The 72,089-nt window shown below is 44.6% G+C and overlaps 1 protein-coding gene across 2 annotated transcripts; it reads right to left on the bottom strand.

The window, feature by feature from the left end:
- Window positions 1–40,591: 40,591 nt before the first annotated feature.
- Window positions 40,592–67,728, bottom strand: LOC144668515 (uncharacterized). Of its 2 annotated transcripts, XR_013573512.1 has the most exons (7): window positions 67,587–67,728; window positions 64,656–64,738; window positions 53,974–54,088; window positions 48,955–49,067; window positions 45,158–45,272; window positions 41,371–41,834; window positions 40,592–40,995 (listed from the first exon to the last, which is right to left on the bottom strand). XR_013573512.1 is itself a non-coding variant. In XM_078530609.1 (6 exons), the coding sequence occupies exons 1-6, from the start codon at window positions 67,645–67,647 to the stop codon at window positions 41,650–41,652; spliced, it is 672 nt and encodes a 223-aa protein (XP_078386735.1). In that variant the 5' UTR covers window positions 67,648–67,728; the 3' UTR covers window positions 40,592–41,649. The 2 variants fall into 2 exon arrangements, 1 of the variants encoding a protein (XP_078386735.1); XM_078530609.1 differs by having other exon boundaries at window positions 40,592–41,834.
- Window positions 67,729–72,089: the final 4,361 nt, after the last annotated feature.

The following is a 72,089-nucleotide window of genomic DNA, read 5'->3' as shown; positions in this document are numbered from 1 at the left end:
CTACCGATGTCAGGCTGACTGGTCTATAATTCCCTGTTTTCTCTCTACCTCCCTTTTTAAATAGTGGGATTACATTAGCTACCCTCCAGTTGGTAGGAACTGTTCCAGAGTCTATAGAATCTCAGAAGATGACCACCAATGCATCCACTATTTCTAGGGCCACTTCCTTAAATGCTCTGGGATGTAGATTATCAGGCCCTGGGGATTTATCGGCTTTCAATCCCATCAATTTCCCCAACACCATTTCCCTACTAATGCTGATTTCTTTCAGTTCCTCCCTCTCACTAAGCCCTGTGTTCCCCAACATTTCTGGTATGTTATTTGTGTCCTCCTTTGTGAAGACAGAACCAAAGTCTGTATTTAGTTGGTCAGCCATTTCTTTGTTTCTCATTATAAATTCCCCTGTTTCTGACTGTAAGGGACCTACATTTGTCTTCACCAATCTTTTTCTCTTCACATACCTATAGAAACTTTTACAGTCAGTTTTTATGTTCCCTGCAAGCTTACCCTCATACTCTATTTTCCCCTTCCTAATCAATCCCTTGGTCCTCCTTTGCTGAATTCTAAACTGCTCCCAAGCCTGTAGTTTTTTCTGGCCAATTTGTATGCCTCTTCCTTGCGTCTAATACTATCTCTAATTTCCCTTGTAAGCCATGGTTTGGCCACCTTTCCTGTTTTACTTTTGCGCCAGACAGGAATAAACAATTGTTGCAATTCACCCATGCGCTCTTTAAATGTTTGCAATTGCTTATCCACTGTCATCCCTTTAAGTAACATTTCCCAATCCATCATAGCCAACTCGTGCCTCATACCATCGTAGTTTCCTTTATTAAGATTCAGGACCAATCACTGTATAAATCGTGCACTTTTGTAAATGCATTTGATGTCACTGAGAATGGTTTGGTCGTTTGAAGGTATCGTGGATATATGTGCCTTTCTATAGTGAAGGTTAGCCATTCTCCCAGTCAGTGACTGCCTCCCTTTGTGAGCCTCACATTCATGTAATGTTAACCCAGTCACAATAGTCACTGGACCATTGTGTGATGTCAGGGACATGTGTCAAAATCTTTATCGGAAGTGAGTGCTGAATGAAGTTGTAACCCTTATTACCTGCAAGACAACATGGCGAGAGGGCCCTCCGCAGCCTGGAAGGATAGTTGTGATGCAGTTGTGTCTCCTCAGTGGTATTGCCAAAGCACAAGACCTTGTGAGATGATGATACCTCCAGCCTTGCACTCATACCGCTGTCATTCTCATTAAGGTGGCCACGGCTGCATCAAACTCTTTGAGGCTTTGTTTGCACTGTGGTGGAGACTTTCACTTCCCAAAGCGCACGCATACAGGGTTCATCACTGACCTTTCCAGAGGTCAGGGTCTGGTGAATCATGAGGGCTGAAGGTTCCATTGCTAATGTGGAATTTTCTGTCACATTCCCTTCGCCTGCATCTTAATCCTCCTGGAAACTTGTGGCTAACAACGTAGCGCATAGCTCCACACAATCCATAATCAAGGAGACCATTGTCATCCTGAAGATACGTTCCCAATGTTTGGGCTGCTCAGAAGAGGCTCTGCAGTACTCACCTGAGAAGTCACGTGCATGTCTTCCATGTTGTGCCTCTTTGATGGCAGCCTCATGTGGAAGCTGACCCCCATCTCCTTCATCTGGCTCCTGTACTCCCTGCTCACTATCATCCGAGGAGCCCTCAGCCTCCTCCATGTCTCCCTCTGGTAAGGGATCCCCCCCTTTGAAGTGTAAGGTTGTGAAGGGAGCAACAGACCATGACTATGTGGGAGACCCTCTGTGGAGAGCACTTCAGAGTCCCTTCTGAGCAGCCCAAATATCGGAAGTGCATCTTCAGGTGCCAATGGTCTGCTCGATTATGGGTCGTATGGAACTTTGCACTTTGTTGTATCTTTCTTCCAAGGCTCTCTGAAGACGACCCATGATCCATCGTTTGAGCTGGTACCCCTTATCCACAAGCAGCCATCCCTGTAATCGCTGGGGCCTTTTGCATATGTGAGGCAGCTGGGAGTGACTCTGGGTATATGAGTCATGGCAACTCCCAGGGCATCTGGCACAGATGTGCATTATGTGCTTCTGATGATCACACACCAGTTGAACATTGATGGAGTGGAACCCTTTTCGGTTGTTGAACATCAGGGGCTGCTGCATGGAGCCTTCAAAGCCACATGTGTGCATCCGATCGCACCCTGCGCTCTAGGGAAACCTGAGATAGCTGCAGAACCATTAAATCTATCAGTTTGGCTATCTCCATCAATTGTGAATCTCACATAATGATGAGCCTCACTGTAGAGGGTATCTGTCATGTCCTTGATGCAGTTATGTGTGGCAGCCTGTGAGGTGCTGCACAGGTCCCCTGTAGATCTCTGGACTGATCCACAGGCAAAGAAATTGAGCGCAGCAGTGACCTTCAGGGGCACTGGCACAGAATGTCCTCCCAGTCCAAAGGGCGTTAGATTCTCCCACAGAATGTGGCAGATATGATCCACCAGATCTCTGGACAAGTGCAGACATGCACGGCATTGTCTCTCGCTCATCTGCAGGTAGGAGAGTCTTCTTTGGTAGATACTTGGGTGTGCAAGTCTCCTCCGTGGTACAGGCCTAACCTCCGCGCCCTCTGGTTGTTGCTGGGGCTCCCCTGGACCCTGAACTTCAGGCGGGGCCTCCTCTATAAGCTGTGTTTGATGGTGTTGGGTCCTTCTTCTCATCCTCCATTCCATGAGCACCATCAAGAAGGCAGCATTGAATCCAGGGTCCATTCTTGCTTCCTCCTCCTCTCTGTGGAATGATAGATATAAGAGGGTAATGAACCACGGGGAAAGATAGTAAAGCTCCCAGTCACAAACAACAAGCCACTGTCATGGCATTGAGCTGCGTCTGAGCTACTAAGCATTGCCACCGATGCTACCTTGCAGCTGAGGTGCAAACTCACAGAGTGGGCTGACCAGGGTGCCAACGCTGACATTTAACATCTCAATCTCACAGAGCTTTGGAAAAGGTTTGGACGCCTCCGTCCACCATTGCTTCCACCCCTCCACTCCCCCAACAGCCCCTTTGCCCATTGTCCCCTGTGTCTCCACCCTTGCCTCTTCCCCACTCCCCCAACCCCCCCAACCCCACCGGCCGCAATGCTGGTCTCTGTCTGGGTTGCTGCTCTAACCTGAGCCCCCCGCGTAACACGCTCCTGGAAGGAGGAAGTGAGGGGTGGAAACCTTACACCCCCACTACTGTGGTCCCTCATTGGCTTTGGTGAGAGCGGCGCTGTTGCCGGTAGGTTTTGGATGTTGCACTCACCTCGAAGCCAGGAGCAGAGTGAAGAACCACCAGATGCACACCACTTGCATCCAAATGTGATTCAGACCGGTCTAATTTCCCACTGACGCCACTGTGGTGTCAGATTGGGAGGGAGCACGTGATTCTGGTGAGTGCCGTTTTTAATCAGCGTCTGTGTGGTGGTAATGTATGCGAATAGGATTGCCGGATCAGCGGGAAACCCAACCTGCCATCAGCCCGCCGTGAAAGTGGTGCGCGGGAAATTCCAAACTGCTTTCCTGCCGGCGGGTTTCTGAACTGTAGCTTCTCCGTTGAGGAACCCTCACTGGGCCCTGTTCTTCTGGACTTTGGCCATCACATGAACTGATATCCACATCTGTGGTGCTTTTTCTTTTAAATTATTCATTGTCATAAAAACTCCTCTTCCCTCTCTTCTTACGGCGTGCTGTGTGTATGCATGAAATTGCAACCAGTCCCCGGGTTTGAATGTGTGAGTAAATTTTGCTCCTGATTTGACAATAAAGAGAGTTTGCTGCAAAAAGAAATTTAAAAATTGGCCTCACAAAACAGGGGGTTCGGAGAAACACACCACACCCTATTTCAAAAATTAAAACACAACTGCATACCAGCTCTTCAGAATTCTGAAGAAGAGTCATAAAGACGCAAAACATTAACTCTGTTTCTCCCTCCACAGATACTGCCAGACCTGCTGAGTTTTTCCAGCATTTTTTGTTTTTATTTCATTTACTTACTCTTCTTTTCTGTGTCTTTTTTTCTGTCCCTCTCCCTGAATTCAATCTTTTTTCCCCTCTCTTTATTATCTCTGACATTGAGGTGAGCAGAGATACATTTTTGCTAGTGTTTGTTAGTCTGTAAAGAATAGATCTCAAAAACTAATGGGTGGATTTCAATGAAACTTAATACACCGACAGGGTTTGACCCAAGGAAGAACTGATTAATTTTCGCCAACAATGTGGATCCAGACCTGGATCCTGCAATTTTTTTTAAAGGACCCGTTGATATTGGGAGATGGGGTGAATTGACTTTGTTTTGGAATGTTGCAGGTTGTTTGATTTAGAATGTGGTGGATCGTCTCAGCAGCTTGAGGGCTGAATTTGTCACAGCCCTCAAAATGTGAGCAGAATTTTCAAAGCAGATTTTGGATATGGGTGGGCCTGAAGCCTCCTCAGTGAGATGGAAGCTCTTAATTTAAAAAAAAAAAATCTTTTCTTTGGGCTTTGTAGTTACAGAACATCAACCAGGCAGGGAAATGCCTCAAGGAAGAAGAGTGAAATTGTAATTGAGTTAACACAGCATGGCGGAAGTATGTGCTCTACTGAAACCCCTTTTCACTTGTTCCTTTTTCTGCATTTGACTCTATTTCACCTGATCTCATTTTCCATGGTTCCTGTTGTTCCTTTATTCATAAATTTGATTGATTAAGGGGGTAGATTGTTGTTCCTGTCATTCGTCAAAGTCCCAGATGCCCCATTGTTCTCACTGCGCCATTACCTCCTCAACTTCCAGCAATTATGCAGGGCCCAAAGACTTTTTGAGTTAAAGTGTGTGGAAAAAAGTATGGCCCATTGTGTGCTGAATATTTACAGTATGTGAATTTCCATATTGAAACGATTTATTCGCAAACTCAAGGCCTTTTGACAATGCGGTTCAGGAGCTTTGTGTTGTCCGTCTGCTTTGCTGAAAGAGTTTGCCAAGGGAGCGGTTCACACAAGAGCCAACAAAGCTATCAAGAACGTAAAGCACTTTCACACAACTGTCAGAGCCAGTGATGGAGTGGCCAGGGGCAAAGAATAGTCTGTAGTTAAATTAAAGAAAAGTAAACAAAAAACGTTTGTCCGTAAAATATATACCGGCTCACTTGGTTTTGAGTGGGTGACATTTGCTTTCTCAGCCTTTGAGTCTCACTGTCTTCATTGATCAACATTCCCAAAGCACTTTAGAGCAAATCGCTGTTGTAATGCAGGTAAACATGGCAGCCAATTTGCGCACGGCAAGATCCTGAAAGCAGCACTCAGGTAACTGATCAAGGTAACCCGGTTTCATGGTTGAGGGATAAATATTGGCCAGGATGCCTGGGCTGTTCTTCGAAATGTATCATGGGCTCTTTAACATCCACCTGAGAAGGAAGGCAGGGCCTCTGTTTACCATCTCATCCCCTGAGAGTGGAGAACATCCCTGAGCCAAGGGCACAGACTCCCTGTGCTGAGAGGTCATCCTCCCTTAGGCTGGGTGGAGATGTAAAGTGTCAACAGATAGAGGCAGATATGGGCTGCACCAGTGGGAGTCCAAGCTAAGCTAGTGGGCTAGGAGCAGCTGAAGAGTTTTTTTTCTTGGGTTTTGTAGATCGGTTTAAGGGGCTGAGAGAACTGTGGCTGAAGTGGACTTGCAATGGACTTCTGGGCTGGAAAATGGGGGGAAAATGCTTGGAGTCATTTAAGAAAGTTGATGAGCGTGATGTGGAAAAGGTAGAATTTTTCCAGGATGAAGGAACGAAGACGGGCCTTAGCCAAAAGGCTTCAACCCCAAGTATTGCTCAGAATATGGGTCAGATCCAGACTCCACCAAGTTTCTGATCATTTGGATCTGAAGTTGACAATTGTGATTAAATGTATAAAAGCAAAATACTGCGATGCTGGAAATCTGAAACAAAAACAGAAAATGCTGGAAAAACTCAGCAGGTCTAACAGCATCTGTGGAGCAAAAAACACAGTTAACGTTTTGAGTCCGATATGGACTTGAAACAAAGAACAAAGAACAAAGAAAAGTACAGCACAGGAACAGGCCCTTCGGCCCTCCAAGCCTGCGCCGATCATATTGCCTGTCAAACTAAAACATTTTGCACTTCCGGGGTCCGTATCCCTCTATTCCCATCCTATTCATGTATTTGTCAAACTGCCTCTTAAACACCACTATCGTACCTGCTTCCACCACCTCCTCTGGCAGCGAATTCCAGACACTCACTACCCTCTGTGTAAAAAACTTGCCCCGTACATCACCTTTATAGTTTTCCCCTCTCACCTTAAATCTATGTCCCCTAGTAATTGACTCTTCCACCCTGGGAAAAAGCTTCTGACTATCTACTCTGTCCATGCCACTCATAATTTTGTAAACTTTTTTCAAGTCGGCCCTCAATCTCCGTCGCTCTAGTGAGAACAATCCGAGTTTCTCCAACCTCTCCTCATAGCTAATAACCTCCAGACCAGGCAGCATCCTGGTAAACCTCCTCTGCACCCTCTCCAACGCCTCTATATCCTTCTGGTAATGTGGCGACCAGAATTGCATGTAATATTCCAAGTGTGGCCTAACCAAGGTTCTATACAGCTGCAGCATGACTTCCCAGCTTTTATACTCAATACCCCTGCCGATGGAGGCAAGCATGCCATATGCCTTCCTGACTACCTTATCCACATGCGTTGCCACTTTCAGTGACCTGTGGACCTGTACACCCAGATCCCTCTGCCCGTCGATGCACTTAAGGGTTCTGCCATTTACTGTATAATTCCTGCCTGTATTAGACCTTCCAAAATGCATTACCTCGCATTTGTCCAGATTAAACTCCATCTGCCATTTCTCTGCCCAAGTCTCCAACCGATCTATATCCCGTTGTATCCTTTGACAATCCTCTTCACTATCTGTAACTGCTCCAACCTTAGTGTCGTCTGCAAACTTACTAATTAGCCCAGTTACATTTTCCTTCAAACCATTTACGTATACTACAAACAGCAAAGGTCCCAGCACTGATCCCTGCGGAACTCCACTAGTCACAGCTCTTCATTCAGAAAAGCACCCTTCCACTGCTACCCTCTGTCTTCTATGACCAAGCCAATTCTGTATCTATCTTGTCAGCTCACCTCTGATCCTGTGCGACTTTACCTTCTGTACCAGTCTGCCATGAGGGACCTTGTCAAAGGCCTTACTGAAATCCATGTAGATAACATCCACTGCCCTTCCTTCGTCGATCATCTTTGTCACTTCCTCGAAAAACTCGATCAAGTTAGTGAGACACGACCTCCCCTTCACAAAACCATGCTGCCTCTCACTAATACGCCCATTTGCTTCCAAATGGTAGTAAATCCTGTCATGAAGAATCTTCTCCAATAATTTCCCTACCACTGATGTAAGGTTCACCGGCCTGTAATTTCCTGGATTATCCCTGCTACCCTTCTTAAACAATGGAACAACATTGGCCATTCTCCAGTCCTCTGGGACCTCACCCATAGCCAGTGAGGATACAAAGATTTCTGTCAAGGCCCCAGCAATCTCCTCCCTTGCCTCCCTCAGTACTCTGGGGTAGATCCCATCTGGTCCTGGGGACTTATCCACCTTAATATTCTTCAAGAGGCCTAACACCTCCTCTTTTTTGATCTCAACATGATCCAGGCGATCTGCACACTCTTCCCTAGACAAATCGACTGCTAAGTCCTTCTCTTTGGTGAATACTGATGAGAAGTACTCATTTAGTATCTCTCCCATTTCTTCTGGCTCCACACACAGATTCCCACCTCTGTCCCTGAGTGGGCCTACCCTTTCCCTGGCTACCCTCTTGCTTTTTACATATGTATAAAAGGCCTTTGGATTTTCCTTAATCCTGGTTGCCAATGACTTTTCATGACCCTTTTAGCCCTCCTGACTCCTTTCTTAAGCTTCTTCCTACTTTCTTTATATTCTCCATGGGCTTCATCTGTTCCCAGCCTTCTAGCCCTTACGAATGCTTCCCTTTTTTTTTGACTAATCTCACAATATCCTTCGTTATCCAAGGTTCCTGAAACTTGCCATACTTATCCTTCATCCTAGCAGGAACATGCCGGTCCTGAATTCTTATCAACTGACGTTTGAAAGCCCCCCACATGTCAGTTGTTGATTTGCCCTCAAACATCCGCCTCCAGTCTAGATTCCTCAGTTCCTGCCTAATATTGTTATAATTAGCCTTCCCCCAATTAAGCACCTTAACCTGAAGACTCCTGTTATCCTTATCCACCAGTACCTTGAAACTTACTGAATTATGGTCACTTTTCCCGAAATGCTCCCCTACTGAAACTTCGACCACCTGGCCGGGTTCATTCCCTAATACCAGGTCCAGTATTGCCCCTTCCCTAGTTGGACTATCTACATATTGTCTCAGGAAGCTCTCCTGGATGCACCTTACAAATTCTGCACCATCCAAACTCCTAGCACTAAGTGATTCCCAGTCAATATAGGGAAAGTTAAAATCACCCACCACAACAACCCTATTGCTTTTACATCTTTCCAAAATCTGCCTACATAACTGTTACTCAATCTCCCGCCGGCAATTGGGAGGCCTATAGTAAACCCCCAACATTGTGACTGCACCCTTCCTATTCCGGAGCTCTACCCATATTGCCTCGCTGCATGAGCCCACCGAGGTGTCCTCCTGTCATACAGCTGTGATATTCTCCCTAACCAGCAGTGCAACTCCCCCACCTCTTCTACATCCCTCTCTATCCTGCCTGAAACATCTAAATCCTGGAACGTTTATCTGCCAATCCTGTCCATCCTTCAACCAAGTCTCTGTAATAGCAATAACATCATAGTCCCAAGTACTAATCGAAGCTCTAAGCTCATCTGCCTCGTTAACTCTGTTTTCCTCTCCATAGATGCTGTTGGGCCTGCTGAGTTTTTCCAGCATTTTCTGTGATTAAATGTATTCCTGGAGGTTTCATCACGTAACCTGCCCCCATACTCCAGCCATTAGTCGGCCGACACATCCATCCTTGTGACGTACGGCCTTCCTACGCCAATTGGAAAGCAAAAAGGCTCATTACCCAATTGGATGATGCTTGACTGTCAGCCTTTTTTATTCCCATTAACAATATTTTGATATCTGGTAAAGAGCAATGTTCAAAGGAAGTGGCAATAAGAATCAATTTTTTTTAATGTCCCGATGATTTTTCTCCAGGGTTGCGCAAGGCAGTGTCCTGGAGATTGATCTTCAATTCCTGGAGACTCCAGGACAATTCTGGAGGGTTGGCAACCCTACTATATCTTTAAACTCCAGCTGAACTGGAACCCAGCTAGACCTTCTGATATATCTCAAGGAGTTATGTCAGGGAGTTCCAAGCCCCACTGGGAAATTCCTCCCTTTACAACTCTGGAAGGCCTCAGCAGGGCTGCTGAGGAGGCCCTGAGAACATTGCAATGCTTCAAACCTTCACTAGGGTAAGGGTCCCAGGGTGAGAGGATCCACCACTTTCTCTAATGGCCACAGCTCCAGTGGAAATTGTTTGAAATGCTTTCATTATCCATTTGGGTGTGGTGGGGTGGGGTGGGGTAGGGGGGTTCTGAAGGATTCTGCTGTCTTTGAAGGCTGGGTTTGTATTGGGTTAGGGTGGTTGCTGCTGATGAGCCCGGGCAGCAGCCAATGATACGTCCTAGCCATAGAAACAATTCTGCCAGCACCCTCTCCCCCCAGCAATTTAGGGTGGGTTCTGATTAGGCAGAGTCAACATGGATTTATGAAAGGGAAGTCAGGTTCAACAAAACCTACTGGAGTTTTCTGAGGATGTTACTAGCAGAATAGATAAGGGGGAACAAGTGGATGTGGTGTATCTGGATTTTTAGAAGGTGCCCGATAGGTCCCACACAGGAGGTTAGTAAACAAAATTAGAACGCATGGGTTTGGGGAGAACATTCTAGTATGGATTGAGGGTTGGTATATGGACGGAAAACAGAGAGTAGGAATAAATGGGTTATTCTCAGCTTTATAGGCTGAGTGGGGTACTGCAAGGATCAGCACTTGGGGCTGTAGCTATTCACAATCTATATCAATGATTTGGATGTGGAGACCAAATGTGACATTTCCAAGTTTGCAGATGACACAAAACTAGGTGGGACTGTGAGTTGTGAGAAGGATGCAAAAAGGCTTCAAGGGGTTTTGGACAGGCTTAGTGAGTGGGCAAGAGCATGGCAGGAGGAATATAATGTGGAAAAATGTGATGTTATCCACTTTGGTAGGAAAGACAGAAATGCAGAGTATTTCTTAATGGTGAGAGATTGGGAAGTGTTGATGTCTAAAGGGACCTGGGTGTCCTTGTTCATAAGTCACTGAAAGCCAACCTGCAGGTGGAGCCAACAATTAGGAAGGCAAGTGATATGTTGGCCTTTATTGCAAGAGCATTTGAGTACATGAGTAAAGAGGTGTTGTTGCAATTGTATAGAACCTTTGTGAGACCGCGCCTAGAGTATTGTGTACAGTTTTGGTCCCCATACCTTATAAATTGAGTTATGACCATTTAGGGAGGGGTAAAAATGACTCCCCTGTTCTGCCTCTCCAGGTCTGACCATAGCAGGGTCTATTTTTGTGAATCTAGAGAGGGTGTACTTTTCCAGTACTGCAGGATTCCCATTATTTACACTTTCAGATTGCAAAGAATTAGCCAGACAGGTTTTCTGAGTTTAAACATCGAACAAGATAAGTTTATTGACATTACTTCCCAAATTAAAAAATAACTAGGTAAATTGTAACCACCAATCATGCATCACACTCACCCCCTGGCCTGACACACACTAGTACAGATGGTAGAGTAAGAGGGTAGGCTTAATGATTTTTCATAGTTCATAAAGAAGATAAAACAAAGAGGTATATGGTTAGCTGTCCCTTGGCTGGCCTCAACGTGGTGATTCCATGTCATGGCCATTTTGTTCAGTTGCCTTCCTGGGTGCAGTTGTGTGGAGCAGATTTCCATGTTTTATTCCCAAAAGATCTCGGTTTGATGTAAATTTCTCTCCTCAGGGTGGTTACTTTGCAAATCTGGGTACAACACTTTTGAAAGAGAGAGAGAGAGAGGCAGCTCCTTTTCAGCCTTTAAGTACAGCATTCTGATGTCTAATCTCCCTTTGTAAACAGTTCTAAAAGTCCTGCTGGCTTTAGGTTCCAGAGGAATGCGATTAATCCAAATCTGCTGTGGTCATTGCCTATAGAGCAGGTACTTGCATTTTGATGGGTCGTCTCAGAAACTTTTGAAAAGTTTCAGGATAGTTTAAAAGCCAACAGGAAATGGGGTCTTTCATGCTCCCCAGGGGGTTTGAGTGTCTGTATGTTTTCATCCCACTTGGTGGAATGCACATTTGTATATTGCAGCTGGCTGGAAGTCCTCCATTGTCTTAATGGGATTACAGTTCATAGTCTTTTTAAAATCCAACCATAAAAAGACAAATTAGAAATTGTATATATATTTAAAAAAAAAATATCCTTGTAACACTTGCCATTGGGGGACTGCAGCGGATGTTCACCACACTAATTCCTGGGATGGTGGGACAACCCTACGAGGGGATTGAGGAGACTGGGCCTGTATTCTCTACAGTTGAGAAGAATGAGAGTTGATCTCATTGAAACTCACAAAATTCTTAAGAGGCTAGACAGGGTAGATGCAGAAAGGATGTTTCCTCTGGCTGGGGGCATCTAGGACCAGAAGACATAGTCTCAGAATAAGGGGCAAGCCATTTAGACCTGAGATGAGGAGGAATTTCTTCACTCAGGGGTTGGTGAATCTTTGGAATTCTCTGCCCCAGAGGGCGGTGGAGGCTCAGTCAATGAGCGTGTTCAAGACAGAAATCAATACATTTGTAGATACTATTGATATCAAGGGATGTGGGATTAGCATGGGAAAATGGCGTCAAGGTAGGTGATCAGCATGATCTAGCTGAATGGCAATGCAGGCTTGAGGGGCTGAATGGCCTACTCCTGCTCTTGTGCTCCTATGTTTCTATCTTCTTTGACTTTGGGCAAGGGTAGTACAAGGACATATGCTGCCACACTTACCGCAGCAGAGTGGGGCCCTAGGGATCGTCAAGGCAGAGTCAAGATATGAAGGCCCTTGGATGTCCCCCAGTCCTCCTCTGCAACTGTAGGTTTGCTGATGTGAGACCCCTATCTACTCACAACTTATACCGCTGACCCCAGCCCACATGCTGAGGACAGAGACATTAAATGCCTTAACTGGACATTGCTGTCATTTATGCTACTGGCCAGAGAAAGAAAGAAATTGCATTTTTATGGCATGTGCCATGATCTCAAGATGCCCCAAAGCACTTCAAAACCAACGATGCACATTTGACGTGCTTTAATGTCGAGAACGTGGCAACCAATTTGTGCATAGCAAGCTCCCACAAACAGCAAATGAAATACATGGCCAGATAATCTGCCTTTTGTGGTGTTGGTTGAGGAATAAATATCGACCAAAGCATCAGGTGAATGACCCTGCTTTTCTTCAAGATAGTGCCATTGGATCTTTAATGCTTAACTGTGAGGGTAGACAGGGCCTCCCTTTAACGTCTTATCTGAAAGACAGCTGCTCCAACACTCTCTCAGCGTGTGTCAGCCTTCAACTTGCATTCAAGCCTCTAGAGTTGGACTTGACCCCTCGACTGAGAAGAGCAAGTGGTGTCATTTAGCCAAGGCTGACATTGGGAGGTGGGTGGGGAGAGGATTGGGAGCTGTCTGTTGCCACAGTATGAATGGCCTTCTGAAGCAGCTTTCTCACTCAGGCCCGGTTAGACTGGCAGTAGAGGACCTCAGTTTTGCACAGATGATTGAGGCCCCCACCATCTATTGGGCTCATCTTAGCTGTCTACAGATCCCTGCAGGTTAGGGTCACAGGCCGTGGGTACTGAACGACACCTGACAGGGTAATCACTGTGAGGTTACTTCAGACCGTAAAGACATAAGAAATAGGAGCAGAAGTCGGCCATACAGCCCTTCAGGCCTGCTTTCCCATTCAATAAGATCATGGCTAATATTCTACCACAATTCCTCTTTCCTGTCTAATCCCCATGCCCCATATTGAACCCTAAAACAATCCAGCAATAAGTGTGTATCAAGCAGTGTTTTCCCATGAGGAGGACAACAGTTTCAGTGAAATTGCTTGATGGCTATGGGAATGGAACAGGTATAAGTGGCATAGATCCCCACCGGTTGGAGAATGTGTCCTCTCCCTTATCTTTCCCCTTGTCCTCGTCTTGCCATTTCTCACTCTTTCTCTCCTTTTCTGCCTCACACTATCTTTCCTTTCCATTGCTGTCAGGTGTGAGATGCTGGGTGGTGTGGTACAACAGGGTAAAGAGGAGTGCAGGCTGGAGTTTCCACAGTGGTGTTGGGGGGTTGTGGGGGGTTGTTGCGGAGGAGTTCAGATCCACTTTGAAGAAATATGTGAATAATTGGCACCATTTTTCTTTGAGCTGAGCAGAGTAAGGAGGGATTTGACTGAGATTTTATTTAAATTGCAGAAGTGAAAGTGTATTTCGACAAAAGCAAAGTGATGCATATTTCAAAATGTATTCATATACTCACAGAAGGAAAAGGCCTAGAATAGGTGCAAGAATTCAAATATTTAGGAATCTAAATATCTGCAGATGGAAGTTGCAGCAAAGAATGAAGAACATGGGCAGCAATGGAAAAGGATGTATTTAGCAAAAAGAGACAGTTATCAATTGGAAAGCTGAATAAACAACTCAAGAAGCGATGTTAATTGTCCAGGTATAGTTTTAAATTAATTCCTAGGCCTCCCTGATACAGTTCCTGTTGTTAATAACTGTTGGCCAAGTCCGATGCTTGTGATTAACTAAGTACAGAGCATCAAACCCAAGTCCCTACACTAAGGTCAGTGTTGGATACATTCTCCGAGGGGACCGGAGAGTGTAATTCTTCCCATCAGAAGTTCCTGGGTAAATACTGCGCATACACAGTATTTACAAGGGAAGTAAGTTGCAATGAAGAAATAAGAAATTTACAAATGGTTATGGACAGGTTGGGTGAATGGGCCAAAATTTGGCCGATGGAGCTTAATGTGGATAAGTGTGAGGTTATCCATTTTGGTCGGAAGAATAAAAAGGAGACACTATTTAAATGGAGATAAAATTCAGAATGCTTCAGTGCAGAGGGATCTGGGTGTCCCCGTGCATGAATTACTGAAAGCTAGTATGCAGGTACAGCAGGTAATAAGGAAGGCAAATGGAATTTTGGCATTTATTGCTAAAGGAATAGAGTATAAAAATGGAGAAGTGTTGATACAACTGTACAAGGCATTGGTGAGACCGCGCCTGGAGTACTGTGCACAGTTTTGGTCCCGTTACTTGAGGAAGGATGTGGTTGCATTGTAGGTGGTTCAGAGGAGGTTCACTAGATTGATTCCAGAGATGTGGGGCTTGTCTTATGAGGAGAGATTGAGTAGTTTAGGCCTATACTCGCTAGAGTTTAGAAGGATGAGAGGAGATCTAATTGAAGTATATAAGATGCTAAAGGGGGAAGACAAAGTAGATGTGGAACAGATGTTTCCCCTTGGGGGGCATTCTAGAATGAGAGGCCATTGTTTTAGGCTAAGAGGTGGTAGATTTAAATCAGAGATGAGGAGGAATTACTTTTCTCAAAGGGTCGTGAATCTGTGGAATTCACTACCTCAGAGTGCAGTGGATGCCGGGACTCCAAATAAATTTAAGGAGGAGATAGACAGATTTTTAATTAGTAACAGGTTGAAAGGTTCTGGGGAGAGGGCGGGAAATTGGAGTTGAGGCCGAAATGCGATCAGCCATGATGGTATTGGATGGTGGGGCAGGCTTGAGGGGCTGAATGGCCTACTCCTGCTCCTAGTTCTTATGTTCTTATGTACTGAATGATGGTAAATGTTTGATAAGTGATTATACACCTGTACAAAGTCCATTTGCCTGTGTGGTATCCGTGTGTACATATAAGATGCTTTCCACTAAAATTACCACACCATTGTTTAATTAATGATTTCTACATGACAACACTGGTTTAAATATGGAAATCGTAAGAATTAGGTAAAATGTGCAGCACTGAAAGAGACCATTCAGCCCAATCAGTCCCTCCTGCTGTCCTTGCTCCGCTCAAACCAGAAATAAGTTTTAAGAAAATGTTAAGTTGAATTGTACAAAAGTTGAAATTGTCAGGGAAATTTCAGAACAGTGTGAAAGAGAAACAAGGAAATTTAGTCTAAAATCTGTCCTCGGGAAGTCATTAGAATCTATAACTAAAGGAGTCTATAATTAACAGGGGGGGACAGTGACATAGTGGTATTGTCACTGGGTAAGTAATCTAGAGACCCAGGGTAATGCTCTGGGGATCCAGGCTTGAATCCCACCACAGCAGATGGTGAAATTTGAATTCAATAAAAAAAAATCTGGATTAAAAGTCTAATGATGACCATGAAGCCATTGCTGATTGTTGTAAAAACCCATCTGGTTCACTAATGTCCTTTAGGAAAGGAAATCTGCCCTCCTTACCTGGTCTGACCTACATGTGGCTTCATACCCATAGCAATGTGGTTGACTCTTAAATGGCCTAAAGTAGTAGATAGGGAATGGCCAAGAATGTAGTTTATATGGACTTCCAGAAGGCTTTCAATAAGGTTCCACTTGAGAGACTATTGGGTAAAGCTAATGCTCTTGGAACCGAAGGCAATTAATTGACCAGGTTAAGATATGGGTTAAACAGTAAAAGACAGAGAGAAGAAAGAAAGATATGGAGTTGTAGGATCATTGAATGGTACAGCACAGAAGGAGGCCACTCAATGCAAGAGTCCGTGCCAATTCTTTGAAAGAGCTATCCAATTATTCCCACTCTCCTGCTCATTCCCCATACCCCTGAAAACCTTTCCCTTTCAGTGTTTACCCAATCTGTTTTGAAAGTTACTATTGAATTTACTTCCACAATCCTTTCAAGAAGATGCATTCCAGTTCACAACAACTTGGATCACATTTCTTTCTTCATGTTGTCTCTTTTTTTTTGCCAAACACCTTAAATCTGTTTCCTTTGGTTACCAACGCTCCTGCCACTGCACCCTCATACTTAAGGAGGATTGAAATATTGTGGCCAGGTCCTCCCTCAATTTCTACATCCCATTTGGGTTGAATGATTTTCCTACATTTAGTATTGCCAATGTTCTCCAAAATTAGCCTAACCTGAAGTCTGTTATGATCACTGTTTTCCAAATGCTCCCCCAATGAAACATGTTGCACTTTCCCCACTTCATTCCCCAAACCCAGATTCAGCACTTCTACATTGGCCTGGAAACTCAATGATCATGGAATTTCTCTTATAAACATTTCAGGAATTCCTCATCCTCTTTGATGTTCCTATCACTGTTCTTATCACAGTCTATGTTAAGGAAAGTGAGATTCATCATTATCATTACTCAATAGTTCTTGCAGCTTTCGGTAATTTGACTGTGAAATGTGCTCCTCCATCTTTTCTCCCTTTTTGGTAGCCTATATTAAACACCCCATAATAGCTCCTTGAAGTATATACTCAGATTGGGAGAAAGAGTTTAGTGGCATCCCACAGGATCGACGCTAGGACTTCAACTATTCACCATGCGGTCAATTTTATGGCCCCCCACCCCGGGCATGTTTTTGGAAAGGTGGCACATTAAATAGTATGGGGGGCCTAGCCCACTGCCTTCCTGCCCACCCCGACCCACTCCCCATACTACGGTGGTTGGTAAGTTTTCCTGTAGCCTGCTCACCTTAGGCCGACTGAGGCCCCTAAAGGCCCAATTAGTGGCATTTAAGGGCCTCATGTCGCCTCCACGGCCATAATACGCTGGGCGGTGGAAGGTGGACAAGAGTGGGCGAGCCACTTCTCCACCAACTCTGGTGTAAAGGTGGGAAGGAAGGGGTTGGTACATCCTTTGTGGGGTGACCTGTGCACATTTGGGGGCACCTCCCCTGGAGATAGGGCTGCAAGGGCTCCCAGCCAATCAGATTGGCCAGCGACTCTCGAGGGTGGGGTCTTCCTTTCATTGTGGGGCGGGAATCCCCCACTGAGCTTGTTAAGGCTGCCATAGAGTATTATCATGACTGGCTTTTCTACTGGGGAAGCAAACAATGCGCATCCACCCCCCACCCGCTAAAAGAAAAAGCCCCATATTTATTACTGATGATACCACAATGAAGAGCTTTATTTCCAAGTTTGATGATTAGAAAAAGTTTTGCGGCAATAAATAGTATAAAATTACAAAGAGTCTGTGTCCCAGATCTTCCAGTGACAACAGCGGTGAATGTTAAGAAGCTCACCGCTGTTGTGTGTGGGACCCGGACCAGAGGAAGTCCCAACCCATGCGTGTAAGAGCATAAGAACATCAGAACTAGGAGCAGGAGTAGGCCATTCAGCCCCTCGAGCCTGCCCCGCCATTCAATACCATCATGGCTGATCTCATTTCGGCCTCAACTCCAATTTCCCGCCCTCTCCCCATAACCTTTCAACCCGTTACTAATTAAAAATCTGTCTATCTCCTCCTTAAATTTATTCAGCGTCCCGGCATCCACTGCACTCTGAGGTAGTGAATTCCACAGATTCACGGCCCTTTGAGAAAAGTAATTCCTCCTCATCTCTGATTTAAATCTACCACCCCTTAGACTAAAACTATGGCCTCTTGTTCTAGAATGCCCCACAAGGGGAAACATCTGCTCCACGTCTACTTTGTCTATCCCCTTTAGCATCTTATATACCTCAATTAGATCTCCTCTCATCCTTCTAAACTCTAGTGAGTATAGGTTTAAACTGCTCAATCTCTCCTCATAAGACAAGCCCCGCATCTCTGGGATCAATCTAGTGAACCTCCTCTGAACTGCCTCCAATGCAACTACCTCCTTCCTCAAGTATGGGGACCAAAACTGTGCACAGTACTCCAGGCGCGGTCTCACCAATGCCTTGTACAGTTGCAACAACACTTCCTTATTTTTATACTCTATTCCTTTAGCAATAAATGCCAAAATTCCATTTGCCTTCCTTATTACCTGCTGTACCTGCATACTAGCTTTCAGCGATTCATGCACAGGGACACCCAGATCCCTCTGCACTGAAGCATTCTGAATTTTATCTCCATTTAAATAATAAGTCGCCTTTTTATTCTTCCGACCAAAATGGATAACCTCACACTTATCCACGTTAAACTCCATCTGCCAAATTTTGGCCCATTCACCTAACCTGTCCATATCCATTTGTAAATTTCTTATTTCTTCACTGCAACTTACTTTCCCAGCTAAAGCAGAAACAAGGATCAGAAAACAGTCGCACATTCTGCTTTTCTTCTTATTACTTTACTAGTAGACACACAAAAAACTTGAAGTTCAGAAGCATGCAGTGTGTATATATGAGTATGGAACTCACAGGCCCAAGAACGTTGTCCATCACTCATTTTAATTTACCAATTGGAAATGCTGCTCTCCACTTCTGAATTCCCAAATAGCCACATGTGGCCTCCAGCTAATGTATAAGACAAGACTGATTGGAATCTCTGGGACCCAACTCTCAACCGTTCTCTTTTACACAAGGACTTGGAGGCTTCCTCCTCTTTCAACAACGTTTCAAACATGGGGCAGGATTTTGCATTTTAAGTTGGGGCCCCGATGTTAGGGCCCAAAGCAGATCCCGATCCCTCACTGCAATGGGAACAGTCACCTGACAATGACTTTGGCTTGACTGGCCAATCAGTGGCCAGAGGTCAGGCTCGCCATCCAATTAAAGGCAGAGGGCCGGATCTCAAAGTTGGAGAGCCAATAGGAGGCCGTCCAGCATGGAAGGAGCTGCAGCCTGCTGTGGTAGGTAAGGGAGAGAGAGGGCACCTCCATCTTAAGGCTCCCTCTCAGCATTTTAAGCATTTTTCAACAAAAGTAAGGCCACAACTGCAGGGACACCATTGTAGAGGAGAAACCTCTTCACCAGGGCAGCCTGCAGCCGGGGAAGTGGTTAGGTGTGCGAGACGGGGCGGGCGGTGGTGGTGACTGGGAGCGTCAGTCTCAAGGGCAACATGGGGTCAGGTTCAGCGGCCATGATCCCCATGTTCCACTATTCTGGAAATCCTTACCGTTTAGGCTCACGTGACATCTGAACACTTGGGTGAGGCAGCAAAGGTGAGTTGATGCCAATCTAAACTGCGCCCCGGTGAAAAACAAACTCTTTTGGGCACTCGATGCCAACATTTTCCAGAAAGGAGATAACACCTTCATGAAGTGAGAGCGGCACAAAGAGTCCGAAAATGGATTGAGAGGAAGAAAGCAAAAATATTCTTTAGTAACCTAGCTGGCATTGAGTTCTCATTTACAGCAGCATTTCCATCAATATATTCTCTGAACTTTGTCCAGATCCTGTTGATCAGGAGTTCTGCCCGGTGTGAAGGAACTTGCCAGGTTTTGTGAATAGTCCCCCTCAGTCAGGCAGGAGGGCATTCTGAATTTCATTGTATAACAGCAAGGAAGTCAACGTGAAGCTAATTAATATTTGACAAGCTTCAACAAGCCTCCGTATCATCTCAGCTCTGTCGATAGCTCTGCCTTTGTACCAAAAGTGGCTTTGAGTGCCATTCCAATACACGTGGGCTGAGACTCTGAAAATGTTCTTTCAGTCTCTAGTGGATCCCTGTGAAATTTTAATCCCATAATCATTAGCATCTGAGTGCTTTGTTGAAAGTAAAGACTTTAGATGATGCATAAATCCTATTTCAAAAACGGCTTCAGCCAGCTGTAGCTCTCAAGTGATCCCATCGTATTGACCAATACATATAACTGGCCAGACCTGCACTCAAAATTCACTTCCTTCACCAGTGGCAGCAGTGTATACGATGCACTGTAGCTAGGGTTGCCGGCCCTCCAGGGTTGGCCTGGAGTCTCCAGGAAGATCAATCTCCAGGGCACTGCCATGTGCAACCCTGGAGAAAAATCATCAGGACATTAAAAAAAGATTGGGTTTTTTTCTGTCATTTTCTTTGAACATTTCTGTCCACCAAAAAAACTTAAAATATTGAAAAGGGGGCAAAAAGGGCTGTTTGGCTGACAGTCAGGCATCATCCGATTGGGTAATGAGTCTTTTTGGTTTCCAGTTGGCGTAGGAAGGTGTACGTCACAAGGGTGGATGTGTTGGCCGACTAATGGCTGGAGTGTGGGGGCAGGTCATGTGATGAAACCTCCAGGAATACATTTAATCACAGTTGGCAACCCTAACTGTTTACTTTGACAGCACCTTCAAGCCCCATTTACCTCTTTCTTTGAGGATAACTGCAGCAGGATGATGGGAAGACCACTACCTCCAACCTCCCCTCCATGTCACGTGTCTCCATCTCCGTCTAGAAATCAATGAAGTAACAATGAAACTCTTTAGTTCCCAGTACAGAATGTGTGAAAATGCAGGTTGAGAGTCAGTAAGGACGATGGTAATGTTCAGGTGTTCACCTGTGAGGCCCACGTTACTCTCAGCTTGATTGTTGCCTTAAAGTAAATATCTGCAGCATGGGAGATTAATCAGAGGTTAGACTGATCAGCTTTCGTTCTGACTGGACTTGACCTGTGGCCATGTTGGATGCTGAGGAACTCACCCAAGTGAGTTGGTGATGACAGGAGTTCCTGGATTGAATTGATTACACCTTCAGGTTTGGGGAACCCCATCAGTCAGTAAAATGTCGCTCTGACAGTGTCCATCGGGAAGTTGTTCATTCAAGGAAGTACATCAGCAACTTGCTCTGACACTTTTGTGCATATTTGGTTGAAAGACCAATACTTACTGACAAAGACTAATATTCTACAAAGCAGCCTGGAATCTATTTGCTTTCGTAAGGATTAGGTGCAGTTGGGTCTGGGGTATTGCAGTGGTGGAGATGGCCTGCAGATTTGGTTGCAGCACACGGTACGACACATTGAATCTCTCTTGTGAAGTGTAGCTCTCTCAAGTGCTACCCTGGGTTAGGGTGTGTGAGCATAGGTGTATCTGCTAGAATAGCTTTAGCAAGCTTTTAAATGGAGGTCCTGTGGTGCAGTGGGTAATGTCCCTGCCTCTGAGCCAGAAGCTCTGGGTTCAAGTCCCACCCTGGGACTTGATGGCCAGGGAAGGTGAGTTCATAATGCAGCCAAACAGAGTATCAACTTGTGATTCCTTCCAACACACATCAATGGCAGGTGGTAAGAGTGGGAGATGTTGCTGGTCAGCCTTGTGATGGAAAGAAATTGGAGCCTTTATCATCGCTACCCATAGCTCCAGGCTACAAAATGCATGTAAAAGTAATGTTGCCACAGAAACTCAGTGTTGTGGATGGCTGGTATGGACCAGATGGGTGGGGTTCCCTGTTCTGGTGGGGTGGATTCAGGACCTGCTTTCTTGCCCTATCCATGGTGGAGATTACAGGGTTGGACCTGCTTTTGGGCAGAGAACTCAAAAATAATATATATATATGTATACAAGGTCAGGGTTGAAGCAATTGACACATCACCTCATTGACCATCCAAAAGAGATTAAGATAGTAGATAGTAAATCAGTCAAAGTGACTCAGTAGGGTGAATAAGAAGCAATGTTGTGACTGGAACCCAAGGTTTCTTATTAGTGAAAAACAGACCCATATCTGCTATCCCTACAACAAGGGAATGTGTTTTATTATCTCATTGATGATTCAATCGAGTTGATGATTCATAATACCTGAAGTTGCAGCAAAGCTTGAAGAAGAAAAGCTCCACAGAGATTAGTGAATAGGCAAAAGCATGACAAACGGATTTCAATGCGGCAAATATCATTCACTTTGGACCTAAGAAGGATCGAAAAGGGCACATTCTAAATGGTGAAAGGTTAGAAACAATGGAGGTCTAAAGAGAGCCAGGAATATAGATCCAGAAAATCTCATGTACAGGTACAGAAAATAATCCAAAAGACTTAATGGAATGCTGGCCTTTAGATTTACAGAACTTGAATAGAAGGATGTGGAAGTCATGCTATGCAAAACTTTCGATATGATATGAAACGTCTCACCAGGTTAGACAGGAAACTATAGCACTGAAACAGGTCTGGCAGCATCTGCGGAGAGGAGCACAGTTAACGTTTCGAGTCCGAATGACCCTTCAATAGAACTGTTCTGTTGAAGGGTCATTCGGACTCAAAACGGTAACTGTGCTCCTCTCCACAGATGCTGCCAGACCTGCTGAGTTTTTCCAGGTATTTTTGTTTTTGTTTTGGATTTCCAGCATCCGCAGTTTTTTGCTTTTATCATAGCACTGAAACTCTTCTTTTGTACTAACTCATTTAAAAAAAATTCATACATGGGATGTGGGCTTTGCTGGCTGGCCCAGCATTTATTGCCCATCCTTACTTGCTCTTGAGAAGGTGGTGGTGAGCTGCCTTCTTGAACCACTGCAGTCCATGTGGTGTAGGTACACCCACAGTGCTGTTCGGAAGGGAGTTCCAGGATTTTGACCCAGCGACAGTGAAGGAACGGCGATGTATTTCCAAGTCAGGATGGTGAGTGACTTGGAGGGGAACTTCCAAGTGGCGGTGTTCCCATCTATCTGCTGCCCTTGTCCTTCTAGATGGTAGTGGTCATGGATTTGGAAGGTGCTGTCAAAGGAGCCTTGGTGAATTCCTGCAATGTATCTTGTAGATGGTGCACAATGCTGCTACTGTGCATTGGTGGTGGAGAGAGTAAATGTTTGTGGATGTGGTGCCAATCAAGCGGGCCGCTTTGTCCTGGATGGTGTCAAGCTTCTTGAGTGTTTTGTGAGCTGCACTCATCCAGGCGAGTGGGGAGTATTCCATCACACTCCTGACTTGTGCCTTGTAGATGGTGGGCAGGCTTTGGGGAGTCAAGAGGTGGGTTACTCATTGCACGATTCCTAGCCTCTGACCTGCTCTTGTAGCCACAGTATTTATATGGCTAGTCCAGTTCAGATTCTGGTCAATGGTAACCCCCAGGATGTTGATAGTGGGGTATTCAGTGATGGTAATGCCATTGAACATCAAGGGGCTATGGTTGGATTCTCTCTTGTTGGAGATGGTCATTGCCTAACACTTGTGTGGCACAATGTTACTTGCCACTTGTCAGCCCAAGCCTTGTTACATTTGGACATGGACTGCTTCAGTATCTGAGGAGTCGCGAATGGTGTTGAACATTGTGCAATCATCAGCGAACATCCCCACTTCTGACCTTATAATGGAAGGAAGGTCATTGATGAAGCAGCTGAAGATGGTTGGGCCGAGGACACTACCCTGAGGAACTCCTGCAGTGATGTCCTGGAACTGAGATGATTGACCTCCAACAACCACAACCATCTTCCTTTGTGCTAGGTATGACTCCAACCAGCGGAGAATTTTCCCCCTGCTGGGTGGTCCATCCAGTTTCATTTCTTTTTTGTGACTTTTTAAGCAGTTTGATACAACAGAGTGGCATTTCAGAGTCAGCGACATTGCTACCCGCTCCCCCACTGTGGGGGTCTGGATTCATATGTAGGTCAGGATGACAGATTTCCTTCCTAAAGGACATTAGTGAACCAGATGGGTTTTTACAACAATCATGGACTCATGGTCAGCAGGTTTTTAATTCCAGATTTTATTTAACTATCTGGGTTCCTCCATCATTGAGAATGAGGAAATTTGTGGAGGCTCCTCCTCCAGTGAGTTGTTTAATTGTCCACCACCATTCACGGCTGGATGTGGCAGGACTGCAGAGCTTAGATCTGATCCATTGGTTGTGGGATTGCTGAGCTCTGTCTATCACTTGCTGCTTAAGCTGTTTGGCACACAAGTAGTCCTGTGTCATAGCTTCACCAGGTTGACACCTCATTTTTAGGTATGCCTGGTGTTGCTCCTGGCATTCCCTCTTCATTGATCCCCCGGCTTGATGGTAAAGGAAGAGTGGGGAATATACCGGTCATGAAGTTACAGATTGTGGTTGTATACAATTCAGCTGCTGCTGATGGCCAACAGCACTACCGAGCCACTCTTGGTGATGGACATTGAAGTTCCCCTACCCAGAGTACATTCTGCACCCTTGCCACCCTCAGTGCTTCCTCCAAGTGGTGTTCAACATGGAGGGGCACTGATTCATCAGCTGAGGGAGGGCGGTACATGGTAATCAGCAGGAGGTTTCCTTGCCCATGTTTGACCTGATGCCACGAGACTTCATGGGGTCAGGAGATGATGTTGAGGACTCATAGGGCAGCCCCTTTTACAACCTGAAAACCACCGTGCCCCCAGCCTCTGCTGGGCCTGTCCTGCCACTGGGACAGGACATATCTCAGGGATGGTGATCCCAGGGACATTACCTGTAAGGTATGATTCCATGTGGATATGTTCAGGCTGTTGGCTTGACTAGTCTGTGAGACAGCTCTCCCCATTTTGGCACTAGCCCCCAGATGTTAGTAAGGAGGACTTTGCAGGGTCGACAGGGCTGAGATTGCCATTGTCGTTTCCGGTGCCCAGGTCAATGCTGGGTGGTCCATCCAGTTTCATTTCTTTTTTGTGACTTTTTAAGCAGTTTGATACAACAGAGTGGCATTTCAGGGTCAGCGACATTGCTACCTGCTCCCCCACTGTGGGGGGTCTGGATTCATATGTAGGTCAGGATGACAGATTTCCTTCCTAAAGGACATTAGTGAACCAGATGGGTTTTTACAACAATCATGGATTCATGGTCAGCAGGTTTTTAATTCCAGATTTTATTTAACTATCTGCTATGGCAGGATTCAAACACAGGTCCCTAGGGCATTACCCTGGGTCTCTGGGTTACTAGTGCCTCAGCAATGCTACTACACCATTGCCTCCCAAGGAGTTTTGGATCTTGTTTCAAGTTGTTTCCTTTCTTTAATACTAACCCCTTCTAGTTTTGATTTGAGGTTCCCAATCTTGGGTAGCAGGTCACTGGAAATAAAACAGTTGCTTCGTGAGTGTATAATGGAACACCAGCAATATAAGCCAAACAGCTGTAAATAGGTGTATAAAACAAGAAACTAATTCCCTGTTTACTCAAACCATCTATTCCATCTACTCCTGCATAACAGTGACAGCAGCAGAAGGAGACTGTTCAACTTTCCAAAGAATCAGCATCCCTGAAGGGCCAGGAGATTGGAGGTTGCACCCACTGTCCCTGTCCTGCGTATAGTGACAACATAAACGATCACAAAAAGAGTTCATTCTGAACATTTGCAGCCATCGGCACGGCAATAAGTTAACACGATGGACATGTTTCACGGCTAGAGTTTCCTGTTCACCCTGATGGATTGCATTGATCGTAAAGGGGCGCACACCACATGGATTGCAGCAGTAGCAAATAATTGGTACAATATCTGTTTAGAACACTGGATCCTTCGACCTAGTGCAAGAAGGGCCAAAGGAGAATGTCGGCTCTAATTAAAATGGATCAACTGATGTCGACTGAGTATCATTTTCCTTCTTGATTTTGCTTTTCGGTAAAGAGAAAGTTCCAGGTTGCGCTGGAGGTGAAGAGCCCAACCTAACTCAGCACAGAATATCATCCACTTGTCAGCCTTGATAAATAAATTGAGGGAAGTTGCCTTGGTTTGGAATTCCCCAGTTAGCTACTCAGACGTGTCTTAGCGAGTCTTGCTGCAGTGGTCAAAGTCAGGGTAATGGTATTGCACTTCCTTTACAGTTTTGAGTTCTGTGTGTTTTCCCTTTCAGCGCTCCATGTTTTAAAGACATATAATGGGTTTCAGTGACTGAAATCAGAGACTCATAACAGGCTGGGTGCCTTTCAACACTGCATTGATAGCAATCTCACCCTGAAACGAACTTGGCAATGGCTTAACACTGAGCAACACATTAACTTCAATGGCTAGATTGTCAGAGCAGATACATGGGCAGAACATCATCGATCAAAGTTTCAACATACTGAAGGGAAGCGACTATAATCAGTAAGGCAATAATGAAGTTCGGGACCCTAATAAATATTGCAATGATAAAGCTGCTGGGGCTATTATGATCAACATAGCTATAACCCGTGTTGTGATGGTCTCCAGGGCCTGAGTTTACAGCTGGGCAGGTGGGCGTGGAAGGGGTGAGGACCATGGCTGGCCCCCCTGACCGCGATTTCACACTGACCGGCCATTAACTGGCCAGCCACCACGAAGCACGCGTTGATACGATCAGCACTTGCCTGGGTTAGGGGCGGGAGGAGGGTGCGGGCTGAAGTCAGCCTGAGCGCGGGGAAGCGTGGAATGAAAGCCTCCTGAAGGTGGAGGGCTGCCTCAGGGAGCTGAAGAACTTAAATCCAAAAAAATAAAGATTTTAAAAACCAGGAAAAAAGTGCCCACACATCAGAAACAGTCAGATAAACATATACAACATGAAAATTCTGTCTTTAGTCTCTACAATGTAGAACTTCTGTGACACCCAGGAGGATTGATGGTACTTGTACTCCAGGACTATGGAACCTGCACACAGAGCCATTGTACCCTGAGAGTTTCACAGCAGTAGGTTTTACCGTGGCCTTCCATGCCTGTGGATACATGTCTTTTAGAATTCGCAGGGTAGTATGTTGGCACTTACCCCTGTGTCAATCTTGGCCAATAACAAGTAATTGTGAACTTTTTTAGGGCAGATCATTTTAATCCTGGCAACACTTCAGATGGTGTGACGGTGTCTATATTTTCCATGAGATTGACGGTGTGAAACATGTTCACCGCTCTTCATCTCGTCGCGCACATTGTCATTTTCCGGTTTGTCAGTCACCTCGCGTATATGTTTCTGACAGGATATCGGATGGTCACTCTCATTGCTTGAAGCCACCCATTGTGTACGGTCTGTTTGGATCAGTGCACGGCTCTTTGTAGCTGCATCAGCCTTTGCTTTAGTGCACAGCTCCTGCCAACGGCCCTTTCTGCCACATGCCTTACAGAATTGGCGGAAAGCTGGGCATTTCCTTGGTGCATGCAGAAGGCCACACTCTCCACATGTCTTGCTAGGTTTGGGTGTGCTAGTGAGTGTGTCACCAACTGAGGTTGTGCTTAGGACCTGTAAGTTTTGTTGACCTGCGAGGATCATTTTGAACTTACGTCCACCCTCCAGTAGTTCTTTGATGCTCTATGTTTCGGGCTTGCCTAGCAGCTCCTTCCGGAGTGGGTGCGATCACCAACTCAACAATTCGTACACGCCCCCTACCTGTTTTTCATCAACGAGCATTTGGATGTATCAAGAGATTAATGTGACCGCCGGATGGACAGACCTACCTCCCTTCGTTTGGGAACTGGGTCTTGAGGGACAATATTGTCAAGAAACATGTAAATATGTAATAGATAGGCATGATTGCTATGATACACGATGTTCCACTTTGACAATGTGTGGATATCAAAGACTCACTCAATGTCCAGATGTAGTAAGTCCCCCCCGGATGGGATAGTCAGGATAGGAAAGTCAAAACCACTATTACATGATGTAACTATGGCCTCCCTTGAAGTGACATACAATGCCTCAGGACTCCTGTCAGTATTACATACCACTTGTCACAGCCACCAGAATTCCATAAAATGGGCTAGAAGCCAAGTGGAGAGGGTAGTTAAAGACTATAAATTTCGAATCGTCCGGGGAATTAGAGTAAAAGCACAGGCTAGGTTAAAAAGAAGTTGACTAGGAAACATCGGAGGGTTATTTGGGAGCGGCAATTCCATGCTTAATTCAGGTCAGATCGATGACTTAAATGATAATGCCTCTTGGGTGGCTGCTGAGGCTGCCTGGGGGTTACACTACAGTGCGCGCGGGACAGGATGTGGCTCTGACAGCCAGAGAGCTCCAAGGAGAGGGTCTGCTACGGATCCTTAGGCAGACTGCAGACGGGATAATAGACACAGCCGAATCACAAACCACAGGGCGGGCATGCGATATGCCAGCACGAGATCTTATTGATGGGGTAAAATCCGACATTGAAGATATCAGGTTCGGAATGATTCCCGAACACATGTTCGAGTCAGTTTACCAATAAAACCTCATAAATTTACACAAGGAGCAGCAGGAATTGGTGATTACACAATCCCAAGGTGGAGTTATAAAATTTATCATGGCCATTCCCCAAGAACATCATCCAAACGGGGCTTTCCTGAATAGCTATAGGTTTGAGTCCCTAGGAGTAGATAAAGAGGGGATGGTATTTGGCGTAGGGCTACGGGGATATATACCCTATGTAAAGGACATGGTACTGATGAGTACTAGAGACTGTTGTTCAGAATCAAGAAATTACATTGTGTGCTCATGCCAAACGCTGGAGGTATTTACAAACATAAGCAAAGTTACATTCACCGCTTTACCGATTCAGGAAGCATTTAAGGCAATTCAGGTATCCTCAACTCAATGGTGCTTCATGACCAGCGAGGCTGAATTCCTGTATGGGGACTTACTTTGTGCTACCAACATAAAACCTGGAAAGGGACTCTCCAGGCACAGACAGCAACAAACCAAAGGTGCGCATCAATTCCCCAACCTATCCGTACTCCAAGGGGGAAGGCTGGAGAAGGGAAAATTAGGTGGTTTAGGATTCTTCTGGTGGTCTGGACGACCGGCCAACCAAAGGACCAGAAGAGGAATTCTCAAATTAAGGTGTGGCCAGCTTGGGCTTTGCCAAGGGCCAAAAGGGGGGACTGTAAGGGGGAAATTAAAAATGCTAAAAGAGAACACTGTAAGAATTTACTGAAAAACCCTTAAAATCTCCAGGCAGACTTGGCAGCTAAACATATTAAGAGTTGAAGATTACCAGATGAACATTGCACAGCCTTGAGACTCAGACTGGAGACACAAGCAGGACATAAATTAGATTAAGTGTATTCCCCTCTCACGTAGGGAAGGGGCAGGTGGTTTTAGCTTAGATATGGGAAGGCACACAATGGACAAAGAGGGGTCTTTGACGAAACACAAACAGTCTTGAGTTGTGAGAACCAAGGTCTTTGCGTATGTGTTTTAATTTTGATTGGATAATATAATTATGTATACACCCTTTAGAATAATTGGTTAGCAAAATCACATGTTTATGTACTCAATAGGATAGAGTTGGCATAGGACTGGTATATCGGTTACTGATTGGACGTATTTAAATGTACTCAAATGTATTATGATAAGAAAAAGTGCAAAAGTAACTAAATGTAATCAATCTGGGAGCTGGGTCCTCATTCTTAGGAATGATTGTGGCTCCCTTGCATTTCCTTGAATAAAACCGGTTAATGGAAGCCTGAGTCTCTGTGGTCGCTGTGTGATTGGAGAGTGTAACTTCTCCCCTTCAACTGGCCTATGTGGTGGCTGCAGGATCGGAGGGTGTACCTTCTTCAGTGTAGGACCCCTCCCTAAGACTAAAAGTGAAAATCAGTAATTATTGACAATAATGGGTGTGTCTTCAAGGTTCCCTGAAGTGACACCTTTAAGAAATACTACAACTAAGAAGATTGTTTTTTACAAGACACGGTTTACCTAAGGGAATACAATCAGATCAGGGTTCAAATTTTATGTCACGGCTGTTTAAGGATGTAATGAACAGTTCGAGGATAAAACAGTTTAAGTCAACAGCTTATCATCCGGAGTCACAAGGAGCTTTGGAAAGATGGCACCAAACTTTAAAAACTATCATGAGAGCGTACTGTCAGGATTATCCACAGGATTGAGATAGAGGAATTCCATTCTTGTTATTTGCTATTAGGGACGCTCCTAATGCATCGACTGGCTTTAGTCCTTTTGAGCTAGTTTATGGTCATGAGGTAAGGCGACCACTGAAATTGATTTATGAGAAATTGGTGGGTCAAAATCCAGAAACTACTCTCCTGGGTGATGTATCAAGCTTCAGAGAGAGATTGAACAGGGGATGTGAGTTGGCTAGGGAACATTTAAAAATATCACAGCAAGTGATGAAAGTGAACGCAGACAGGATGGCTACAGCTCGGAATTTTATTGCTGGAGAGAAAGTGCTAGTTCTGTTACTGGGTGACTCATTAAAGACAAGATTTAGTGGGTCTTACAGGATTGAAAAGAAATTTAGTGGATTCAATTATGTTATAAGTAATCCAGCTAGAAGAAAGAAGCAGAGGGTGTGTCATGTAAATATACTTTAAAAGCAAAACTCTTTCGAGTTATCAACAGTCACAGATTGCAACTCTTCCAAGTACAATCACAGTTCTTGGTTTCCGGGAGTGGGACATGAACCCACAACCCTCTGATTAAAAGGCAAGGGTGCTATGGACTGAGCCACAGCTGACACCTGGCAAAAATTCTTTTGAGTTACCAACAGTCACAGATTGCAACTCTACTCCAATCAAATTGGATAATGAGGGGGTACTTGAAAATTTAAATGTAATATTGAGTTACCTTACAGACAAGTGATTTGGAAAAGCTATTGAAGTCACGCAAAGCTATTTGTGGAAATAAGTTGGGAGGACAGATTTAGCTATACATGGTGGCTTTGTAGAAGTTTGATCTTCGATAAGGCAACATCTTTATAGATTAAATCTGGCAAAGTTATCACAAGCACAGGAAGAAATTGATTTCATGTTTCAAAATGACATAATTGAGTATAGTTGCTGTAACTAAAGTTGGTCTATTGTACTGGTACTGAAACCAGATGGAACACAAAGATTGTGTGTGGGCTATCAAAAGGTGAATGCGGTGACAAAATCAGATTCATATCCTATACCACGGTTGAAAGATTGTATTGCGAAAGTGGGCCAAACAAAATTTATCACAAAGATTGACTTGCTAAAAGGATATTGGCAAGCACCGTTATCGGAGAGGGCAAAGGAGATATCGGCTTTTATGATGCCAAATGGACTATATCAGTTTAAAGTCACTGCCGTTTGGTATGAAGAATGCACCTGCGACATTTCAAAGACTGACAAACAAAGTAATTACAGGTCTAAGCAATTGTGCTGTTTATATTGATGACTTAATAGTTTTTAGTCAGACGTGGGAGGGGCATTTACAACATCTGGAAGAATGATTTACTCGATTACAAGAGACTAATTTGGTGATGAACCTGGCTAAAAGTGAATTTGCGGAAGTGCAAATTACGTATCTGGGCATTGGATATGGTAAGGTGGCTCCAAGAGATGTGAAAGTCAAGGCTATCGTGGATTTCCCAGTGCCTACAATAAAATGAGAAGCTTTGAGATTTCTGAGCATGAGTGGGTTTTACTAGAAATTTCTATCAAGTTCTAGCAGTGTCATTGCTCCACTGGCTGAACTATTAACAAGGAACAAGAAGTTGCAATGGACACAGGAGTGTCAGAAGGCATTTAGTAGTTTGAAAACTCTATTAACTATGATACCAGTTTTGGCAGGACCCGATTACGCCAAGCAAATTAAGTTGGCCATTGACGCAAGCGATATAGGCATTGGGGGCTGTACTGTTACAAGAGGATAACACTGGAATTGAAAAACCAATAGGGTATTTTTCATGGAGGTTTAATGCACAACAGAGAAGATATTCAACGATTGAAAAGGAGATGTGGGGTTTGGTGTTAGCATTGCAGCATTTTGAAATCTATGTGGCAAGCAATTTGTCAGAAACAATTGTTTATACAGACTACAACCCTTTAAAGTTTCTGGACAAATTTTGCGACCAAAGTGCAAGGCTATTCAGGTGGAGTTTATTAACATAACCATTTAATCTACAGATAATACATGTCACTGGATGAGAGAATCTGATTCCAGATGCGTTATCAAGAGTTTGAAGCTTAAACGGAAAATTGGACATTTTAAAACCTGGATACTGAACTGGAATGATCTCTGCTGATACCAAGAATTTGTATATATATATTGTTATGTTAATGCATGTACCTGGTAATGTAATAGTGTAAGTATATAGTTAAGTATAGGGGATTGTGTAAGATGGGTTAATAAAAATGAAGCCGCCTCTTAGAATTATGATGGTACATTTTTTGATAAGGAGGGGGATGTCAAGAAGATAGAATAATGTCTATAATGTTATTGGAAATTATTTGAAAATAGAGTTTATTGGTGTCTGTGCCTATATGTGTAAATGTGTATGTGTCTTAATTGGATTAAAGCCAGCTGGCCTAAAGACTTGGATGTATAGAAGAGAAGTAGGTTTGAAATGTTAATTAGATAAACATAGGGAAGTAGAAGGTGAGGTGTAAAGGGGGCAATTTGCATTTTTAAATAGACCATTCAAAAGAGCAGATGAAATATTACACCTAACTATGTGAAACTCAGAAACAATGGCCAGGATTTTCTGGCCTCATTGCCGGCTGGACCCAATATGGGTGAGGTGGTGCCCCAGCCAGAAGACCATTGACTTATGGTGGGACTGGGCGATCCTGGCAGTGGGCACAGTGCGGAAAATCCCACCCATTGTGTTTTTTTTAAAGCTTACTAGTAAAGCGGGTATTATGAAAGGGTTTTATTGTTAAAAGATTTAAAGTTAAAAAAGCCTAGTCGCAATGAGAATTTGCATTCAAAGAGGAAAATATATATAAAGGAAGAGAAGGTCGTTGGTAAAAGGAAGAGGGATTCTAAAATCTAAAGTCTCCAACATGTAAGCCTCAAGTCTGTCGGCAAGAACCCAGAGCTAAAAAAAACTCATTTTGAATGTGACTGTCCAGGGTGTGCCTTTCCAGGAGTCTGTTTAAATCTATGAGCTTTACTGTTGCCTTAATGAAGGTGTAACTGAAAATCAGATTAATTAAGGGATTTTTGTAGTAGTTATAGTAGACATTTGTAGACATATGTATGTGCTTACAATCTTTCTTGTATAATTAAATGTTTAATTTAGTTTTATAAAAAACCTCGAGACTCGGTGGTCTTATTACTACTGAATTCAAAGTCTGCATCTCGAAACATACAAATTGCAAAAATGGGTTATGACAGTTGTTTTGAGTTTCCATCTGGGATTTGAACAACTCAGCCTTTACCATCGACTGTGTCATAATAGTACCTTAATTAAGGTGGACAGCTAATAAACTTGATTGGACAACTACTAAATCAAGAACTTACACAGGAAAATCTATTCAAGAAAAGGGCATTGCTACTATCCCAGTCTCTTACACACGCCCGATGGCCCAACTGCCTGCAATAATAGTGAAAGGAGAGGGACCCAGTCTTTTAGGTTGGGACAGGCTACAGAAGTTCAAACTCGACTGGTCTGAGATATTTCACCATAAAATCAGATGGAATCCCAGAACCTCTAAGGAAACACAACATGGGTTCTTGGGGTGACTTAGGAAAGTGGAAGGGCCTTCCCATGCTACAAGGATCTCTCAGGTTTAAATTTGTTCTTCTGGAACTTTATGAAGAGAAGCAAGATGAATTTAACGCCACTCTGAACGAACTGAAGAAACAGCTGGCAGAAAAGACACAGCAATGTTCTTTAGTCCAGGAGGAGGCTCAGAGATAGAAGGAAGAGACGAAGAACTGAAGAATAAGCTGAATGAAACAAAAGAGGCGTTGAAAGGAAAAGTTGTGGAACTTTCCAAGAAGCGAGTGGATAATGAAGCTATGAGTAGCACAATTGCAGAACTGAAGCTAGTGAAGAATTCACAGGGGAGAGATCTGGCCAACTGTGAAACCAAAGTAAAGGGCAAGGACAAGCTCTGCTGCAGACAGAGAAAGAAAAGACAGAAATAAGATTGGAAAATGTATGTCCGACACTGGAACTCATGGGGCTGGAATAAAAAGCACTGAAGGCCTCAAACATACTGAGAACCACTGAGGCACTGGAAAGAAAAGGCTGAAATTGTGCAGCAGGTGGAAATAAAGGTTCCATTTTCGGGACGTCAACATCTGGCCAAACATGATGGACCATGGAAAAAGGGAAACACCAAGCCAACAAAATCCCCCAAAGCGACTGAGAGCAACGTTCCTCCAAACATGACAGAACGTGTTCTGGAAGGATTGCCTGGGCTCCAGGGGCCGTTGTTTCAGAGACTGGTCCATTATCTTTCAAAGTACAAATGGGAGATAGAATCGCCCATAAGCACGTACAACAATTCCAACAATTCACTGGATATGAGGGAGAAGGGAATAGAAGGTTATGGTTGTAGACTTAGGTGAGGAAAGATGGGAGGAGGCTTGAGTGGAGCATAAACACTGCACAGACTGAATGGGCCAAATGGCCTCTTTCTGTGCCGTATATCCTATGTAATCATATGTAAAGCATGTACATATTCTAACCATGCACTCAGCAACAACACCTGGAATGCTGATAAAACAGACTCACACAATGTCATTGGGCATAGGTTCTTCCTCATCCCAATATATATCCTCTTCCTATCCGCTTACAGGAAGACTGGTGGCAGTGGCTGCAGCAACTTCAAGGAGTAGGTTAGCCATTGTCTGCCAGCACCAACTTCCATCCAAGTTAGAACTCAGGATGATAATTGTTCAGGGCACCAAGCTCCTAAATTGCTTAGGGTGTTCAGTTAGGGTTTTGCTGGGAATCAGCAAAGGAGGATCCGATTTAACTTCAGGAACAGAAACTCACCAGGAGAAATGTCAGAGGAGATAGTCAGCACCTGAACCAGTGCAATAGTATCTCATCTCCCTGCCTTGAACAGTATGTACCGCTTTCCTGAAGTAACCAGAAGAGTGCATAACTCCGCATTCCTGCTTCTTCACTCACGGCCCATGTGAATACAAGTTTTGGTCATACATACAACTCATTACCTCCTTTCACCCGGATCAATTCTTCTCCCCCGCACTTGGCTTGCATTCCACAAGATGCCATGTTTACCTTCACCCACTTAACTTCCTTTTGAGCGAAACACTGTATCTCAGAACAAGGCTCCTCTTGGAAAGCAACAGTCCCCTCAGAGCATGCTGCCATGGAGTAAGTACCACAGAGAAGGCTGGCACAGGTATGGGCACACAACTGCCAACACTAGAGGGGAAACACTGTGTGGTGAGACAAAATACAAAGGAACAAGGATTTGTTTTCCTTGAAAGGTCTTTTTAAAACCACCGACTGGTTGAATGGGATGATTCGGAGGAGATAATCAATGAAACCTTGTGGAGAAGAGTCTGAAAACGAATGCATTTTTGTAGTGCCTAGTGGGGAGCCATGATCACTGCGTTGATTTTGCAGTGGGCACTGAGCTTAGCCAAGTGTGCAATAGTTGCTTTCTGTCTGAGGCATGCACTATCCAATACAATGCAGGCAGGACTGCTCTCAAATCAGGGGGAAGGAACAAAGTCGCATTGGTGTTTTTTTTAAGGGTGGCGTCTCGACTCATTGGGGATTGCGCACTGCAATATCAAGCCCCACTGGTCCCCGCACCGTGGCATATGCGAAAAGCTTTGATCAACCCACCTAATTGTTTCATTTAGGCTAACAGAATCCGAGCACCAGGTTTGTAAACTTAATAAGTAAATAACTGTTTATTGAACAAATTGTCTTTAACCAGTGGCAAAAGAAAGAAACATGAACTGCTAATTTCTAATTCGGTAACTTAAACTCTACCCCTTCTTCAACCCCTATACACACACATACAAGACACATAAGAAACACAACAACATGGATTTTAAGGGTGGGATAAAACAGTTCAATAGCACCAATTCCGGAGTGCAGGATTTGATGGGTTGATTTTGATCGATGTCTTCCAAATTCCTTTTAGTTCTTTGTTGGTGGCATGAGGTGGTCTTCCAGCACTTACAGTCTTTAGTTCACTGGTTGAATACTTGCCTTTCAATGTCTCTAACAGTGATTTTCTCCTTTGCCTCTTGACAGGGGTTTTCAGAGAGAGAGCAGGTTATAGAGATATGAGGAGAAAAAGCCAGCTAGCTATTATTATAGAATTATTGGAATCTTACACACACAGAAGAGAGAGGTTTTAGGCCTTTTTCCTTTCAGGCTAGGAGCTATTCTGCTGCACTGCTCTCACACAAACCCTGGTCACCTGGTCAAGAGCTAATTAAAACGTTGTTGCCAGGCAGTTCCACATTAGACTCTTCCTTGGCACCATCCTGTCTCTCATGGCACACTCTATTCCAGGATAGCAACATTGTATATATCACTCACACTGTTCCAGTAGACATGTGCTTCAAACTGCAGCCATTGTAATTTTAATCCACAGTCCAGCAGAAATAAAAAGATATGTTCTTTACAGGCGGGTATTTGATGATAACCCTCTCCCCACTTTATTTTCCTCCTTTTGAAGACCTGGGACATCTCAGAGCAGACAATGACATGGGAAGTAATCCATTTTCCATTTCTATACCTATGCTCATGAGTAAAGCCTCTAAATTCTGATAGTATCCTGACAAATTGCTTCTGTAGTTCCCGCCAAAGCATCCTTTCTGAGGCAGGGTTCCCACAACTGGCCACAATCTTCCTCAAGTTGTTGTCACAAAGCCGCTGAGCCTTGGAGCATCCTCATGTTCTAATCACTTCTATCTGCAGATGAGGAGCTGCTGAGTCAGCAAGTGGGCACAGAACGCGTCTCCTGCAGTCCTGCCGTCAATTCTGTGGGCTTCTTACAATTTCAATACCTCTGGAATATAAAGCTAGTCTCAGTGATAGTGACCATGATAACTATCATCAATTGTTGTAAAAGCCCATCTGGTTCACTAATGCCTTTTAGGGAAGGAAATCTGTCATCCTTACCTGCTCTGGCCCACATGTGACTCCAGGCCCACAGCAGTACGGTTGACTCTTAATTGCCCTCTGGAATGGCCTAGCAAGCCGTTCATTTCAGGGGCAATTAGGGACAGGCAACAAACACTGCCCTTTCTAGTGACGCCCACAACCCACAAAAGAATAAAGAATAAAGAGGTATGGGGAAATCCCCATTGGGAAACCCCCATTGATGGAAGTAATAGTGGAGGGAACAAAATGGAACAATTGATCCAAAAGCTCATGGAAAGAAAACCAAATAGTTCCAAGAAGCTTTATTCTGCTATTAATACCTACTTTAGTCTTTAATGCTATCATTACAACTCCCTTTGTCTTGTGCTCCATGATATCTGTGTAATTTAATATCTCCTGCCTGCTAACCTACCCCTGACCCTCTAATTTGCTCCACCTGCAACCCCCCTCACCTCCTTTATCAACAGCATAAGACCCATCACATGTCTACCTCTCTCCAGTTCTGAAGAAGAGCCATGCAGACTCAAAACAATGAACTTTCTTTCTATCTCCCCAGGTGCTGAGTTTTTCCGGCATTTTCTGGTTTTAGCCCCAAGAAGCTGAATGTCTTCCTGCTCCTTATCGTATGAATTAGCTTCGAGCTTCATATCCCTCCATTGCCAAAGGTTTTGTTAGGCTTCTCTGTCAAACCTCTGCCAGATGTTACAGCTGAGGGATAGAAGAAGCCCCTGGTGGAACTTCCAACACTGGATAGTTCAAGAATGTTTCACCATGAGAATCTCGTTCTAGTTAGATGCTGGAGCTTTGCTGAGGTTTCGTGGACCAAGAATTGCCAAGAGAGGACAAACACCCCCCCTTTCACAGTCTTGTGCCATTATTTATGGGGAAAAATGTGATTTAATCATATCCAGGTTGTCTTGCTAATATTACTTGAAGCTAGACAAATGTGAAAGAAGTGAACAAAGGAATTGGGAACAAAGTTGGGCTGAAGGGGTGGGGTGCTATAGAAATGAAAGATGTTGGCCATCACTTAGTGGTACACCCTTGCCTCTGAGTTGGAAGGTTCTAGAGATTCCAATGCAAAACCTAGGCTAGCGGAGTGGGCAGATAGGTGGCAGATGAAGTTAAATGCAGAGAAATGTGAGGTGATTCATTTTGGCAGGAAGAGCATGGAGAGACAAAATAAAGTAAAGGGTACAACTCTAAAGGGGTGCAGGAGCTGAGAGACTTGGGTATATATGTGCATAAGTCATTAAAGTTGGCAAGACAGGTGGAGAGAGCAGCTAATAAAGAATACAGTTTCCTGGACTTTATTAATAGGGGCAGAGAGTACAAGAGCAAGAAGTTTTGCTGAGCTTATATAAGACACTAGTTAGACCTCAGCTCGAGTATTGTGTACAGTTCTGGGTGCCACACTTTAGGAAGGATGTGAACTCATTGGAGAGAGAGCAGAAGAGGTTTACAAAAATGGTTTCAGGGATGAGAAACTTCAGTTATGAAGATGGATAGAAGTTGGGACCATTCTCCTTGGAGAGGAGAAGGCTAAGAGGAGATTTGATAAAGGTGTTCAAAAGCATGACGGGGCTGGACTGAGTAGATAGGGACAAACCATTCCTGCTTGTAGAAGGATCGAGAACGAGGCGGCACAGACTTAAAGTGATTTGCCAAAGAAACAAGTGTGACATGAGAAAAAACTTTTCCACACAATGAGTGGTTCGGGTCTGGAATGCGCTGTCTGGAAGTGTGGTGGAGGCAGGTTCAACTGAGGCATTCAAGAGGGCCTTGGGTGATTATTTAAGTAGAAACAATGGCTGGAATTTTACGGCCCTGTCCCTGCCATGATGGGGCTGTAACATGCGGCGAGCCATTCTAAGTCCACTGACTCTGGCGGGAACATAAATTCCCGCTGTCATAAAATTTCGCCCAATGTTCAGGGTTACAGGGAAAATGCAGGAGAACGGTACTGAGTGGTAATGCTCATTCGGAGAGCTGGGTCTGATACGATGGGTCGAATGGCCTCCTCCTGCACTGTAACAATTCTGTGATCCTGGACTCCAGTCCAGCACTTAATGAGCGCTGCACTGTTGGAGAGGCCGTGTTTCAGGTAAGACATTAATTTAAGGCTCTGTTTGCCCTCTCAGGTGGGCCTGAAAGATCCCATAGCACTTATCCTTTTAAGAAAAACAAAGGAACTTTATGCAGGGGTCCTGGTCAATATATATCCCTCAATTAACATCACTAAAATCCGATTATCCGATCATTTACTTTACTGCAGTTGGAGGGACCTTACTGCTTGAAAATGTGTTTCGTGTGACAGATGTTAGAACAGTCGCCACAAATAGTTAACCCACGGTGAAGCAGTTTGGGGAGTCCTGAGTTCATGTAAGGTGATAAATATATGAACAAAATAAGAAAAGAAGGGTAAAGAAAGCAAGGATAGCGCTTGAGGAGAGAACCTCAAGAAAAACTAAACAAAAACATTTCCACAAAAATGTCGGTAAAAGGAAGAATTGTTAAATGTGAGTTCGGACTTTGAGGAGAGGGTGATTGAGGGTAAACAGAGATTGGCAACAACATCAACTTATAATTATATAGCACTTTTATTTTAATTAAATGCCCCATAGTGCTTCACAGCAGCATTATAAAACAAAGTATGACACTGAGTCACATAAGGAGACAAGCCTCTTTGGTCAAAGAGGAAGGTTTTAAGGGGTGTCTTACAGGAGTAAATTAAGGTAGAGAGAGGCGGAGAGGTGTATGGAGGGAATTCCAGAGCCAGCAGCCCACGGATAGCTCTGAGGGTTGTGAGTCCTGGAGGAGATTACATAGATAGGGAGGTTTGAGTCCATGGAGGGATTTGAAAACAAGGTTGAGAATTTTAAAGTCGACTGGGAGAAAATGTAGGTGAGCAAGCACAGGGTGGTGGGGGGGGCGGGACTTGGTTGGTGCGAGTTAAGACATGGGCAGCAGAACTTTGGATGATCTCAAGCTTATGGAGGGTAGAATCCAGTCAGGAGTGTGTTGCAATCGTCGAGTCTAAATGTAACGGAGGTATGAATGAGAGTTTCTGCAGCGAATTACCTGAGATGGGGGCAAATTAAGTCAGGCGATGTTACGGAGGTGGAAGTAGTTGGGTATTTATCAAATATATCATATAGTGTACTGTAGATGAGTTAAGTCCTGAATTAATTATACAAAGATTTTTATGAATGAAAGGAAAGTATTAGTGAAGTTAGTTAAAGCTCAAGATCGGGTACATCCAACTGTCCTGAGGGAAGTGGGTGAAGAAATTAGGGCTCGGGACTCCTTTGAGAGCGAAAGCCTGCCGGAGAATTGGAGAGTGACCAATGCAATACACGTTTAAAAAAGGAGGTCGGAGGTTGTTCCTATCGACTTAACTGCCAAGGGAAAGGTCCAGGCAGAAACAAAGAGCATGTGAAGCTCTCTGGGACAGTCAGGAGCTGCTACCAATGTAGGCTATGAGAGCAGGACAGACAGTAGGAAGGAGAAGCAGCGTCAAGAAAGTTGCTATCATCCACATGGATGCAGAATTACTGCTTTTTTTTGTCTAACTCAACTGGCATTTCACCCACTTCTGTCCTCATTTGCGGGTCCATACCCTGCCCCTCCGAGGCAGCTTGTCAGCACTGCAGCTAAACCGGGAGTTGACAACATTCGTTGTGAGAAGTTCAAAATGTCAACAAGTCAATGAATATTAATAAAACACATCAAATTTGCAATACATCAGTAAACTCTCTGGCAGGTATTCCTAAGCGACCTCTTGTCTGCCTCCCTTATATGTGGGGCCAACCCGGTCAATAAAATCCAGCAGCTGTGATTAGTTTGTGAGCAAACCTACATAAATTAAAAAATATACGGAAAGACATGCATTGATAGAGCACCTTTCATAAACCACTAGACAACTCTTCGGAGCCAAATAAATGCAGAGAAACAAAAACAAAACAGCCTGTTTTGTGTCCATTTTATTGGTGCACTTTTATTAATTACATAATTCAACGAGAAACCCAGTGGCGTACTTCTACAAGAAGTTTGGTGCTCCGATATCAGAGGAAATTCAGTACTGTAATATAGGAGGGAGCTTGGTGCTGTAATGTAGGAAGAGGCTCAGTGCTGTAATGCATGAGGAAGCTCAGTATTGTAATATACAAGGAAGCTTGGTGCTGCAACATAAGGGGAAGCTCGATGCTGTAATGTATGAGGAACTTCAGTGCTGTAATATACCTGGAAGCTTGGTGTTGTTATATAAGAGGAATCTTGGTGCTGTAATGTATGAGGAAGCCTGGTGCTGTAATATAAGAGGAGGCTCAATGCTGTAATATAAGAGGAAGCTCAATGCTGTAATATATGAGGAACCTCAGTGCTGTAATGTATGAGGAAGCTTGGTGCTGTAATATAAGAGGAAGGTCAACGCTGTAATATATGAGGGAGCTTGGTGCTGTAATATTTAAGGAAGCTCGGTGCCGTAGTATATGTGGAAGCTTGGTGCTGTAATATATGAGGAATCTCAGTGCTGTAATGTCTGAGGAACCTCAGTGTTGTAATATATGAGGAAGCTTGGTGTTGTCATATAAGAGGAACCTCGGTGCTGTAATATATGAGGAAGCTCGGTGCTGTGATATAAGAGGAGGAAGCTTGATGTAATATATGAGGAGTCTCAGTGCTGTAATGTCTGAGGAACCTCAGTGTTGTAATATATGAGGAAGCTTGGTGTTGTCATATAAGAGGAACCTCAGTGCTGTAATATATGAGGAACCTCGGTGCTGTAATGTCTGAGGAACCTCAGTGCTGTAATGTTTGAGGAACCTCAGTGTTGTAATATATGAGGAAGCTTGGTTCTGTAATATATGAGGAAGCTCGATGCTGTAATATAGAAGGAAGCTCAGTGCTGTAATATGTGAAGAAATTCAGTGTTATAATTCAATAATAGTTTCACAATCATCTTTGATTTCAATCAATTTGTGATAATTGAAGGTATGATTTCACTCTGCAGCATGTGCTATCCATAGATTAAGAGGATAAGTCTCCACACAGCAGGCACTTGGTTTTGCTGTTGATTTTCTCTATGCCAAGCTTCTTGAGTTCGTCCTTAAAGATTGAAATCAAGACTTTTTCTTGGGTGTAATTGTACAATGCATCTTGGCACCTGTTGGGGAAGTAGGCAGAATCCACCCCACTTACTCTGGTGGAACTCTCTGGGAAAAGAACATAGAGACGGTAAGGTAATTCACTGATACAGTTCACCGTGGGTTGTTTGTTCCATTGGCTGGATCTCCAAAGATGGTAAGTCAAAGATTACAGTAGGTTAGATACTGGGTCATCAGCTCTTAGGCCTTTACTGGTCCTGATGGGAATCAAATTTGTGTCTGGCTGCAATAGTTTGTGAAATGAGTTTTTTTTTCAGTTTTGATCCACTTCCTAACAGGCAAAGATGCACAAGTCAAAAACTGTCCCAATTTGGCACTAAATTGTCAATCTGACTCACAGAAGATAGCATATTGGCCCATACTCCTGAGGCTGAGGCACTTTATAAGGATTAGAGTTGGAGCTTTACTCTGTAGCTAATTTTTAACTAAAGCTATCAACCTCAGTCTAAGGTACAAGTTTTATTCCGAGCACAAAGACCTGTGATATTTTTAACATGGGTTAGGGGCTCCTTTGTTCTCTCATCTGAGGGCTTCAATACTCCCTCAATCAAGGGCCACAATATTCCCACCCCCAAGGGCCTCAACACTTGCTCCCTCGAGTGCCTCAATACTCCATCAGCTGAGGGCCTCAGTATTCACCCCCCCCCTGAGAGCCTCAATGCTCCCTTCCCCGGGGGCCTCATCATTCCCTCAATCAAGGGCCCCATTACTCCCTCAATTGAGGGCCTCATTACTCCCTCAATCAAGGAACTCAATACTTGCTCCTTCTAGGGGTTCATTATCCCCTCGCTTAAGTGTCTCAATTCTCCCTGAAATTTTTTTCCCTAATAACTCTGTTACCTCACGGACCGCAATGATACAAGAAAGCGACTCAGCACCACCTCCCTAAAGGCTACTAGGGATAGGCAATGAATTTCAGCCTTGCCAGTGATGCCCGCATCCCAAGAATGAATTTTTAAAAATCACGTGCAGTTTTATCTGTGACATGCCTTTCCTGATGGCAGAACAGGAAGTGGGAGCCACCTCCGCTGTCTTTCATTTTCCCGTTTCCCACGTGATTCCAGTTAAAATTGAACATGCCGGCGGGTGTGCACGGGAGACACGTCTGATCACGCGATGGGGAAAGCTTTTCAGTGGTGAAACCCACCATCAGCAGGTAGGGGTGGGCTAAAGAGTCTCCTTGACAAACAGGGAGGCTCTGCGTCATTCCACAACTCTACTGCCCAACTATATTTCTGTTAGAATAAGACTTACTGAGAGCACAAAGGGTGGTTTTCAAATTTAAATTTCACTTGTACATAACTCGCGTTACATTGGTTTCGCTTTATTCACCTGTGCATTGGCATTATTTATTGAGAGTAGCCTAGACAGAGAGCTAAATGTTACACCTCATGATCAGGGGAGTTAGGGACATTTCTTTATTGCGGAAGAAACAATGTTTTTCTTTGTTCACTCTTTATTGAACATTCATGTTAGTGTCCAGTGTTGTACAAACTTATGAACAATATACGAACATAGGAGCAGAAGTAGGCCATTCAGCCCCTCCAGCCTGCTCCACCATTCAATAAGATTGTGGCTGATCTGTTTGTGTTTCGAATTCCACATTCCCATCTACCTCTGATAACCTTTGATTCCCTTGTCTAACAAGAACCTATCTACCTCTGCCTTAAAGATATTCAATGACCCTACCCCCACCACCTTCTGAGGCAGAGAGTTCCAAAGTCTCACCACCCTCTGAGAGAAAAAAATTCTCCTCAACCCTGTCCTGAAAGAGCGGCCCCTAATTTTAAAACAGTGCCCCCTAGTTCTGGACTCACCCACAGGGGGAAACATCCTTTCCATGTCCACCTTGTCAAGGCCGTTCAGGATCATATATACATCAATCAAATCACCCCTCACTCTTCTAAACTCCAGTGGAAACAAGCCCAGTCTGTCCAACCTTTCCTCATGAGACAACCCACTCATTCCAGGTATCAATCTAGGAAACCTCCTCTGAACCACCTCCAACGCATTTACATCCTTCCTTAAACAAGGAGACCAAAACTACACACTGCATTCGAGGTGTGATTTCACCAATGCCCTGTATAACTGAAGCATAACATCCTTACTTTTATGTTCAATCTCATACTAAAGGATAGCATTCCATTACCCTTTTAATTACTTGCTGTACCTGCACACTAACGTTTTGTGATTCGTGCACCAGAACACCTGGATTTCTCTGCACTTTGGAATTCTGTGGCTGTTCTCCGTTCGAGTAATACTCTGCTTTCTTATTCTTCCTGTCAAAGTGAACAACTTCACATTTTCCAACATTATACTCCATCTGCAACCTCCTTATGCCCTCTTCACAACATACTTTCCTACCTATCTTTGTGTCATCTGCAAATTTAGCTGCCATGTCTTCACTCCCCTCATCTATGTCATTGACATAAATTGCAAAAAGGTGGGGCATCAGCACAGACCCCTGTGGGACTCCACTCATCACATCCTGCCGCTCAGAAAAAGGCCCATTTATGGACCACATTCAGCGCGCCAGGTTTTTCTCTCTTCCACTCCCCCATGCTCCTGACCCCACCCACAGTCCTCTCTTGGATCCCTCTTCCATGCCCTGACCCCACTCCACACCCACCAACCGCCCCCCCCCCCCCCACCCCCTCCGCCCCCACCACAACCACTGGCTCACCCTTGCCCTGAGCCTCCATGAAAGCTGCCATTCTCCTGCTTCCCTCCCCTGTACCACAGAGCTCAACAAGCAAAACCATTGACCTCAGACACCACTGCACAAAGCCGACTGTTACACACCACCTATATACCAATGTGAACTGGGTGTCATGAGATTCCTGTGTGCCGCTGACTTTAACTTGAAGGTAGAACGTAATTAGAAAAGTTCACGCTAATGAGTATTCATGGCGTGCAAATAGATTACAAATGGGGATACACCATAGGGTGGTATAAGGCTTGACACACCACAAACACGCCGTTGACTTAATCACTGCACCTCAACCTGCCGTTGGGACATTGAAATTTTGGCTCCTAGCTAATTCAGTCATCCCACACGCCAGATTTCTCACTCTTCCATAAACTGCCCCACCCACCCCATCTCCCTGGACATCTATTGCTGGGCCAGTTGTTCTTTGAGCAGTTGGATTTTGGGCTGTTCTTTTCTTCTGCTCTTGTTGTCCAGCACGATGAAGGGGAACTAGTCGACGATATTAAGGAAAGGGCCATTCAGCAACTCGGCACTGGCCCTTGGTTGAAATTACTCTGGGTGTCAGCATGTTGCATTGGCCCTGGGAATTGCCCTGTGCAACCAGTGACTGAGATTGCCGCTCTCAACAGAAAGTTAGCGACACTGCACCGGAGGGACATACCTGAGCAGATGGCCAACCTCTTCCTTGCAAGGTATTGTGCGGTCCATTGATAGTGAGTTTCATTCCCACAGCTCTCGTACAATCGACTCCTTCTCAAGAAACCAAAGTCATAGCCCTGTACAAACACAGTGATCAAATGTCAGTGTGGGCTCCACCTCCACTTAGGGAAGAAATATCTTTTACCGCAGCGTATCAAAAAATCCCGTCGCTCCCGACGGCCTGTAACCCTGCACCTATATGACCCACTGTCAATCAGAGAAATGGGACATAATGGACCAACAAGTTAAATCTCATCTGACAGTGTCATCTGCAGAGGGAATTCTCAAGGCTTTCTTATCCCTAATCAGGAGTCATTTCATACAGCAGGACTGGGGTCAACATTTATTAGATTTCACAGGTAAACCGACTGGATCTGTGTATCTGTATGCCTTTATACATAAATGTCAATGTATACCTGTGCCTGTTTGTGCACCTTTTGGTATATACAATGGGATATGTGCTGGTGTGCTCATGTGCTGTGTTTATGTGGCTCTATATGATTTAAAAAAAATATTCTTTCATGGGAGGTGTGACGTTGGCAGGGCCAGTATTTATTGCTCAGCCCTAATTGCCCTTGAGAAGGTGGTGGTGAGCTGCTGCAGTCCATGTGGTGTAGGTACACCCACAGTGCTGTTAGGGAGGGAGTTCCAGGATTTTGACCCAGCGACAGTGAAGGAACAGCGATATAGTTCAGGACGGTGAGTGGCTTGGAGGGGAACTTGCAGGTGGGGGTGTTCCCATGCATCTGCTGCCCTTGTCCTTTTAGGTAGCAGTCGTGGGTTTGGAAGGTGCTGTTGAAAGAGTCTTGGTGAGTTGCTGCAGTGCATCTTGTAGATGGTACACGCTGCTGCTACTGTGTGTCAGTGGTGGAGGGATCATACGATTAAGGTGGTAGATGGTGTGCCAATCAAGTGGGCTGCTTTGTCCTGGATGTTATCGAGCTTCTTGATTATTGCTGAAAAAAGAGACATATCTAAGCTTTTCGTCTTGCACTCATCATGACACTTTGTAGGGATACCAATATAAGGGGAAAACAACAATTTATACTGTATGAGAAGAGAGTGCTGATTGGTTGGCATGTGGACTCTGATTGGTAGAGGCATTGCCATGGAGAATACACCAGTAGTAGCTCACACAAGTGTGGTGACTGGCAGCTTCTTGAGTGTTGTTGGATCTGCACCCATCCAAGCAAGTAGACAGTATTCCAACACACTCTTGACTTGTGTCTTGTGAATCGTGGACAGGCTTTGGGGAGTCAGAAGATGAGTTACTCACCGCAGAATTCCGAGGCTTTGACCTGCTCTTGTAGCTGCAGTATTTATATGGCTAGTCCAGTTCAGTTTCTGGTCAATGGTAACCCCAGGATGTTGATAGTGGGGGATTCAGCAATGGGTAATGCCGTTGAATGTCAAGGGCAGATGGTTAGATTCTCTCTTGTTGAAGATGGTCATTGTCCGGCACTAGTGTGGAGTGACTGTCACTTATTGTTCTAAGCTGATAATGCATGGAATACGTCTGTACAGATCTGTGTATTTGCGTTTTATCCGTATGTGTGAAATGTCTTTGACTGTTACATGCAACTTGATGTTACCCAGCTGTATCTTGCCACCTCTTTACTTGATCCTGTAACCATCTCTGTGCTGTCAGACTGCCTGTCTAACATTGGGTTATGAATGAATTAAACACTTTATCCAGTTAAACATCTGAGGGACTGAATCCATTGTCTTTTGTCCCTGCCAAAATCTGCTCCTTTGACTCTGCCTCCATCTCTCTTTCTCTCTCCCTCTCTCTCTCTATCAAAACAGACAAAACTCCAGTAGAATGCTCACCCTGGTCATGTACTCCCTCTAATAATATGATCATTCCAATAGTATAACTTGCTTCAGTAGTGTAGGCAGTCTGTTATTGCAGGTATTAAGCTCTGCAACTTATTACCCTGCTCTCCTCTTGTCAATATTCAACCCTACTCACCCTTTTGCTGAGAATTTTCTTTTTATTCATTCATGGAATGTGGGCATCGCTGGCTAGGCCAGCATTTATTCCCCATCCCTAATTGCCCTTGAGGAGGTGCTGGTGAGCTGCCTTCTTGAACCACTGCAGCCCCTATGGTGTAGGTACACCCACAGTGCTGTTAGGAAGAGAGTTCCAGCATTTTGACCCAGTGACAGTGAAGGAACGGTGATACGTTTCCAAGTCAGGATGGTGAGTGGCTTGGAGGGGAACTTGGAGGTGGTGTTCCCCTGAATCTGCTGCCCTTGTCCTGATGGTAGTGATCGTGGGTTTGGAAGGTGCTATCTGAGGAGCCTTGGTGAATTCCTGCAGTGCATCTTGTAGATGGTACACACTGCTGCTACTGTGTGTGAGTGGTGGATGAAGTGAATGTTTGTGGATGTGGTGCCAATCAAGTTGGCTGCCTTGTCCTGGATGGTGTCGAGCTTCTGGAGTGTTGTTGGAGCTGCACTCATCCAGGCATGTGAACATTATTCTATCACAATCTTGATCTGTGCCTTGTAAATGGTGGACAGGATTTGGGGATTCAGGAGGTGAGTTACTTGTCACAGGGTTCCTAGCCTTTGACCTGCTCTTGTAGCCACAGTATTTATATGGCTAGTCCAGTTCAGTTTCTGGTCAATAGTAACCTCCAGGATGTTGATAGTGGGGGATTAAGCAATGGTAATGCCACTGAATGTCAAGAGGCAATGGTTAGATTCTCTGTTGTTGGAAATGGTTATTGCCTGGCACTTGTGTGGTGCGAATGTTACTTGCCACTTGTCAGACAAAGCCTGGATATTGTCCAGGTCTTGTTGCATTTGGACAGTGTCTGCTTCAGTAATTCATCTCACATTCAGGTTCTCTGTACCTGCAGCCTCCAGTACAATCCCTTAATCTGTTTTGCTTGATCTCGAGCTGCTCAGGGCAATCATGAAAATCTTATCTCCCTCAATTTTCTCAAGGCACAATCTTTTTACACCTCTCGGAATCCAGCCGCAGCTTCCTCCTTCATCTCCTCTTCACTAACTAGCTCTCTCCACTCAATTCACATGAAACTTTCGCATGTTCTCCTTTGTGGTTTTCTTTTCTTTGTCCCTGTTAATCAATGCCTTTCTCCTGAACAACTTGCGATTCGGTACAAAACCCAAACCACCTCAAGACATGAACACTGCTTCATATATGGAGATGGCCTTCCAGCATGTGCATCTCATTGGGTACAAGAAAAAGGTTGGTTGTCCAAAAGGCAGTCAACCTCCAACCTTTGGCCTTTAACCTCTTCCTTTCTGTCACAATCTCTGCTAAGATGGTGAAAGAAAAATCAACTGGGGCCACTTTCTATTGACTGTTTAACAATCTCTCCAGGTAAGTCTGCACCAGCGAATGCTGAGTGGTTTGATGATGATGGATTTCAGGCATGAAGAGTCAATCACTCATTTTACTAAAATTGGAAGCAACAGTAGCACTCTTGATCTAAGCAATAATCCCTATTTGCTTGTCAACTGTACTGCTGGTACATCTTTAGTGAATGATCACCTTTTACCCCAGATCCTTTTGATCCATGTGTGTTAACGCTTGCCCCATTGGAGAGGATTACACGTGAAGAATGGCCTCCCTGTGTGAGCTACTACTGGGGTCGCTGGCACCTGATATATTTTGAACTCTCATTGGGTCACCAGGTGCAGAAAGGTGAGGGGGTGAAGAAAATGGAAAACATTTGTTGAGACTGATAAATAGAGTGGCGTATGTGCCACACTGTGAGTCCGCACCCGGTTACACATTGGCTTGCAATAGCGAGTCTTTTCATGAGTCATACATATCAGGCCTCCGTTAGCAGGGATCAAGGGGAAGCTGCAGTTCTTGGGATTAACATTCTGGCAAGCTGTGAAGAAAAGTATACGTGTTAAGAGAAAATCCTCCAGTCGCAAACATAAAAACAACTTGCGTTTCTAACCCGCTTTTCAAGACTTCAGGACATCCCAAAGCGTTTAATGAAATACTTCCGAAATGCAGCCACTGTTGTAATGTAGGAAATGAGGCAGCCAATTTTCACATAGCAAGATCCCACAAACAGCATTGCGATAATGACCAGATAATCGGTTTTAATGATGTTAGTTTACTGAGTGATACATGTTTGCCCAGAGCACCGAGTAATAATAGTTATATTATTGTACTGTTAGGTTCAAGTAGTCTCAATAACTCCTGAAGACTGCCAGCTGCAGACACTCGAACTTAATTGTAGCACATTTACAGTTAAAAGGGCACTCACTTACATTAGCTCTTTCCATGCTGCTTTCCCCTTGACTCGCAGATCACATGACTATATGTCACTTCCTTCCATGACGTCACAGACTATTACATTAGCCTTTTGTGGTACTCAGTCTAATATACCCCATTATACTACATCTCCCCCTCCCCACCAAGTCTCTGCTCAGACTTCAACGTTCTCTGACATTCCTGGAACCCAGGGCTTCAGCCTCCTTGGCATTCTGAACATTTCAGTGTTTTGAAGTCTCATGAGAAATGTAGCTTCTTTTTCTCTCTTAGGTAAATGTCATTTTTCTTTCTCCCTCCATGTTCTCTTCTAGTTTTCTCTTCTCTGTCCTTCCTCCATTTTCTTGAGATTCTCACCTCCTCTTATACCAATAAACGTTACGGTGCCTTCACTAGACTACCATACCTCGTTCTCCTCTCATTTGTGGGGATGAGTTAACCTTTTGTGGGTCTTTAGTTTAACATGCACCATTATGCTACACTAGGCAAAAGTGCCAAGAGATCTTTAACGCTGACTTAAGAATAACCTTAATAACAGCACAAAAAAAGCCACTTATCCCTCCCTCTAGTGCGAATGCTGCCCTCCTTATCACAGAATCCGAGTCTAAATGGCACAGAAGGAGGCCATTCAGCCCATCATGTCTGTACCGGATCTCCAAATGAGCATTATGACCTAGTGCCATTGCCCTGCCTTTTCTCCGTACCCTTGCACTTTGTTTCTATTCAAATAATCATCTAGTGCCCTCTTGAATGCCTCGATTGAACTGCCTCCACCACACTTCCAGGAAGTGAATTCCAGACTCGAACCGCTCGCTGTGTGAAAAAGTTTTTTTTCACATCACACTTGCTTCTTTTGCAAATCACTTTAAATCTGTGCCCTCTCGTTCTTGATCCTTTTACGAGCGGGAACAACTTCTCCCAACCTACTCTGTCCATCCCCCTCATGATTTTGAACATCTGTATCAAATCTCCTCTTGGCCTTCTTCTCTCCAAGGAGAACAGTCCCAACCTCTCCAACCTATCCACATAGCTGAAGTTTCTCATCCCTGGAACCATTCTTGTAAACCCCTGCTGCACTCTCTCCAATGTGTTCACATCCTTCCTGTAATGTGGCACCCAGAACTGTGCACAATATTCCAGCTGAGATCTAACAAGTGTCTTATTTAAATTCAGCATAACCTCCTTGCTTTTGTACTCTATGCCCCTATTAATGAAGCCCAGGATACTGTACACTTTATTAACTGCTCTCTCCACCTGTCCTGCTACCTTCAATGATCTTTGCACATATACACCCAGGTCCTTCTGCCCCTGCGCTCCCTTCAAAATTTCACTCCTTATTTAATATTGTCTCTCCGTATCCTTTCTATCAAAATGCATCACCTCACACTTCTCCGCATTGAGCTTCATCTGCCACCTATCTGCCCACTCCACCAACTTGTCTATGTCCTTTTGAACTTCTACACTGCCCTCCTCGCAGATTACAACACTCCCAAGCTTTGTATCATCTGCAAACTTTGAAATTGTCCCCTGCACACCAAGATCTAGATCACTAATATATATCAGGAAAAGCAGGGGTCCCAATACTGACCCCTGGGGAACTCCACTACAAATCTTCTTTCAGACTGCAAAATATCCATTGACCATTATTCTTTGCTTCCTAATTTTTAGCCAATTTTGTATCCATTTTGCTCCTGTCCCTTTTATTCCATGAGCAATAACTTTTCTCGCAAGTCTGTTGTGTGGCACTGTATCAAATGCCTTTTGAAAGTCCATGTACACCACATCAACAGTATTAACCTCATCAACTCTCTCTGTTGCCTCTTCAAAAAATTTCAGCAAATTGGTTAAATTTCCCTAAAGTTAAATTTTGATTTCCCCTTTAGAAATCCACGTTGGCTCTTCCTTATCAACCCATATTTTTCCATGTGACGACTAATTCTGTCCCGAATAATTGTTTCTAGAATCTTGCCCACCACTGAAGTTAAAGCGACAGGGCTGTAATTTCTGGGCTTTTTGAACAAGGGCATAATGTTTGCAATTCCCCAGTCCTCTGGCACCTCCCCTGAGTCGAAGGAAGACTGAAAGATTATGGCCAGTGCCCCTGCAATTTCTACTCTCACTTCCTTCAATATCCTTGGATGTATCTCGTTTCAGTCCCGGTGCCTTGTCAACTTTAAGTACCGACAATCTATTCAACACTTCCTCCTTATCAATTTTGAACCCTCCTAGTGACAGAGTTTCCTTGTCTGTCGCCATGGCCTGGGTAGCATCTACCTCCTTGGTAAAGATGGATGCAAAATATTCATTTAATACCTCAGCCATGGCCCCTTCAGCTATGTGTAAATTCCCTTTTAGGTCCCTAATAGGCCCTCTTCCTCCTTTTACCACCTTTTTACTATTTATGTGTCTCTTGAGAGACAACAGTGTCACTCTTCATGTCTCTTTTTCTTCATCCTCACTTGTGTTGAAATCCAAATACGCTCTACTTCTCTAACCCAATCATTCCCAGAGCCTCAACACGTGGAACTCCTGGGCCTTCCCTTCATGTGTCCAATCTTCAGGGTGCAGAGACTGGCCAAGATTGGCTTCATCTTATCTTATCCCTGCATCCTGACACACCTCCCCTCTCCCTTACTCAGTTGAAACTCTGGTGTCCTGACAGGAGGCCAATTGTTGACGTGACGTCACGGGGAAAAGAAAGGATATGCCGGAATGCTGGAAATCCAAGGTGAAGGCAGAACGAGCTGCAAAAAGACTGCAAGTGCCTGAAAGCAATGTGTCTGCATTGAAACTGCTCTGGGTTTTGAGTTCACTCCAACCCAAAGTGATTGGGGGGCAAGTTTCTTCCACAGATTGCAAGGATTTGGGTCTCCAGTGGACATGGACCCATATAACAAGATTGTTCGCATTTCACCAAGAATTATCTATTAACCCACCTGATGTAAAATTGGTCCAATATATAAACCTTGGGGTAGAGTTTTCTCCGGGTTACACTGGCTTGTCCAAGCGCAACTTGCTCAAGATCGGACAAGCCCTTGCACGAGACTGAGGAATTTCAAGTGCTAATGACATTCAGTGCAAATCGATTGCCCATTATCTCTTGCACTGGTTTGAGAAACATTATGCTGACAGCAGGCCCCGCCCACAAATGACCACAACCCCCCCCTCCCCCCAGGTTCAAACTAATCACCACGGTGATGTTGAATCATGGCGTCTGTTTGAAGATGCTCTTGAAATGAAGCTTTGTTCAAAGGTGCAATGTTAGGGCCTTTTGCAAGCTTTTAATTTTCTTAAAACATTTATTAAGTCTACTGCATATCAATGCTTCTGGATGTGTATTTTTGAAAAGTTATTTTCAGTGATTTAATTAAAATCAGGTAACTCACAGTGATTAAAAATGCTTACTTTTTTGCGATAACTTGATTTTCAGCAGTATTAATAAAACTGCACCAGGTTAGCGTTTAGTGTGAAAAAAAAAACCTCAAAAAATTACATTCGAAAACACATCCTGTCGCTTCATTGAAGGTTTTGCCCTTGTCAATTTGCAACTGAGCTTGAGTAGAGACTTAAGCAAAGCATTTAATTCAGAAGGCGAGCACGATGTTGAGCTGCAATTCTTGGCCAGATTACCAATCGTCCAAAGTGGAAATTCCGCCAATGCCATTGTCAGTGAGGGAGCCACAGAACCAGTTCCTGATCTAAATTCAGCCAGTGACCATTCTTACAGCAGCCAGCTACTGTTCCAGCTCAATTCTGGAATAGTTCTCCTCTTGGATGCTGTGCAGGTGGAGGATATAAATCCCATTGCCCTCACAGTAATGCTTGTGACTTTACAGCAAGGTGGTGTTAGGTTTTAGCCAAATAGACAAGATGGTGGCATAGGGGTAATGTCACTAGACTCATAAGCCTGAGGCCCAGGTATATTCTCTGGGGACATGGGTTCAAATCCCATCGTGGCAGCTATTGGAATTTAAATTCAATTGATAAATTTAGAATCGAAAAGATAGCCTTAATAATGGTGACCATGAAGCTATCATCAATTATTATAAAAACCCATCTGGTTCACTAAGATCATTTTAGGCAAGGAAATCTGCCATCCTTATCTGGCCTGGCCTACATGTGACTCCAGACCCACAGCAATGGGGTTGACTGTTAACTGCCCTCTGAAATGGCCTAGCAAACCACTCAGCTCAAGGGCAATTTGGGAATGGGTAAAAAATGCTGGCCTTGCCAGCGACACCTGCATCCCATGAAAGAATTTTAAAAACAAGCACCATCTTGCCTTTCATAGCACACGCAAAGCACAGTCCCTGATCCCAGTAAAGTTGCTGATCTGGAAAGACAGCAGATGTTCTGACTTAGAAATTATCAATGAGGCAACCAGCAGGAAGGCTGGTCCACCCTGAGCCTCCAGACTGCCTAAATTCAACAGGACAAATAGAAAAGTGCGAATAGCAGTGATTGTGGAGGGCCTGGTTATCAGGGGTCAGATGGAGAGACAGACTGATTCATACCTTTCACATGGATGGATTCCAAACTGTTGGCCGTGGTTCTCAACAATGCAAGAAGTCCTCTTTGTTCCTCAGTCGTCAAATTCTTCACAGCATCGTCAGGACATTTGGCTAATTCCTGAAGACAAAATGGGAAATTGCTGAAACGCCCATTGAACTCCCCAGGTATTTGAATGTATCTTAGGTCTCTCTCTCTTTCCCTCTTATCCTCTCTCCCCTTCATCGTCTCTATCTCTCTCTGTCTCTCTGTCTCCCTCTCCTTGTCTATTTCTTTAAGTATCAGATCAGTTGTGTGGGCATTTGTGCAAAAGACGTTTGGATGAGCTCAAGTTTATGAAGGGTGGAAGGTAGGAGACTAACCCATTATTGGTTTATAGAGGGTTTATATATTCGTCTGAGCCGCTCCATGCATTAAACTGCCATTCTACAACATCCCTACATGTTATTAGGTACTGTTATTACGGTAGCCAGGCAGTGAGCATGTCAAGATTCCAGTGGGGGATTGGGCCCGAGTGGCACCTGTTGCAAAGAATTGATCCCGTGGGCTGGATTTTCCACTTAGAGTTGGGAACCATTCCCTACATCATAAGAATTAGGAGCAGGAGTAGGCCATTCGGTCCCTCGAGCCTGCTTCGCCATTCAATATGATCATGGCTGATCTGATAGCAGCCTTAACTCCACTTTCCTGCCTGCCCCCCATAACCTTTGACTCCCTTGTCAATCAAAGATCTGTCTACTCAGCCTTGAATATATTCAATGACCCAGTCTCCACTGCTCTCTGGGGAAGAAAAATCCAATCACTAATGACTCTCTGAGGGAAGACATTCCTCTCTGTGAGGGGAACCCTTATTTTGAAACTGTGTCCCCTAGTTCTAGATGCCCCATGAGGGGAAATATCCTCTCAGCATTTACCCTGTCAAGCCGCCTCAGAATCTTATGTGTTGCAATAAGATCACCTCTCATTCTTCTGATATCCAATAAGCATAGGCCCAACCTGCTCAAGACAACACTTTCATCTAAGGAATCAGCGCAGTGAAGCTTCCTTGAACTGCTTCCGATGAAAGTATATGCCCCCTTAAGTAAGACAGTACTCCAGGTGCGGTCTCACCAAAGCCTCATATAGTTGTAGCAAGTCGTATTCCTGACTTCTTGAAAATCAGGGAAGGTTTTGGTCTTTTGGAGTTGGGTTGGGCAAGAGTTGGGAACAGGAGCCCCATAAGCTGGCCCAAGACAGCAACGGAGGCATGCAGGTGATGAGATGGGCTGGGCCCTCTTGCTTTTAGGCCTCACCCCCCCCTCACCCCCACCTGCTCCCATGCCCCTCCATGCCGTTTGTATTCCCTATGCCCCCTCATATCTCCCATACTCCCTCCATGCCCCCTCATACCTATATGCCCCTTTCATACTCTCTTATCTCCCCTTTGTACCCCATTCCCCCTCCATCCCATATCCCTTCAATACCCCTTCCATTACCCCCTAGAACCTTCCTTGACTCCTTCCATTACTCGTATGCCCTTCCATGACACCATGCATTCTCTATACCCACTCCTCCAGAATCCATTATGTACAGAGAACCAATGTGCCATAGGCAAGTCTGGCATGTTTTGAAAATGCTGCAGGAACTGACAGAATAAACAAAGAGGCTTTGAAATCTCCTTTGAAAAAAAAAACTGCTTATCTTACAACCTCATAAAACTGTCAATAAGTTGACTCAGTCCTGCGAGCAAAGTTGACAAAGCTTGAAGCGGAATTCACTTGAATAACACTTATATGAGGTTGTAATACATTTTTATGTGGCTTTTTGATGCCTGATTGTTTATTTGGACAAGGTTAAGAGGTGTTAAGAGGATCAAAGATTTATTAATTGATACGATGAATGGTTGTGATTGGTGGTTAATTTTTTGAGGTCATAAGAGGAACAGTTGTTTTTTAAAGAAGATTCTCAAAGCTTCTTTGCTTATGGTGGAGCATTTTAAAGACTTGCCATAGTTATATTGCTCATTGGTTCATTACTGGAACAGTGGGTGTGGTGGATGCATGGGGGGCATGGAAGGGGCATAGAGCTAATGGAAGGGATGTAGAAGAGAGATGTGTTGTGGACAGGGCTTGGGGGTATGAAGCGGATATGAGGGGGCATGGAAGGGGCATAAGGCATAAGGAGGGCATGGAGGGGGCATAGGGCATATGAGGAAGTATGAAGGATATGAGGGTGCATTGGCAAGAGCTTTTAAATTTACCTGTTAAAAAAGATTCCCAACTCCTCAGCAGGTTCTCCATGCTTAGTAAAGGTATGTCAAATTAGGAACTTTCAGTCAATACTTTTAAAAGTTGGACACAAACAAACTTAATAAATCTTCCCTGATTTTCAGAAGTCAGGAATACGACTTGCTACAACTATATGAGGCATTGGTGAGACCACACCTGGAGTAATCTCTTACTTAAGGGGGCATATACTTTCATTGGAAGCGGTTCAAGGAAGATTCACTAGACTCATTCCTTAGATGAAGGTGTTGTCTTATGAGGAAAGATTGAGCAGGTTGGGCCTATATTCATTGGATATCAGAAGAATGAGAGGTGATCTTATTGGAAAGCATAAGATTTTGAGGGGGCTCGACAGGTTACACGTTTCCCCTCATGGGGGGGTCTAGAACTAGGGGACGCAGTTTCAAAATAAGTGTTTCCCTCACACAGAGGAATCTCTTCTCTCAGAGGGTCATTAGTGTTCCGATTCTTCTTCCTGAGAGAGCAGTGGAGGTTGGGTCATTGAATATATTCAAGGCTGAGTAGATAGATTTTTGATTGACAAGGGAGTCAAAGGTTATTATGCGACTTTTGACATTTGGATTACAAACAGTATCAAGTCTCTGGTGAACACCTAATTAAATATGGACATCAGTGAGGGCACCATAGGTGAGGGTACCTCATAGCTATCCATGGAATTCACACACCTCATTACTTAAGGATGGGCCAACACCTAAAGGCTATGGAGTTTTCAGACAGCATGTCTCCATGTTTCATCCTGGGCAGAAGGGAAGATTGAAACTGAATGGCCACTATCAACCTCCCATTGTATCACGGCGGCCCCCACATCAAAACTAGACTGTATGGGTCTCAGAAGTGTTAACCCAGCAGTCATGTGATTGAAACTGGTTTCAGTGACTATATCTTATTACCCCATGGCCCAGCAGATCCATCAGAACTGCTAATCATCAGCCAGTCTGAGAACCAGACTCTGAAACTAGCCGCAAGTCATCAAGCAGCTGAAGTATTTAACCCATTCCAGTTTCAAACTTCACCCGAGAACTAGCCTCCTGGATATTACACTATAAGAAACCTCACAGCCTGCTGTGAACCCTTCGCTTTACAAGGCCCTCAGTTCAACTTTAAATCATCGAAACCATTCAAGAAACCATAGACTTGCCACATGGGAAACCGAAAATTGTGAATCAGAGACGGAAGTAACTGTAATCTGTAAAAGGGCGCTATCATTATCTGTGTCCAATCTTTGTGTGTGTGTGCATGCATGAGACTGAGCATGTCACGTTGTGTTAATTGAGGGTAAGCGTGTGAGACTAAATAGCCTTCCTTATTTTGAACTCACAAAAGCTTGCTTCTGAACTATTTAATTGGAATACACACTCCAAGGGTAAAAAAAAAGACACACCTCTTTCTGTACATTCTGCCTGTGACACAAGGTTCACAAACTGATTTACCTGTTGGGGTTCCCACAGGCTTCCAAATCCCTCCCATCAAGGCAAAAATAGCCTGGGGGATGATTCTAACCCTAACCCTAGGCCCTTATAATTTTGACCCTGACATCACAACACATGCTGAGTGGCGACCCAACACATTTCCTGACTAGGGGATGATGGCGTGGGTCAGGAATGGAGGGGTAAGTTTGAAATTCTGGCCCTGCAAGCCTCATTTTATCCATCCCTGACTCAAAGGTCCAGCACCAGGTCTTGCACGTTGAGCGTCCTTAATGCTGCTGAAAAGAATTCATCCTATTCTGGCCATCATAGGGACAGCAAGAGGCCATTCAGTCCCTCAAATCTGTTCTGTTGTTTAGATCATGGCTGATCTGTATCCAGACTCCGTCTATCTGCCTTGGTTCTATAATCCTTAATACCCTTTCCTAAAAATAATCCATTAATCTCAGTTTTGAAATTTTCATTAACCCCCAAACCTCCCCCTCCATCCTCCCCAGTCTCATCAGCTTTTAGAGAGGCGACAACTCCAGATTATCATTAGCCTTTGTGTGAAAAAATGCTTCCGGACATCACCCTGGAAGAGCCTTGCTCTGGTTATGCCCACCAACCAGTGACCATTGTCATTTCCCGGTCAGCTGTAGTACGGTGTGATCAAACCTGTCTCCATTCTGCTTCACCACTGCAGCCTGAATTTAACTGGGAGTGGGCATGGACAGACTGGGAGACAGCTTTAGGTCCAGGCGATTTGAATTCTCCTCCTTTCTATTGCTCACCGACAGCGTGGAGGGAGAAATTTTGGACAGCAAGAGATTGCCGGCAGGCACCAAGGGAATGGTAGAGGGGTTGGTGGTGGGGGCGGTGAAGGTGGGTGAAGACTGGGATACTGGAGGTTTAAACTTTCTATGTTGGGGTCAGCACAGCACTCCTGCTATTGACCTGTTTATCTGTTTGGGCCCCTCCAGACCCTTCTTCTCCTAGCTTCCCTTCTTCCCGCTCTCTTCATCTGGTGGATGTTGCCTCCCAGGCTCAGGCCATGGTTAAAATTCTAGTCAGGGCCCAATGATGTCATCAAACCATGATCTGCGTGTGGGAAGAAGGACCTCTACCGCTTCAGGTAGGTGTCCTTGTCACCTGCCAGTTTAACTGCCCACTTAATTTCCAGCAACCCCAGGATGCAGGAGAGGCCAAAACAAAAACAGAAATACCTGGAAAAACTCAGCCGGTCTGGCAGCATCGGCGGAGAAGAACAAAGTTGACATTTCGAGTCCTCATGACCTGACAGTATTAGCTCTATTTACGATTGAAGGAGACAATCTTTACACGAGTCAGGAGAAAGGTGTCAGGCAGGTAGTCAGGAAATCCCTAGGGTGAATCTCGCTCAAGGATCGTTGGAAAGCGGTGAGAGTGACGGTTCCTCTGGGGAGTGCAGCCACGCTCATGGCACTGTGAGTGGCTCAGCTGCTCATGGGGGGGAGGAAAAAAAAGGGGAAGAGCAATAGTGGTAGGAGACTCATTGTAAGGGGAACAGACAGGCGTTTCTGCAGCCGTAGACGTGACTCCAGGATGGTGTGTTGCCTTCCTGGTGCCAGGGTCAAGGATGTCACTGAACGGCTGCAGGTCATTCTAAAGGGAGAGGGCAAACAGACAGAGATCGTAGTACATATTGGTACCAATGACATAGGTAGAAAGGGGGATGAGGTCCTGCAAGCAGAATTTAGGGAGCTAGGAAGCAGATTAAAAAACAGGACCTCAAAGGTAGTAATCTCTGGATTACTTCCGGTGTCACTCACCAGTGAGTATAGAAATAGGAGGTTAGTCCAGATGGATGTGTGACTGGAGAGATGGTGCATGAGGGAGGGCTTTAGATTTCTGGGACATTGGGACCATTTCTAGGTGGGACCTGTACAAGGAATGGGACCAATGTCATTTTGGGGAGGTTTACTAATGCTGTTGGGGAGGGTTTAAACTAACTTGGCAAGGGGATGGGATCCTGAGAGGAGATTCAGCAGGGGGAGATGCGCAGCCAAAATTAGAAGAGAGAGCAAGTGAGTCTGGAAGGCATAGAAATTACAGGCCAGTTAAGGCACAAGGGAGTTTGGCAAGGTTGGATGGTATTTATTTTAATGCAAGGAGTCTGACGAATAGGGCAAATGAGTTGAGGACACAAATTAACACATGTAAGTATGAAGTCACTGCTGTCATAGAGACATGGTTGGGAGAGGGGCAGGATTGGCAGCTCAATATTCTAGAATATAGGGTCTTCAGGTGAGACAGGGGAGGAGGTAATAGAGGAGGTGGTATTGTAATATTGATCAAGGAATCAATTACAGCAGTAAGGAGGGATGACATCTTAGAAGGCTCCTCAAATGAAGCCATATGGGTAGAACTTAAACACAAAAAAGGAGCAATCACATTGCTGGGAGTGTACTATAGGCCCCCAAACAGCCAGAGAGAAATAGGAGAGCAGATATGTAGGCATATTTCAGAGAAGTGTAAAAATAATAGGGTAGTAATCGTGGGGGATTTTGACTTCCCCAACATTAACTGGGTTAGTCATATTGTGATAGGTTTAGAGGGAGTGGAATTCTTAAAATACATCCAGGGGAGCTTTTTAAGCCAGTACGTAGAAGGTCCTACAACAGAGGGGGTGGTCCTGGGTTTAACTTTAGGGAATGAAGCCAGGCAAGTGGTAGAGGTATCAGTGGGGGAGCATTTTGCAGATAGTGATCATAACTCTATTAGTTTCAAGGTTGTTATGGAAATGGACAAGGATCAGCCAGAAATCAGAGTTCTAAATCGGGGGAAGGCTGATTTTAATAAGATCAGATATGATTTGGCCAGAGTGGACTGGGAGCAGCTACTTTTAGGTAAATCTGCGTCAGAGCAGTGGGACTCATTCAAGAAGGAAATAGGGAGAGTACAGGGCCAACATATTCCAGTAAAGACAAAGGGTGGGACTGACAAGTCCAGGGAACCCTAGATGTTGAGGGATATACAGGATTGAATAAAGAGAAAAAGGGAGGCTTATGGCAGGTAATGAGGGCTCAAAACAGCGGAAGCCCTAGAGGAGTATAGAATGTGTAGGGGGGAACTTAAAAAGGAAATTAGGAGAGCAAAAAGGGGGCATGAAAAAACATTGGCAGGTAAAATAAAGGAAAATCCATTATTTTACAAGTACATTAAGAGTAAGAGGATAACTAGGGAAAGAGTAGGGCCCATTAAGGACCATAGTGGTAATTTGTGTGTGGAGCTGGAAGACGTAAGTAGGGTTCTAAATGAATACTTTGTGTCGGTGTTCACAAGTGAGAGGGACAAAGTGGGTATGGAAATCAGGCAGAAGGACTGTGATATAATTATAAAAATTAGCATTTCCATGAAGAGCAGTGGGAAACCAGGGGATTGGGAAGCCTACAAAGACCAACAGAGGACAACTAAAAAAGAAATAAGGAGGGAGAAGATTAAATATGAGGCTAAACTAGCCAGTAACATAAAAGAAGATTGCAAGAGTTTTTTAAGATATATAAAGGGTAAGAGAGAGACAAAAGTGGACATTGGGCCACTGGAAAATGACGCTGGAGAAGTAGTAGTGGGGAACAAAGAAATGGCGAAGAAACTGAATAGGTACTTTGTGTCAGTCTTCACGGTGGAAGACACGAGTAACATCCCCAAAGTTCAAGAGATCGGGGGGCAGAGGTGAGTATGGTGGCCATTACCAAGGAGAAGGTGCTAGTAAAACTGAAAGGTCTGAAGGTGGATAAATCACCTGGACCAGATGGATTACACCCCAGAGTTCTGAAGGAGATAGCTGAAGAGATAGTGGAGGCATTAGTGGTGATCTTTCAGGAATCACTCGAGTCAGGGAGGGTCCCAGAGGACTGGAAAATTGCTAATGTAACCCCCCTGTTTAAGAAGGGAGCGAGGCAAAAGATGGGAAATTACAGGCCGATTAGCCTGTCCTCGGTCATTGGTAAGATTTTAGAGTCCATTATTAAGGATGAGATTTCAGAATACTTGGAAGTGCATGGTAAAATAGGGCAAAGTCAGCATGGTTTCATCAAGGGGAGGTCATGCCTGACAAATCTGTTAGAATTCTTTGAGGAGGTAACGAGTAGGTTAGACAAAGGAGAGCCAATGGATATTATCTACTTGGACTTCCAGAGGGCCTTTGACAAGGTACCTCACAGGAGGTTGCTCAGTAAGATAAGAGCCCATGGTGTTAGACTCAAGGTACTAGCATGGATAAAAGACTGGCTGTCTGGCAGGAGGCAGAGAGTGGGGATAAGGGGGTCCTTCTCAGGATGGCGGCTGGTGACTAGTGGAGTTCCGCAGGGATCAGTGTTGGGACCACAACTTTTCACTTTATACATTAATGATCTAGATGAAGGAACTGAGGGCATCCTGGCTAAGTTTGCAGATGATACAAAGATAGGTGGCGGGACAGGTGGAATTGAGGAGGCGGGGAGGCTGCAGAAGGATTTGGACAGGTTAGGAGAATAGGCAAAGAAGTGGCAGATGGAATACAACATGGGGAAGTGTGAGGTCATGCACTTTGGTAGGAAGAATAGAGGCATTAACTATTTTCTAAATGGGGAGAGAATTCAGAAATCTGGAGTGCAAAGGGACTTGGGAGTCCTAGTCCAGGATTCTCTTAAGGTTAACTTGCAGGTAGAGTCGGTAGTTAGGAAGGTAAATGCAATGTTGGCATTTATTTCGAGAGGACTAGAATACAAAAGCGGGGATGTGCTGCTGAGGCTTTATAGGGCTCTGGTCAGACCACATTTAGAATACTGTGAGCAATTTTGGGCCCCGTATCTCAGGAAGGATGTGCTGGCCCTGGAGAGGGTCCAGAGGAGGTTCACGGGAACGATTCCAGGAATGAAAGGCTTAACATATGAGGAATGTTTGAGGACTCTGTGTCTATACTCGATGGAGTTTAGAAGGATGAGGGGGGGGATCTAATTAAAACTTACAGAATACTGAAAGGCCTGGATAGAGTGGACGTGGGGAAGATGTTTCCATTAGTAGGAGAGACTAGGACCCGAGGGCACATCATCAGAGTAAAGGTAAGACCTTTTAGAACAGAGATGAGGAGAAACTTCTTTAGCCAGAGAGTGGTGAATCTATGGAATTCATTGACACAGAAGGCTGTGGAGGCCAGGTCATTGAGTGTATTTAAGACCGAGATAGATAGGTTCTTGATTGGTAAGGGGATCAAAGGTTACTCAGGAGAATGGGGTTGGGAAACTTACCAGCCATGATGGAATGGCGGAGCAGACTCGATGGGCTGAATGGCCTAATTTCTGCTCCTATGTCTTATGGTCTTATGGTCATAGAAAGGGAGGAGGCTCTAAGTGGCCTGGCAGGTTTAAAAATATATAAATCTCCAGGCCCGGATGAAATGTATCCCAATCTGTTAAGTGAGGCAAGGGAGGAGATAGCAGGGGCGCTGGCAATAATTTTCAATACCTCTCTGGCCACAGGAAAGGTGCCAGAGGACTGGAGGACAGCCAATGTGGTACCGTTATTCAAGAGGGGAGGAAGGGATAAACCAGGGAACTACAGGCCAGTCAGTCTAACCTCAGCGGTGGGGAAAATATTGGAAGCAATTCTGAGGGACAGAATTAATCTACACTTGGAGAGGCAGGGATTAATCAAGGACAGTCAGTATGGTTTTGTTAAGGGGAGGTCATGTCTGACCAATTTGATTGAATTTTTCGAAGAGGTGACCAGGTGTGTAGATGAGGGCAATGCATTTGACGTAGTCTGCTTAGACTTCAGCAAGGCTTTTGATAAGGTCCCGCATGGGAGACTGATAACGAAGGTAAGAGCCCATGGGATCCATGGCAATTTGGCAAATTGGATCCAGAATTGGCTGAGTGGCAGGAAGCAGAGGGTGATGGTCAAGGGGTGTTTTTATGACTGGATGCCTGTGTCCAGTGGGGTTCCACAGGGATCGGTGTTGGGTCCCTTGCTGTTTGTGGTATATATAAATGATTTAGACTTGAATGTAGGAGGGTTGATCAGTACATTTGCAGATCACACGAAAATTGGTGGGGTGGTAAATAGTGAGGGGTATAGCCTTAGATTACAAGAGGATATAGATGGGCTGGTCAGATGGGCTGATCAGTGGCAAATGGAATTTAATCCGGATAAGTGTGAGGTGATGCACTTGGGCAGGACAAACAAGGCACGGGAATACACGATGAATGGTAGGACCCTGGGAAGTAACGAGGATCAGAGGGACCTTGGTGTGCATGTCCACTGGTCCCCGGTCCCTTAAGGTAGCGGGACAGGTAGATAAGATGGCTAAGAAGGCATATGGGATACTTGCCTTTATTAGTTGAGGGATAGAATATAAGAGCAGGGAGGTTATGCTGGAACTGTGTAAAACGCTGGTTAGGCCACAGCCAGAGTATTGTGTGCAGTTCTGGAACCTGTATTGTAGGAAGGATGTGATTGCACTAGACAGAGTGCAGAGGAGATTTACCAGGATGTTGCCTGGGCTGGAGAGTTTTAGTTATGAGGAGAGATTGGATAGACTGGGGTTATTTTCCCTGGAGCGGAGGAGATTGAGGGGGGACATTGTTGAGGTGTATAAAATTATGAGGGGCATAGATAAGGTAGAGAGGAAGAAACTTTTCCCCTTGGTAGAGGGATCAATAACCAGGGGGCATAGATTTAAGGTAAGGGGCAGGAGGTTTAGAGGGGATGTGAGGAAGAATTTTTTCACCAAGTGTGGTGGGAATCTGGAACTCACTGCCTGAAAGGGTGGTAGAGGCAGAAACCCTCATAACATTTAAGAAGTATTTGGATGTGCACTTGCGATGCCATGGCATACAAGGCTATGGGCCTGGTGCTGGAAAATGGGATTAGAATAGTTCGGTACTTGTTTGACCTGCGCAGACTCGATGGGCCGAAGGGCCTTTTTCTGCGCTGTAGACCTCTATGACTACTGTCTGAAAATGAAACTATTACCTTTAACATGTTGCTAAAGCTCGCGTAGTTGTTAGTGTCAAACACATCCGGACAGGTATTGATCTCTTCACTTGGGTCTTCACCTAAAGTTAAAAGACAATTTCATTAAAATCTCACTCACACAACATCAACTGGATTGCACTCATGAACCCTGTTGAGCCCTTCAACTCAATAAAGTTAGTCAAACACGATTTGTCTTCAACAAATCCATCCAGACTTTCATTTATATTTATCAGGCCAGACTTCTCCAAATGCCAATTCATTTTGTCCCAGGTTATTGCCTCCAAATTTTTCTGCAGCTCTGCCGTTTGGTTGACGGGTTTGCAATTGCTGTGTTTCCCTCTCATCCCTTTTTATAAACAAGGATGTAACATTTGCAGTCCTCCAATTCTCCACCGTTGTATCTAAGGCAGGTTGGGTGGGCGCAGGCTCTGCTAATTCCAACCTTACTTGCCTCAGTAACATGGGGTGCATTCAATCTGGACCAGGTGACTTTTCTACTTTGAGAACTGCTGACCTTTGAAATGCATCCTATTTATCTATTTCTACCCTGTCCAGTATTACAACCATCTCCTCCTCTACTACAACAGTGGTGGCATCCTCGTCCTTATTGAAGACAGATACAAAGTATTCATTTAGTACCTCAACCATACCCTCTGCCTCTGCAAGAAGAGTTACTTTTCGGTTCTTAGTTGGATGAACCCTTCCGTTGACCACCTTATTACTATTGATGTGTTTGTAAATGTGTTCCCTTTTGTGTTAACCTTCATTTTATTCTCATACTCTCACTACCCCACTTATTCCCTGTTTTAGATCACTCCTGTACTTTCAAGATCATTAGTTCTCTGCTGCATTATGGCATGAGCCTCCTTTTCCTGTCTCATTTTAACCTCTATTGATATCTAGGAAACTCTATAGATTTCAATGCCCTTCCTTTCCTCGTTGCGATGGGCTGTTAGACTCCTTCCCTGTGGTCAAGACCCCATGGGTCGAATTTTTGGAGCCCCTCCCTGAAGGTGAGAATGAGGCTGGAGGCCGAGGTGGGTGTTGGTTGGGCCCAAAAGTACCGACGTGGAGCATGTGTCTGTTGCAGGATGCTGTTCCCCGGGGCTGCTCATTTGGGAGGAGGTAAGTTCAGGTAAGGAAGGCCATCCCTCCTCTCCCCTGCAGGGCAGGCTCACAAAGAGAAAAGCAAAATAATGCAGATGCTGGAAATCTGAAATAAAGATTTCAGACTTCCAGAGCCTTGTTAAAGGGTGGCTTTAGGAAGTTGACTGGGATTTTCCAATCAGCATCCAATTTATCAACACAACGGTGTGAGGGTGGGGGTGGGGTGGTTATGGGGGCAGATCAAATGCCTGGAGGTGGGTGCCCAGCAGCAAGATGCCAACACTTTTGGCAGGCCTACAGAGCCTCCCCACTTGAGCCTGGGTACAACCAAAGGCCACCCTCTAGAAGGGTTCTCGCACCCCCCAACCCCTCCCACGTCTCCGGCTGCCTTTTCTGCTTTCCTTAAATTAAAGTTTTTTTTGAAAGTAGTTGAGAGAGCAGCTTCCATGCTGAAGCACCTCTCAGTCAGGAAGAAGAGTCACACTGGACTTGAAACGTTAACTCTTGTTTCTCTCTCTCCACAGATGCGGCCAGGCCGGTTGAGTTCTTCCGTCACTTGTTTTCTGTTTTTTATTTCGCCTCTCGGTTACTTACCTTACCTGCAGTTGGGTTCTTCATTGAAGCTGGAGAGCCTCTGACTGGCCCTCTAGCTTTGAGAGCTTAGGGAAGTTTCATCACATGAACTGTCTCCACGCTCCAGCCATTAGTTGGCCGACACGTCCATCCTTGTGATGTACTGACTTCCTATGCCAATTGGAAAGCAAAAAAGGCTCTTTGCACAATTGGATGATGTTCAGCCAAACAGCCTTTTTCTTTCCTATTTTCAATGCTTTTATGTCTGGTAAAGAGAAATGTTCAAAGAAAATGCCCAAAAAAAAAATATTACATCCCGATGATTTTCCTCCAGGGTTACTCACAGCAGTGTCCTGGAGATTGACCCTCAATCCCTGGAGACTCCAGACCAATCCTGAAGGGTTGCCAACCCAGACAGGGAAGCCACCTTCATGCCAATAAAGGTTTACCCACTTGAGAATCTCAATGTTAATGAGTGCTCCCCGCCCCGCCCAACTCCCTCGCCACCGGCCTCCAACCACCCCCCACGCCCTCCACCCCTCCCCTCTGGAGGCAGGTTTCTGATTCAAAACCAAACCCAGTTCCTGTCTTGCCCCCTGTAGAAAAAAAATTCAGCCCTATCGTTCCATTTGATCCTCTCCAGAAGCCGATACCTTTCCTTGGTCAAGGTTTGGGGTTCTGTAAATAGGCCCCAATCAGACACACGCCAGCTCACAGATGGTTGCTGTGCTGAAGCCTAAGGCCTTAAAGGTCCCAGAAGCTCAAGCATTTCCCCCAAACAAGATCCCTTTGACGTATAAAGGAAGACAGGCTTGCATTTTCATCGTGCGTTTCATAACCTCAGAGCATTCCAAAACGTTTTACAGCCAATGAGGTACTTTTAAAGTGTCGTCACTGTTGTCATGTAGGAAATGGTGAGTGGGAAACAGCTCCACAGGAATTTAAAGGGGAGCTAAACAGAATGCAACATCCCCATCCACTTTATCCTCCAACCTCGGGCAATCCCACTTTCCTATCCACTCCCCAGAACCTTCATATTCTTTTTCAAACGGCTATCAAATGCTCTCAGGGACCACACTTTCATACTTAAAAGGCTTGCGCTTCTGCACACGTAAGATAGCATATCCTGCACTAGGTCATTTTAAGCCCTAGCTCAGTCAATACACCAAGGTTTAATTTGCTCCATTTGGCCCTTTCTCCTGGATCTTTTGTGCGCAGTTTGCAAGGGCACGGCTTAAATGTACTTACCTGGGACTAGAGTGCAGATCATAGCGATCAGTGCAAAAACCGTTTGGAGTTTGTGATCCATTGTCTGTTTGCTTCAGCTCTGCTCAGTTTAACTTGCCCCTGAGGCTTGGGTTTATATAGCACCTCTGAAAGGGGGTGAGGGCCAGCAACGTTTGCATTTCGTGAAGAGGCTGTTAATCATTAAACACATTAAGAGGCCTCCCGGTCAATTTGATTGTTTGATGCAGGAATGTGCATTCTGAACATCCAGTGAGAGCTCTCAGCCAATCCTTATTTTCAATGGTGAGGTTTTCATCTCTGAATGGTCACATGGTCACACACACATAACTCATCCTGAAATATATGGGTAGCTGCAACTCTTTTATTAACCATGAAATCATGTAGGACAAAGGCCTGTAGTGGAGGAGAACACCAGAGAAGAGTAAACAAGGAGGAATTGCGAACTAGGAAACAGTTTTTAAGTGCAACCATCTTGGGTTCTAAGAATATTGGAAAGAAAGTTTCAGGGAAGAAAGAAATTTATATAGCACCTTTCACAACCTTGGGACTTCAGCAATGAGCTTTTCAACCAATGACTTTGAAGTGTAGTCACCATTTACATGTAATGTAAATAATGCAGCAATGAGTTCTACACTGCAATCTCCCACAAACAACAATGTGACAAGAGGGGAAACCCTGCAAATGCATCTGTCCATGACAGTATTGGTAGGAGAGACAACCGTTTAGTCCTTGCGGAGACTTCACACTGAGGACGATCTCTCTTTGGGTTTTGGAAATGCAATCTTTACTACATGTACTAAATGGGCCAAGTGCTGGCAAATGGGGTTAGGTAGGTAGGTCAGGTGTTTCTCACGTGTCGGTGCAGACTCGATGGGCCGAAGGGCCTCTTCTGCACTGTGATTCAGTAATTCTGCGATACTACGTGGCTTGCGATCGTCACATGACTCTGCCATGAGGCATGCTGACTGTAGGCTGCTATTTCTCTTCAGCTCAATAAAGCCTCTCACTGAGAACATGCTGAAGATGTACAGCAGTCCTCATACATGAAAGATGGTGTCAGAAGTGAAGAAAAAAAATATTTTTGAACCCTGGAAAATGTGCAGAGAAGACAGCTAAGGCACATAGAAATGTTCAAATCTGAAAAAAGAAGCTGTGATAAAAGGAGTTCAGAAAAAGTACTGAGCTGCAGAAAAAGGACAAAGGAAATGCAGACAAAGGTTGCAAGTAAATTACTGAGTGAGTAAAATGGCTACAGTAAATTTTCCACTCCTACCTCCAGTCAAATTGAAAAGTGATGCATGGCATAACTGGAAGTTTTTCCACTTACAGTGGCAAAACTTTGGGATTGCAACAGACTTAATTAACAAGACTGAACCAATAAGAGTGGCCACACTTTTAACACTGCTGGGGAGGGACTGCTACAAAGTGTATACCACTCTAAATCTAGCTGATGAGCAAAGAAAACAGACAGCAGAGATTTTGGACACCTTGAGTTCATATTTTGAACCCTGAGTGAATATTATGCATTCAACATTAGAGTTCAGGATGAAAACAAGACCATTGAACAGTATGTGACTGCAGTAATGCAGCTGACATAATCATGTGTGAATTTGGACAGTTAAAAGAGGAGTTGATTAAAGATAAAATAGTCTTAGGTGTGCGAGACCCCTCAGTGAGAGCAGGTCTATTGGAAGATGAGAAACCGATGCCAAAGAAAGCGATAGACGTGTGTTGAAACGCGGAAGTTGTGAAATGTCAGCTAGAGTATATATATGACAGAGCAGACCAGGAGATGCATTATACTGAGAGACATTCCAGGTCAAAAGAACAGAGCAATTGCAGGCAAAGGGCACAATGCAAATACTGCAGAGGACAGCACACAAAGGAAAAGAAGGGATTGCCCAGCATGGGGAAACCAGTGTTTTAACTGCAAGAAACAGTATCATTTTGCATATAAGTGTTTGGTTAGAAAGAAGCAAAACAAGCCTACACAGATGGCCACTGGGGAGATATCAGCAGAAGAGTCTGATGAAGAACTTTACATGATGCAAAGAGGTTGGTTCCATCAAATCTACAGGCGATGAATGGTTTGCGACTGTTACAATGATGACCACAGAGGGAGAGTGTCAAGCGAACAAGAAATGTCAGATAGACACTGGTGTGCCGTACAACATAATGACCATCACAGGCCTGTGTGAAGTGGCTCAGCATGGCAATCCAAAAAATGAAGCCCTCAAAAATAAGTTTGAGGCTATATGATGGCACGAAACTCAGATCGAGAGGACAAATTAATCTGGGAGCCCAAAGCAATGGCAAGAAGGCTGATTTAGAGTTTCAAATCATAGATGGGACACAATGGCCACTCATCTCAGCTGAAGTAAGTCTAAAGATTGGTATGGTAACCCTGAACGTGCTAACAGAAGTTTACAACGTGTCACAGCACAAAAAACCACGGCAGAACAGATCCTAGAGCATTTAAGGGTTGGGATGTCTACCAGGAGAATATCATCTAGAAGTAGATGACAGTGTATGACCGATTCAACATCTCTCGCGAAGAGTTCCAGCTGCCCTTAAGTCAAACCTAAAAGGCAAGATAGAAGAGCTGGAAAAGAAGGGAGTAATCCAGAAAGTGACAACTCCTAGCAGTGTGGTAGCAGTGAAACAGCCTGCAAAGCTACCAGTGTGCATAGATCCAAAGGATCAAAATAAAGCAGAAGAGATCTCACTACCTCTTGTCAACCATCGAAAGAATTTTGCTGCAACTTGCCAAGGCAAAGATATTCACTACACAAGGTGTGAAGGATGGTTACTGGCAAGTGAAGCTGGATGAAATCAGCAGTTTCCTAACTACATCCTGGACGCCGTTTGGGAGATACAGATGGATGTGCATGCCGTATTGTATTTCCGCAGCTCCAGAAGAGTATCAAGGCAGACAGCATGAGATAGTCAGTGATCTTCCCTGAGTGGAAGCCATAGTGGATGACCTGCTAGTCTATGGATGCGGAGACACAATGGAAGAAGCCTTGGCTGACCATGATCAGAATTTAATATGACTGCTAGAGAGAGAGAGATCATCAGGTGAACCTAAAACTGAATAAGAAAAAAATTGCAACTGAAGATGTCTGAAGTCAAGTACATAGGTCATGTATAAATGGCAAAAGGTTATTGCCCGTATCCTGACAAGGTGAGAGCTGTAGCAGCGATGCAATGACTGACAGACTTAAAAGCAGTGCAACAATTTGTTGGGTTCATGAACTATTTAGCAAAATGTTTGCCTAGTTTGTCAGCACAGTGTGAACCATTACACAAGCTCACTGCCAAGGAGGTGCTATGGTATTGGGGCACAGAACAAGAAGCAGCATTCACTAAAATCAAACAACTAGTGATGACAAGCCATGCTGGAGTATTATGATGTCAATGAAGAAGTCATGTTGCAGTGTGGTGCCAGCAATATGGGTCTAGGAGCAACTCTGATGCAGCAAGGACCACCAGAGCATTAACGCAAACTTAATGATGCTACGCTCAGATTGAGAGAGTGCCTGGCTATTGTTTGTGCTTGTGAAAATTTTCTTCAGTACCTATTTCGGAGAGACAAAATAACAGTGGAGTCTGACCACAAGCTCCCTCCAAAGCAATTTTGCAAGCCGTTACTATTTAGTCCAAAGCGTCTGTAAAGAATGTTACTTTGTTTACAGAGATATCAACTGGACATGACGTACAAGCGAGGGAAACAGATGTACATCGCTGACATGATGGCGAGAGCAGGACTCCTCATGAAGAAAGTTGAGGATGCTACAACAGAATGTGAAATCTTCCAGATTCAACATGAAGCAGCAGCTAGGCATGCTCTGGAAGTCATCTGGAAGCAGATGAATCTGACAGAAAAGCGCCTTGCTCAAATCAAGTGGACTACCCAAACAAGATACAACTCTACAAGTGTTAGAAGTAGTGGTGATGAAAGGATGGCCTGAGAGGATTAGGGACACACCTGTGGTCACAAGGGCATATTGGGCATACAGAGATGAATGGACAGTCCAAGATGGCATCTTTTACAAAGGAAATAGAGTCTTCATCCCTAAGAAGATGCGAGGAGAGATGCTGAAGTGCAAGCCATCAAGGGATTGAATTGACTCTGAGAAAGGCAAGAGACGTGCTCTACAGGCCAAACATGAGCAATGAAATTAAAGGCCACATTGGCCAGTGCGGTGCTTGTAACAAGTACCAAGTTAAACAAGGCAGAGAGCCGTTGATGATGCATGACATCCCAGACAGACCATGGATGAAGCTGAGATTAGATCTCTTCACTATAGCAGCATCTGATTATCTTGTCACGGTAGACTACTATTCTGGCTACTGGGAGTTAGACCAGCCAACTTCAACAACAACAGGAGAAACAGTAGAATGTCTGAGGGCACACTTCAGTCGATATGGCATTCCAGACATTGTGATGAGTGACAGTGGCCCTCAGCTCACAAGTGATGAATTGAAGTGATGAAAAGATTG

The sequence above is a fragment of the Cetorhinus maximus genome, chromosome 27 (genome assembly GCF_964194155.1).
Source record: "Cetorhinus maximus chromosome 27, sCetMax3.hap1.1, whole genome shotgun sequence".
NCBI lineage: Eukaryota > Metazoa > Chordata > Chondrichthyes > Lamniformes > Cetorhinidae > Cetorhinus > Cetorhinus maximus.
Note: the sequence above shows the minus strand (reverse complement) of the source record. Positions and strands in the feature narration are given on the sequence as shown.

Excerpts from the sequence above, each read along its gene's own strand:
- LOC144668515 (XM_078530609.1), bottom strand. The coding sequence starts at position 67,647 with ATGGATCACAAACTCCAAACGGTTTTTGCACTGATCGCTATGATCTGC. Across the intron at positions 64,739-67,586 it reads GATCTGCACTCTAGTCCCAG|GTGAAGACCCAAGTGAAGAG; the intron begins GTAAGTACATTT and ends TTTTAACTTTAG. Across the intron at positions 41,835-45,157 it reads GAGGTTGGCCATCTGCTCAG|AGAGTTCCACCAGAGTAAGT; the intron begins GTATGTCCCTCC and ends TTCTTTTCCCAG.